The sequence below is a fragment of the Papaver somniferum genome, unplaced genomic scaffold (assembly GCF_003573695.1).
Source record: "Papaver somniferum cultivar HN1 unplaced genomic scaffold, ASM357369v1 unplaced-scaffold_132, whole genome shotgun sequence".
Lineage (NCBI taxonomy): Eukaryota > Viridiplantae > Streptophyta > Magnoliopsida > Ranunculales > Papaveraceae > Papaver > Papaver somniferum.
Window position 1 is genome coordinate 5035435 of NW_020622381.1, and position 72089 is coordinate 5107523.

Here is a 72089-nt window from a genome sequence, read left to right on the forward strand (position 1 = left end):
CGTTCACATACGAGTATGCATACTTGGTTCCCGGACCTGAATCATACTACAACAGTTTGCATACGAGGTATGCATACTATGTTATATCCGACAATGGTTATTTGTTCTAAACTCTCATTTCAATTATTGAAACATCCTTAGAAGACGACAATAGCTATCTCACACAAACTATTATCTTATAAGTAATTTTTAAGTGATTGAATGATCAATACGAAACATTCCGAGTCTACATCAAATAACTGTCTCACACAAATCATGTAGGATGTTATAAGGCGATTTTCACATGATCATCTTTTGACTCATTATTTAGTTTCCAACAAATAAATTGTTTCCAACTAAACTCGTCAAGTATAATGATGAACGTAGTTAAAGCAAAAAGCTTTCCAACACATATTTCGAGAACGATATAAGCGAGTTAAACTCAGCTCGAAATATCAAATGTGTATAATGTAAAGTCTATATAGATATATGACTTAGTCTCAATAGGTGATAGAATTGAATAGACTTCTGAGTGATAGACGAGTTCAAGTCTCCACATACCTTTTGTTGATGAAGTTCCTCCAAGATCCCTTTAGTAGATCTTCTTCTTCAATCGATAATGCCGTGAAGTCTAAAGCTCAACTACACATTCTATGCTAACCCGAAACATAGCTATAAGTAGACTAGAAATCAAGACTTATAGTTTTGACACCTCAACTTGACAAACAAGCTTGAGATATCAACGCTTGCGAGTTCGATCGAGCAGTGCTCTAACAACATCTTAATTCAGTAAGTATTCAAAATTGTACTATATCTATGGATTTTTCTATACTTGCAGGTTTCCTCGTTAAAGAATCTTTGGAGCTACTTTGGTTTTATACTTCCGCGTTTTATTGATTTCTCTCTTGAATCAAAAGTGAAAGTCTAGACGTTGAACGCCTTGTCTTTTCTGCAATATTTTCTATAAGATCATTCAAGGTATGGTATATTGGATTTGCGGTGTACTGGGTACCTATATTTTCCGGTTTGAGAATATTTCTAAAGATAGGATAACAAACCTTCTAGTGTTCCTCTTGTAGCTCATCATATACGAGAAGACACACGTGTAACCTCATTCAATTTATCATGAAACTCATGCCCAAAACCACTCGAATGAGGGCATTTACTGATCTATATAGAATGTGTTGCCCAAAACCCCTCGGGTGAAGGCATTTACTGATATGTATAAACTCTATGTGTTGATAACTAAACATTATTTTACTTACGTTAGCTACATTCTTAATTGCAAAATACCAACTATACATGCTTGTTTGATTAATTTGTATTGTAGATATAATCTGTGGTAATCATCAGAAAAACGGTAGTCACACGAGCATAATTATTTATCATATAAACTGATCAACCATATTCATACGTGATGAATTACCAATTCTTTGACTAGCCTTTAGGCCGATTCTTATGGGCATGGCAAACTATAAAGCTTGTCATTTTTGCACCCACTATGAAACTGTCTAACTGGCAAACTGTCCTGGCTAAGTGGCAAATTTGCCACTTAGTCAGGCCAGGTCGAGTAGCTACCGTCTCGACCGCTCGGTTGAGAGTAGATCTCCCAGTAAAGTCTCCACCTCTGTCGGTCAATACTTGATCGCTAGGTAATTTTTTTATTTTTCTTTTACTTCTTTTCTCCTATTTTTTAGTTATTATAACATATTTTTATCACACAAGGGTCCCACAAAATATTATATAATCCTTAAAATTTAATAAAGACCTATCAAACACAAATAACTAAATTTTTTTACTGATAAGGGTCCCACAAAACACAATAGAATACTACTTTAATAGAATTTGTCAGTTTTACCATAGTGGGGAAACTAGTTTGCCATGCCAACAACTTTGATTTTTGTTAAAGGGAGAGCAAAAGGTGATCCGACGAGAGCGAAAATCGTAATTGACTCGCTGATTCGGACCTATACGATATAATTTTATAACTCCGCCCAGACTACCCCTATTAAATATTCACACATATACTTCCCGCACAACTCCACCACCAGCTGATCAAGAAAAAAAAACAACCATCAGTACCACCGTCGTTCCACCAGCCTTCAGAACATCGAAGTTTTTATTTTTGAACCAAAAAATGCAGAAAGGTATACCATTAAGGAACAATTAAATGCAAACACAAGAAGCAATACTAAATACCGATGATATGGTGCATATTTGAACTTTAAGAATTAGAATCAGTATCAAAGACCGAGTTTTGCCATAACTTGACAAGATGAACACAATCCATGTGAGTTCTCGTAAACTATTGGATCCAATGGTTACTGCATCCAATTTTTATTTCATTGCTAAAACGAAACATTCTCTGGTCTTTATTTTATAGGAAATTAAAGATTGATTACAAAGTAGAAATTTATAGATGCTTCACGAATTTCGTCTTATCTGGTAATGATTCTTTTTCTAAGGGTCGGAGAAAGAAAGTGACGAGAGTGGTGGTGTTTTCTAGGGTTTGGAGAATGGATGTCTTTCGTTTGTTCAGTGGGTGGAAGTATCGAGGGTAATTTGTGTCCAAGTTATAAAATTATATTGGATAGGTCTGAATCAGCGAGTCAATTGCGATTTTCGCTCTCCTCGGATCACTATTTTCTCTCCCTTTAACAAAAATCAACAACTTTTATACCTCCCCACATAGGAACCATCTTATAGACTTCAATTCCATGCCAAAGTAGTGAATATCGTTGTCTAACTACAATATATCCAAATTTGATTCTAAAAATTCGAGAAGTGAAATTTGGAGTAAAAAATGAAGCCACTGGAATATGAGTCTCTATAGTACCTAGTTGGCGACACTAGTCTAAAATGGACTTTGGATGTTAGTCTTAGGCAATGCACCTAAACTTAGAATTTTCACCTCGCTAGTTGAGATTTGGAGTTATGACCCCCACTTATGGTAAACTAAAAATGTGCACGATTGTAACTTCAAAAATGAAGATTGATAGTGAGAAGGTGGCATCGATTGAATGGGAATCAGATTATTCTCCCAAACCTCAGAAATATGATTTGAAATATCTAAGGAAAGTCCAAGATTTAAATGATATAATCGAGGATTTTATGATGTCTGCTGAAAATTCAAAAAATTTGAAATTCAGATATTTCCTTCAGAGGATAAAATAGAGGGTCATAATGATATTTGAAAATAAAAGAGTATTAAGTATACCACCAACTTTTTCGTTCGCCAACCTGTATGAACAAAACCTAAATACAATCACAAGTAGGACAAAGAAAAAATCATTAAATAAGATTGTACATGGAGATTTTCTATTTCTCTTCCATAATCAATATGTTTAGACTAAAAATCCGTGAACCTGAATGTACAAAAGAGTTCTTAGACGATCTCAACAATCAATATCCAAGATTAGTCTAGTTGTATCCGATTATAACAAGTACGAAACTCACGATCTATCTTTCATGATGCGAATTCAACAAGAACGAGTCTTGCTTTTATTTTAATTTATAAGGACTTGAACTATCTAGATTGATTACGTGCTACTTATGCTATTCATATTATAAAGATAAACCAATATAATGCCTAAAATGAAAAACACAAGATACTAGAAGTTTTATTAACAAGAAAAACTTCACCTGTGGAAAAACTCTGGGTCCTCGTTCATCTTTGAACACCACACTGTATTGAACCAGTACAGACACTAGCCTACTATCAGACTTCGGACTGGAATGTAATTGAGACCTAATTAACCCTCCAAGCAATTCAGCCGTAGTCGTGTGTTTTACACCACTTGAACCTCGCAAGATTCCGTGCACTTGATTCCCTTAGCATACGTCCTTTACATCCTAAGAGTTACTACAACCAGAAGACTTTTGGTACCAATATGCCTCTAACAGACAAACATATTTGATTTCCTTTTTGACTTTTCCATAATTAGGTTTGGAAAATATGTTTGCAGTAGACAAATTCAAGCAAACCTCACAAATTTAAACACTTACACTCAATTATCTCAAAAGCTTGGATTGCTAACCACCTCTCAAGAACAATCCAAACAAACCAAAGAATACGAATCACGAAGTCTGAGATGAAGAGATTATTATGATTTCTATCTACCTCGTTCCTGATATGAGATTAAGAAAAACCTCAAAGATCAATAAGAACAAGATCATCCGGATTCAAAAACTATCAAGTAAAGTTTGTGCTTCACGAATCCCTAAGTTGAGTCTTCAAAATTGTAACTTAATTATGTTTCTCAGAGGAAACCTAGGTTATAGAGGATGAATCTAGCTTAGCAACTAGGACAGAAGAATGCCAGAATTGATAAATCCAGTTGCAAGAGTCTCTCTATTCATAGATTTTCAAGGCTCCATGTAGATTTGAATTTTAGCTAAGATATCTTGAGATCCAAGCAAACACTTTTTCAGTTTATACAAAATTCTTATTATCAATTGATGTAAGCATGTGAGAAGTCTTCCTTGAAATTACACATAAGGATATGCACTATGGTCCATGGTTCTGGAACCGTACATAATGATGGTTCGTAGTGGCTCAGTAGCCTTTGAAACAACAAGCACATAATGGTGTTCAATAACAGTCAAGTCTAATTAATGATCCACAACCATGAAGTATTTTATGAACAATTTTTCTTAGAAGATTCTAGGAGAATCATAGCAAATTCGAACATAAACATGTAGAATATTCGATTACTTATACTAAATTGGAACTGGACAAGCTTGGAAAGTTGGTTTGCAAACCTCTGACAATTCTCGAAATCAGGCCATTAGGGTTTGCAAACCTTGGAAGTTCACGAAATTCAGGCCACAAGGTTTGCAAACTTGGAAGTTTGTGAAAGTTAGTTGGTAGTAGTTTACAAAACGGGGTTTGTGAACCTACCTAATTTTCGAAATCTGATGTAAAAGGTTTACATACCTGGTTTGCGAACCTCTATAGTCTGTGGAATTCATATCGACCTTGGTAAAACGTACAAGTACGCTTACCTAGTGATTTGCTTCGGACTAGAAAATCAGATCTAGAAAAATAAAATCCTAACTCACTGTCGCAGGCATCGCGATTGCACTTAGCGTGTGCAACAAGCCTTTAAACCCCTACGTCGCCCTAGTGGCCGAGTTATAGTCTCGGGAGGGTTTACCAGAGATGTACCCACAAAACTTTACTCCATACCCTAAGTGGATGGAAGCATCTTGGTTGTAGGAGTTGAGGAACCAATCTGAGTAGATGGAAACATCTAAAGAGTCTATTCATAAAAGCACATAGCTCAGGTGTTAGAAATAACATGATAGTTTCACCGTATCTCGGAATCATCTTATTACTTTTGTTTTTATTTTTTACACAATTTTTATGTTGATGTCTGCTGGGTTGAAATAAGGTGATTGAGTTACTAAAAGAAAAAAAAAGTTGAAAAAAATAAAAGTTCAAAAATTGATGTGATTTTTAATGTTGTAGAAAAATTGGTAAGAAAGATTCGTTCAACTCGAACTTGTAAAGACTCGATTTTAGATTTAAATTTTAAGATTGAAAGAGAAACTATGTAGAAGATGATATCAATAATTTGAGAGATTGGGACTCGGGATTCCACCAATAAATTCATTCACGTGATGCATATATTTATTCTAAACAATTATACCTTTATTCTAATAAAAATATGGACTCTGATTCTTTGCCAAAAGTAGATTTTGAAAATTATGACTGTAAACCGAAAGCATGGGATATCAAAAGACTTAACCTAAGCATAACTCATCAATGAAATCACAACCATTCAATAAAAATCATAAAACGATTAATAATCAATGCAAAAAGTCATAAAAGAATTAAATATAATTACCACACGCATGAAATATGGCTTCCTCCGTCATCCCAGTGTTGGGATTTAGCTCTTCATGTCAAAAAATACACTCAAAAGATTTACTCATGGATCAAAAGTGTGTTTACAGTAGTGAAAAGGAGAAAAACAGTGAAACAATTGCTAAAAAGGTAAGTTTAGGTCACTGGAAGTATTTGGCAAGTAGTAATGAACAACGGCAAATATTTGCTGTTGTTGAATGTATGACTGCTTCTGCGACGCGGCTTCCGAGTCTTATGTTCTTCTTATTCTTTGCAGCAGCAGGTGAATATTCCTGCAACTACACCTGCACACTCTGTTCCGATTTTGAGCTCGACCAACCTCCAAAACTACTCGATAACCTAAGTGGATGGAAGCATCTTGGTTGTTAGATTTAAGTTTGGGGGTATGGGAGAAACTTTTTAGTTGCAATAAATAAACTCCAGAGCCTAGAAATTTATGCCTATTAAGGATAGCACTAACCAATCTAAGTGGATGGAAGCATCTTGGTTGTAGGAGTTGAGGAACCAATCTTAGTAGATGGAAACATCTAAAGAGTCTATTCATAAAAGCACAGAGCTCAGGTGTTAGAAATAACATGATAGTTTCACCGTATCTCGGAATCGTCTTATTACTTCTGTTTTTATTTTTTGCACAATTTTTATGTTGATGTATGTTGGGTTGAAATAGGTGATTGAGTTATTAAAAGAAAAAAAAAGTTGAAAAAAAAAAGAAAAAAAGAAAAGAAATTGAGGCCAGGCCATCAGACCAATCAGAGTAAATTCAATAAAATCGACCGCTGGTTCCCTTGTGTATACCACACGAGTTGATCTAGAATTAGGATTATCAACCACTGGTTCCCTTGTATATGCCAGATGTATTGATATTAATCCAGACCAGTATCTCAATCCATTAGGTCATAGGATTCATCTTGGCATTGACGTCCATTCGCAACCATCTACTTCTATTTCCATCTTCTTAATATATTCATGTGATTTGTTTGATTCCGGATATTGATGCCCATAGTGCGATTATCTGAGTAGAGCTTTGTCACTTATATATGAATTTTAGTATGCTTGAGTGCAAACTCGAGAACAACAATTGGAATTTCGCATCAGGGTACTTCTTCCTGTAATCAATGAGAGTATGCCAACTAAGGATATTCTTTAGTGCCTTCCAAGGTTTTGCGTAGATAGCTAGGGTCTGGAGTAAAGTTTTGTGGGTACATCTCTGGTAAACTCTCCCGAGACTATAACTCGGCCACTAGGGAAACGTAGGGGTTTAAAGGCTTGTTGCACACGCTAAGTGCAATCGCGATGCCTGCGACAGTGAGTTAGGGTTTTATTTTTATAGATTTGATTTGCTCGGGACTAGAAAATAATAAGTTTGGGGATATTTGATAGACGCATTTATGTGTCTATTTTGATATCGAATTTCTATATTATTAATACCCATTTTTGTACTTATTTTGGTATTTTATGTCTTTGTAGGTATTTTTGGAGAAATAAACATGCGCGGAGAAATTGGCTCGAAAAGTGGTATTTGGACTCTCCGAAGAAAATTACTGAAGACACCCCTCAAATGGATAAGGGGCACACAGTGGATAAGGGGTAACCCACCGTTATTTGCACCCCAATCTACTATTTGCACCCAAAGTGCTATTCACACCCCCATCAGAGGATAAGGGACTCCATCTTTAACCGTTTAAATATTTAAATTTGGCAGGAAAGTAAACTTCACTTCTGCCTAATTCTGTTCGAATTTGAGGAGAGATTTAGCGAGATTCAATGGCGGGATTGTGTTGGGTTGGACTTGTATGAGATAAACAGAGTTAGATTGGGCCTTTACATCGATTCAATTGGGACGGATTATTGATTTTCGGCAAAACAGGGAGAAATATCTACGGGATTGGTTGTGGATTAATTTGGAAGAATTCTGGAAGAGTTAAACACGGGAATATGGTTGATTACCTTATTTATAATAAGTAGTTGACGTATTCCGTAACTAAAAGAGGGATCAAATTTTCGTATATTTGGAAGCTACCTAAAACAGGGAAGAGAAGAGTTTATCAGGAAGTACGTGGATAGAAGAAAGATTCTTGGGATTTTATGGTTTGATTGGATGTTTCGTAAAGATGATGAGAAGATAACTACCAAATTTACAGAGTTCGAACAGCCAGGAACGCGTGAAAAGAAGTAAGAAAATCCGAGTCTTGAGGTGAAATAAATATGAAGATTTCTCGGGATTTAATAGCCCTGTTATGTGTATAAATAGAGAGGAAAGTCACAGAGGTCAGGATCGAGAATTGGGGGGAGGTTATCGAGTAGTTTTGTAGGTTGGGTCGAGCTCAAAATTGGAACAGAGAGTGCAGGTGGAGTTGCAAGAATATTCACCTGCTGCTGCAAAGAATAAGAAGAACATAAGACTCAGAAGCCGCGTCGCAGAAGCAGTCGTACATTCAACAACAGCAAATATTTGTCGTTGTTCATTACTACTTGCCAAATACTTCCAGCGACCTAAACTTACCTTTTTAGGAATTGTTTCACTGTTTTTCTCCTATTCACTACTCTAAACACACTTTTGATCCATGAATAAATATTTTGAGTGTGTTTTTGACATGAGGAGCTAAATCTCAACACTGGGATGATGTAGGAAGCCATATTTCATGCGTGTGGTAATTATATTTAATTCTTTTATGACTTTTTGCATTGATTATTAATCGTTTTATGATTTTTATTGAATGGTTGTGATTTCATTGATGGGTTATGCTTAGGTTAAGTCTTTTGATATCCCATGCTTTCGGTTTACAACCATTATTTTCAAAATATACTTTTGGCAAAGAATCAGAGTCCATATTTTTATTATTTGAGCTATAATTGTTTAGAATAAATATATGAATCACGTGAATGAATTTATTGGTGGAATCCCGAGTCCCAATCTCTCAAATTATTGATATCATCTTCTACATAGTTTCTCTTTCAATCTTAAAATTTAAATCTAAAATCGAGTCTTTACAAGTTCGAGCTGAACGAATCTTTCTTAACATTTTTTCTACAACATTAAAAATCACATCAATTTTTGAACTTTTATTTTTTTGAACTTTTTTTTCTTTTAGTAACTCAATCACCATATTTCAACCCAGCAGACATCAACATAAAAATTGTGTAAAAAATAAAAACAGAAGTAATAAGATGATTCCGAGATACGGTGAAACTATCATGTTATTTCTAACACCTGAGCTCTGTGCTTTTATGAATAGACTCTTTAGATGTTTCCATCTACTCAGATTGGTTCCTCAACTCCTACAACCAAGATGCTTTCATCCACTTAGATTGGTTAGTGCTATCCTTAATAGGCATAAATTTCTAGGCTCTGGAGTTTATTTATTGCAACTAAAAAGTTTCTCCCATACCCCCAAACTTAAATCTAACATTGTCCTCAATGTTCTAAAAGTAAAATTAAAAACATGAACAAGGAGAAACTGTTACCATTTGAAGCAAAAGAGAGTTAAGGAAAGATATTACCGTGTCGCATGAGCATGGGTTACCTCCCAAGAAGTTCTAAGTTTAAATTCTTCAGTCAGACGTCATATATACCACAAAATGGCTAGTTACCTTTCAAATCATATATCAATTGTCGAAACAACTGTGGATCAACAAAACCAAATAAGACTTCCACAATTATGAGACAACTGCACCAGATTAGAAAAATGAACATACATACAACTTGATCTAAAATTTCTTGCAAGACAACTGGGTTTTTCTACGGCGCCCACTTGGGATTCATATGAGTGTCTTGAGAATTATATTCATTCGAACAATGGGTCTTTAATGGACGGATTTCCTCCTGGACAGTATTAGGAGGATCAGGTTGCAGAGTCGGAAGAGACTCAGGTAATACTTCAGGAGCACTAGGATCGAGTCCCAAGTTAGGGACTTCTAATGGGGATACTTGACCATCACTACCCCCAGACTTAGAATTTTTAGTGTCTCTAGATAGACTAATCACAATATTCCTAATTTTTAAAACCATCAGGTTCCTGAAAAAGGTCAATTGCTTTCTCTAAGTTGTAATCAGGCGGTTCATCCTCTAAATGCATTTGAGGCATACAAGTTGTAGGACTTATATGTTTCATTTCCTTATTGTCTTGAAGCATGATTTCTGGCCTACTCTCCTGATCAGAAGCTATAATCATAGGGAAAGTTTCATATGGGCCTAAAAATGCATATTTAGGGTCCAACTTAGGAGTCTCTTCTAAACAAGGGATTAAGGTAGACTCAAAATCTAGTAATGGTTCGAACCTAGCTTTCCATCAATATCTAACACAGGAACATAATCCAACAAAGCATTTACTTATTCAATGTTGTTATCTTCGTCGAAATCCATGCTAAAATGGGCTAGACAACTCTCTAATGGATCTTCCGATATGATGTTTGGTAATGACTCCTGAATTAAGGTTCCTATCATGTTCACCTCTTCAATGCACGTGTCATCTAGCTCAGAATGTAGCTTATTGACATTAAAAATATTCAACTCAATAGTCATATTACCAAAAGATAGATTCATAATACCATTTCGACAGTTTATGATCGCATTAGACGTAGCTAAAAATGGGCGACCTAAAATCACAGGTATCTGGTTCTCTGGGTCAGGGACAGGTTGGGTATCTAGACCATGAAATGCACAGGATAAATAAACTTGTCGACCTCAATAAGAACATCTTCTATCACACCACGAGGAATTTTAACAGACCTATCAGCTAACTGCAGTGTTATCTTGGTAGGTTTCAATTCACCAAGTGTAGATGGTGGATTTTCGACAAGTTCTAAAATCGTAAAATCTTAATTATACGAAGCTCTGATCCAGCAATCAGACGTGAGTATTGAGACATGGGTCTCTCATCGAATTATCAATGGAGAGTACTTTCTCTCAGAGTACATGTAGATATGTAGTCTCACGACTGGACAACGACATATCTCATGAATACTGAACACTTTCAGTGATTATTTCTATATAGTATCACGAGATGGAGGGAACCTAGACAGATTGCTCTGCTAGTATAGAGCGATAACGTCTTTAGGAACAAACAACGAGTTTACCCTGACTATATAAAGGATATGACTTACCGACAAGCTCATATCGGGATAATTAATGCTCCTAGACAGCTTGCTCTGCTAGTATAGAGCCACAAAGTTAATTATTCCTAATTAAGATTAATTCTGTCGTGACATTCACTACTGAATTCCCAGAATAATCTATTATTGCTCCTATTCCATGGTCGAATCCACGACTGGTCCCATGGAATGGAAATAACAATTGCTCCTACTCCTTGGTCGAATCCACGACTGGTCCCATGGAATGGCAATAAACAATTGTTTTGATCCTATGATCGAATCCACAGCTTGATCTCATAGAATAACAATAACTATATTATCTCATTACTCCGATTTCAAGATCGAATCCACAACTGGTCTCATAAATGGTAATAGATAAATCTTAATTACTCCGATTCTATGGTCGAATTTACGATCCCATGGAATGGTAATGCTCACTTTATTATTCTGAATTCGTAGTCGAATCCTCAGCTGATCCTATGAATTAATAATAAACATCTTATTGCTCAGTTTTGTCAATTATTCTCCACCGAATTCCACAATTAGTAATAAATAATCAACAACCGGGGGTCTGAGCTACCTCTAAGTAAGCCTCGATTCAAATGGTGAAGGTGTATTGAACGACGATACACTAACAGTCACCGCACGAACGAGTATATTTCAAAAATACAACGAAACGATGAACCTATGCAAAATAGGGAAGAAAATAATAAATAATTAAAAAATATTGACCGGGGTGCTGGGAGCACGGACACACAACCGACCGACCGTGTCGTGGTCAATCCCACACCAGTTTTATAATTTTAATGCATTTTTATTATTTTCCATGATTTGATGAAAATTCTCTCATTTTATCAAATCTCCTTCGTCTCGAGGAAACTCCTCGGTTTCATGGTACTTCCATAAATCCATAAAAAATAATTTAAAATTAAGGAAAGGAGTGTGGGGCGTGACATTGGCCAACCGGCCATGCCTTGTCCCAACCGGCCCCACACCCCACGGTTCCTTATTATTTTATTATTTTTATTATTATTTCTCTAGTTTCATGAAAAAACTCCTTGATTTCATGGTATTTTGCACAAATCATCAAATAATAATAATAAAATAAAATAAATTATGAAAACTTATGGGACAAGGCCTTGGCCGGCCGTCCATGCCCTAGCCGGTCCAACACGCCCCTTTGTTTTATTATTTTATTATTAGTTTTCCTTGAATTCATCAAATTCCTTGATTTCATGGTATTTCTCTCAAATTAGGAAAAATTCCCTCAAATCATCAAAAATACCTAAAAAATATTAAAAAATTATGAAAAACTCGTGGGACGGGTCCATAGCCGGTCGACCATGCCTCCATGGTCCCACACGCCCTTGTTTTATTATTTTAATATTTTTTGCTTCCCTGAACTCATGAAAACTCCTTCAATTCATGGAAACTCCCTAAATTCATCAAATTTCTCAAAATTCATGAATTCTTCATAAAATCATCAAAATATTACAAAATTAAGGAAAAGGCACCACGGGATCGTGGTCATGACCGGCCGACCATGCCTTGAACAGCCGGTCGCACGCCTCCTCATTCCTTATTTTATAATTATTTTTCATCATCTCATGGTGTTTTCCTCAGTTTCGTCGAAACCCTAATTTTGGCATATTTTCTCGAATGGATGCTCAATTGCACGCCAGAAAATATCAAAATTCTTAGGACTGAGACGCGGGCGTCTTGGGGACACGAGCACGCTATCTTGACCGACCAAGATTGGCTATTTGGCTCACGGAAGCCGGTCCCATCAATTTTCACAGTTTTAACCTAATTTGCACAATTGCTCGTATGAGGTCCAAAATTCTCCCAAACACTTTGGATTTTCATGAAGTGATCGTCAGGAGGTCACGGGACAACCCAAGGCCGGTTTCATGACTCCATGGTCGGTCCCTCGCCTCGTCATAATTAATTAGGTTTTCTCACCTAAGGCTCAGACGAGCATTTCTGAATAAATGATTAAGCCGGCATTTAATCATTCTTCCACCAACAAATCGTCAACTCTTCAGGAGTTCTTCGTATTTTCTCACGTGAGCATATGGACACTACATGGTTGATCCACGGTCCCATGTAGTCGCTCCTTCCTTCGTCCCATGGTTGAAATTCTGACGAACCGAATTGATCATCAATTGATCAAATTAGGGTTTCTAAATCCAAGGATCATCATTCCAGATTCCAACCTTAATAATTTTATGATGACCTCATGGTCATTAATTTTATTAATTATGCTTGGTTCAACGACCAGTATTCTAATTAATATTTTTGGTACGCTGCCAATAATCCATCAGATGAGCAACACATGCTCAGACGATCAAATATTCAACAATTCATCCCATGAGCAGCACTTGCTCAGATGATAAATAATTGTTCAAACCAAGGAATATTGGTTCAACAATCAATATTCAACGATCCACCGAATGATCAATACTTGCTAACTTCATCGTAAGAACTATACCTCTGTCTCATGACATGTTCAATTCATGAGTTTCAGAACATCATGTTCGACACTCAGCAACTACATGGACTCATCGTCCCATCAAACCATGAAGTCATCAATTGACTAACAAACCACGAGACGTCAATCGTGTCACTTGAGGGGATATCAATTAGGTTTTTGGTCTGGCGGTCTACGGCACGTGTGTTCAAACACACGATGGAATGTGAGCAAGTCGTGCAATCAGTTGAAGGAATTCACGAGGTAGTGGGTGGAAAATAGACCAAGTCTCTACACGTTGAGTAACTGGTTTCAAACACGATCTCCACGTCCCCACTCCTCGATTCCATCAACTGTCACACTTCATGGAATCATGGTGTCTAAAATTCCAGCAATATAAATAAGTTTCTGAATCATGATTGAATCATCATCATCAGTATCGTCAATCTCACGTCAAACTGACAACACGAGATCATCAACTCATCAATTGAGCAACTACTCTCAATTGAGCAATTTCAATCAGTCAGAGCTTATCGTATTCATAATTTATACACCCACAATCTTTGATTAACATTGATTCTACACATTTCTCAGCTTCCCTCCTACAGATCAACCCATCCTCTCTTGTGACCGAATTTACTCCGGAACGGTCATTGTCTTGATTTAGGCCGGAGTACTACAGATTGATCTCTCGAATCTAAAGCACCCCTTTGCAGCGGTGCATATGTGTGAAGTTTAACATTTCGCTCGGTTCGAGGAGTCTCCTCCGTACGGTCGTCTCCTCAATCCCTTAAAAACCATCAAATCGTTTTTCCCCATCTACAGATTGGAGACCACTGTGGGAGATCATTCTCTCGGTTGCAATATCAATTCGGAAGGATGGTCGGTCTTAGGTATGGTTCAGTTACCAATCCGGGTTCAACACCCAACTCTAACATTGAAAGTCCTAGTGGTACTACCAGCAAGTACTACTCCTATTAACGTTGCAGGCTCTAGTGGTAGAGCTAATACCACTCCTCCGGCCAGCAATATCACGTCACATGTTACTATCACTCTTCCAAGAACTGGTGCTCAAGAGATCGCCCCTGCAAGTGACGACACTGGCGCCATCAATAATCCACTCTTCGGTTGGTCTCCTGAAGAAACCAGAGGAAATCAACTTGATCTCATGAAGGTTCAGACTGACGTGGCTGCAACACAGAAAGAGTTGTATGCTTATCTCAAAACTCTCACAGACAAGTTTGCGTCTGAACGAACTCAGCCTCAGCGCGAAAAAGGAGAATCTAAAGAAACATCTTCAACTGCTGATCCCGAAATCTCTCCAATCCATGTTGTACAAGATGAAGAATTCCGCAAAGCTGCAGATGACTCTCCAGCAAAGGAACTTGCAGACTTCATCGCTCGTGAGGACCTGGAACGCTTCATGGAGGATCGAGGAAAGACAAAACATCATCTTTTCATCGTTATCAACCTTCATACCCTGTTGCTACGCAAATAATTTCTTTCCCGAAGGGCTACACTTCCCCAACGTTCGCACTATATAACAGAACATGGAGCGCTCGAGAACACGTCTCTCGATCCCTGGAGGCACTAGGAGAGCATGAACAAAACGAAATGATCCCAATCTACAGAGCATTTCTCTGCGACTCCAGACTCTCTCAGAAATTCATGAAGCATCCAAACGATCAGGGACTACTAAACGTGCTTTGTTGAGCAAAGTATACAAGGTCGAGGAACCTTGGAGCAGTCGATGCCTAATCAAAAAACAATACAATGTCCAACCTTCCATGAACGTTATTGCTCAAGCAAAAGGAAAGCTCCTGCTCAAACATGAGACATCCAACACCTCATCCTACAAAATCATAAAGAAAGGATAACCAATCTTACACAAACCTCGATCCGGCATTAACGAACGGGGAGATGATCGGACATACTCAAACTTATCATGAAGCAGTGATCGAGTTACTAGAAGTTTGGGTTCAAAAATGAAGAAACCCAGGTACTGTCACCTTCATAGATTCATCAAATCATCCAAAAAGTAACTGCAATATTTTGAAGCAAATTTTCAAAGAGAAGGTTGATCCATAATAGATTCAACAAGGGACTGAAGGAGTACACAAGAGTCCTCTCCCAATCAGAAGCTTCACACTCTCTCTGAACAACCTATCAAAGAGGCAGTTCAATCCTGGTCGAACATAAATTGCTCTATCTGTCGAAGGAACGAAGGAGAGACATGTTCACAACACTGAACACATCATGTCAAGAAGTCCATTCTGAAAATACTTCTTGAGCCTCCATCCACGGACCAAGAGGTGTACGACTGGGGACTGCTTACCACAGTCAATCTCAGAAGAAACGAATTGGGAAGAACGTTGATCGATGCTGACACTGCCATCAACAACATTCCACTGAAAACCATCGGATCCACATGCATCACTCGACAAGAAGATACTCATGCTCCATCTCAATCAGAGACCTTGAAGGAGCGCTCGGAAATACTTATGGCTACATCATTCTCAAAGTGAACATAAGTTCAACTTGGACAGAAACCAAGTTTCACATAATCAGGAAGATCCAGGATATGACACGTCCTTCAGAAGAGCTTGGATCCACGCTGAAAAGATGGGTACTTACAAAGCGCCTTTGGTTACATATCTCTCCAACAAAGAAAGTTTTTATCCAGAAGATTTGACGGACATTCCATCATCAGAGCACTTGGAGGAATTTCGAACTTTGACGAGATTGAAGCAAGAACCTTCAAAAGATGCATAGACATTCATCAAGAGGTTCCACACTCAGGCAAGTCTCATTCCTCCTGTGTCTACGTCATTTATTTCCTCACATGTTATGTAGCATGGGGATTTAATTCTGCTAGCAACTCTGCAAGACGTTACGAATGGTAACTTCACCGCATTAGTATTTTACCAAGTGGTTGAATCTGACATTTCTCTGAATCGATCACTGAGACGTTCATTACTGAGATGATGTCCAAACATGGCAAAGAACACTTTGGGATTTTCTACATATCCTTGCAGGAGCGTCCATGTGTGCCACAAAATTAGAAAGCTCTGACTTATGCACAAGTGTTGAATCCCACTGCTGCAACGAAAGGAATGTTGAATCAACAGGAGAAAGTCGGGGGCCAGCCGATCAAACTAAGACATGCTCAAGGGGTATGACGCTTTAATGCTCAATCATCTAAAAAGCCTTCAAAATTGTACTCCCAATCAAAGAGTACACCTCCGATAATGGCGCCTCTGGATTCAACACAAATATCTCGACACTGATTCAACACCAGCACGACACTACATTCGATAAGTCTTCATTATCTCATTATAAGACTTCTGAAGCAGATACAACATCATTCACACATGAATGTTACCAACTCCTTCAACATACACTGGGAAACCTGAGGTGATTCCGTGAAACTTCATCGACGGGACTTCTCTACATCACAAAACCCTACATGACTGAGGAACTTGTTCCCTTCACTGATCTAGAACGGAGATTTCTGCTGCTATCTTCCACAACAACGTGGATTCACTTACAAAGCCGATTCACGATACAATCATGCTTTCAAGAGCACTCAGGTTGAACTCCCAGTATACCGGATTCTCAACTCACTAACTAGTTCGTGAACGTAAAAGGCTCACTGGATGAAGGAACAAAAATTATATCTATAATCATAGTTCTAGCCTTTTCGGTCTTTAGAGCAACTTCAACCATGGTATCAACATCAACAATAATCTCTAGAGGAACACCATCCATGATCTTAGCATCGACAAGGATATCTGGAGAATAATAATTCATGGTCTCAGCACCAACAACGGTCTCAGGAGCAACATCCTCATGACAAGGCTCCATCAACTAACCATTCTCTGAAGTATTGATCGAGAAAACGGACTTCTCGAAGCACTAGTGATTCATATCAAGGCGTGTAGACATGAAATATGCTCACATGAAAGTCTTTCTGAAGATTGCACGATGGGCGGGCACAAAACCAAAGTCTTCTACAAGATGTTCTCATCACCTCTACAAATGAGATACAACATACTTCAGCAAATGGGTTTACAAAAACGTACCAACGAGTGAGGAATGAGACGATACTTCCTCAACAAAATATATGTCTCTTATACAACCTACCAAAAGGGCGCATCAATTGGACGCACGAGCTGAAAGATATGGCCTTTACCGTCAGGTCTACGAAATCGGAAAAATTTGTACGGGATTAAAAATTACAAATGTGCACGCTTCGTTGGATTACCTCTACAACTCCAAATTGAGTGATTCTTGTCTCATGGGATAACTCAGTCTCTTAGCTTCAAAAGTTGGGGTCAAGCATCAAATTCCGACGTCGTATGAGGTTCCTACATCTTCCAGAGCGTACAATATGCAAGCAACAATTCTTAGACGGTATTCATGACTTCCACAGTCAATCGGTGTCCACCAGGTCTTTCCACTAAGTACTTCATCAAGGTACCTCCAACTCCGCTCATCTAGGTCTTTACATCAATTTTTCTACCTGGGTCCTCTATCCAAGTCTTTCCAGAAGAAGAGAAAACGAAGAGGAGAGATCTAACCAAAATACTGGGGACTGACGATTCACCGATCATGACGACCAGTTTCACAGTCCAAGACTCGTGGCACCAGACTCTCATGTGCTAATCGTTCATCATAAAATTAATGCTACCATCGGGACATGAAACCGTGGTCATTACATCATACCCTCTCAAGAGCAACCTCAGCTATGGTCCCATGACCAGAGTTTCAGAAGCGATGTTTCTACGACTGACAAAAGCAAGATGGCGCTGCAAGCACCATGATCATGTATCAATCAAGGGGTCCTGATGTCAAACGAATCAACGACATTAAAATCCTTCACCAACCGTTCAAGACACAAAAGAATGGTCTAAGAACACAACATGAGTGTTTTACAGCAAGCTCGGCTGAGATGATTTTACACTGTCCTGTACAAACCGACGAGCTGGGAGCAATTTCTGAAGAATCGAGGGATGGGTCATATACCATTCTCTTCATATGAAGGTCCTTTACAAGATATCCAAAATTCAAAACAATTGGAGAAACGAGCAAAGAGTTGTGGCCAAAACATTGGACCACATGCCAGCTGAAAATTTTCTGAAGGTCTCCTGGAAGTTTACTGTTTTGTCGATTTCACATCCTAAACATGTTCGGAACTCAAAAGGATTCGTTGTGAAGGTTTGGGAATTTCCTGGGCATGAGGATACATGGGTCGACCACGAAAATCCGACATCGAACGAAGATTCTACAACAATTTCAACGAAGACCTAACTTTTGAATTTTCTGATGACGAAATTCTTCATTCATCCAATCAAGAGCTACACCATCAACACAAAGCCGAACTTCATCTTCAGCCGATAGTCTCACTTGCTGAAGTCGGCGGTGCTTCTGCTAATGAGGGACGACTCTCGGATGATCGAGAGACATACAATATGTCAGCTTCCAGTGTCTCTGAAAGCTTGATTTTTCTTAGTATGAGCATCCGCAGAAGTCTTCATCTTTGACTTGATATTTTTGGAGCGCTCCACGGAAGATCCCGAAGAGTGGATGTAACCAGATGTCACCACTATCTGAGGCGCAATGCATGGAGTCATGGATATACCAATAACAAACACGCAACAAAAATGGTAATCCTCAACTCTTACTTACTTACGGTTTCAAGAACCTAGTGATAATAACGTAAAAACCTCGAAAAACTTGCTCGCTTCTTCAAACTTGCCAAGACGAGCAAAATTCATTATTTAAAGTCAACACCTGACTTTGCGTGAAACGATGAATAATTCACATAACCTTTCATGTGAACATTCGCTGATTTTCCACATGTGTGCATACACTATAAAATCACAAAACTCATATATACATTATTTCATCACGTATACAATTGCTTACTTTCAACAATTGCTCAAAAATCATGACTTGATTTTCATAAAGCCGTGAACAACCCACGTAAATTTTACTATGTGAACACTCACTGATCTTCAAAAATTGTACAGACGTCCATTCTACAATTGTGAAAACTCACATATAGACATTATTTCACCATGTATAATTGTCTACTTTCAACAGTTGTTCAAAATCAAAACATTGATTTTAAAAAATATATATATTCAACGTGAAACTCACGTAAATTTGAAAAATATATCTATATATTTTTGCTCCCTCGCACGAGCATCTGTCTTTGAAGCGAGAGTATATTTTCAAAGATTTCCGAAAGCTCGAAGATAAAAATTTTCATGAAGGCTCATAAACAAAATTTTATTACTAACAGACGCACGTCTATCAAAAAAAAAAAAACTTTTCTCTCGTACGAGCATCCACCTTTGAAACGAGAGTTTATTCCACTTTGTGAAATGTCACATATTTAAAAATATAGAATTCCGGTTTTCGTGAAAGCTCATAGACGAATTTTATATCATTAGACTTAGGTCTATTTTGTTTGTTCCTTAAACTAACGAACGAACGAGCGTCTATTCATAAAACAAGGATTTCCTTATTGGGCCCGGCCCGCGAATCCTAACCGACCACGGACTCGTCGTCCAAACCAGCGGTTCAACACCAATTTATGCTCATCAAACGACGCTCCAATCATGACATTGAAGCCTTAATCAATTCGTGGTTTGCTTATGCTCTCTAAATCTGGTAACGTCTCAACTTACGACTAAGTTCAATTACTGGTATTATTATTTATGGCCGGAAAATTACCATTTAATGCTGACTGAGGAACACAGCTTTCCTCAGTAAGCAGGGGACTTAATGTAGATGGTGGATTTTCGACAAGGGCTGAAATCGTAAACTCATAATTATACGAAGCTCTGATCCAGCAATCAGACGTGAGTATCGAGACACGGGTCTCTCATTGAATTCTCAATGGAGAGTACTTTATTTCAGAGTACATGTAGATATGTAGTCTCACTATTGGACAACGACATATCTCATGAATACTGAACACTTTCAGTGATTATTTATGTATAATATCACGAGATGGACGGCTCCTAGATAGCTTGCTCTGCTAGTATAGAGCGATAACGTCTTCAGGAACAAACAACGAGTTTACCCTGACTATATAAAGGATATGACTTACCGACAAGCTCATATCGGGATAATTAATGCTCCTAGACAGCTTGCTCTGCTAGTATAGAGCCACAAAGTTAATTATTCCTAATTAAGATTAATTCTGCCATGACATTCACTACTGAATTCCCAGAATAATCTATTATTGTTCCTATTCCATGGTTGAATCCACGACTAGTCCCATGGAATGGCAATAACAATTGCTCCTATTCCTTGGTCGAATCCACGGCTGGTCCCATGGAATGGCAATAAACAATTGTTTTGATCCTATGATCGAATCCACAGCTTGATCTCATAGAATACCAATAACTATATTATCTCATTACTCCGATTTCATGATCGAATCCACAACTTGTCTCATAAATGGTAATAGATAAATCTTAATTACTCAGATTCTATGGTCGAATCTACGATTCCATGGAATGGTAATGTTCACTTTATTATTCTGAATTCGTAGTCGAATCCTTAGCTGATCCTATGAATTAATAATAAACATCTTATTGCTCAGTTTTGTGAATTATTCTCCACCGAATTCCACAATTAGTAATAAATAATCAACAACCGGGCGTCTGAGCTACCTCTAAGTAAGCCCCGATTCAAATGGTGAAGGTGTATTCAACGACGATACACTAACAGTCACCGCACGAACGAGTATTTCAAAAATACAACGAAACGATGAACCTATGCAAAATAGGGAAGAAAATAATAAATAATTAAAAAATATTGACCAGGGTGCTGGGAGCACGGACACACAACCGACCGACCGTGTCGTGGTCAATCCCATGTCAGTTTTATATTTTTAATGCATTTTTATTATTTTCCATGATTTGATGAAAATTCTCTCATTCTCTCATTTTATCATAAAAAATAATATAAAATTAAGGAAAGGAGTGTGGGGCGTGACCATTGGCCAACCGGCCATGCCTTGGTCCCAACCGGCCCCACACCCATGGTTCCTTATTATTTTATTATTTTTATTATTATTTCTCTAATTCCATGAAAAAACTCCTTGATTTCATGGTATTTTGCACAAATCATCAAATAATAATAATAAAATAAAATAAATTATGAAAACTTGTGGGACCGGGCCTATGCCCTAGCCGGTCCCACACGCCCCTTTGTTTTATTATTTTATTATTAGTTTTCCTTGAATTCATCAAATTCCTTGATTTCATGGTATTTATCTCAAATTAGGAAAAATTCCCTCAAATCATCAAAAATACCTAAAAAATATTAAAAAATTATGAAAAACTCGTGGGACCAGTCCATAGCCGGTTGGCCATGCCTCCATGGTCCCACACGCCCTTGTTTTATTATTTTAATATTTTTTGCTTCCCTCAACTCATGAAAAATCCTTCAATTCATGGAAACTCCCTAAATTCATCAAATTTCTCAAAATTCATGAATTTTTCATAAAATCATCAAAATATTATAAAATTAAGGAAAAGACACCACGAGACCGTGGTCACGACCGGCCGACCATGCCTTGAACAGCCGGTCGCACGCCTCCTCATTCCTTATTTTATAATTATTTTTCATCATCTCATGGTGTTTTCCTCAGTTTCGTCGAAACCCTAATTTTGGCATATTTTCTCGAATGGATGCTCAATGGCACGCCAGAAAATATCAAAATTCTCAGGACTGAGATGCGGACTCCTTGGGGACGCGAGCACGCTATCTTGACCGACCAAGATTGGCTCTTTGGCTCACGGAATCCGGTCCCATCAATTTTCACAGTTTTGACCTAATTTGCACAATTGCTCGTATTAGGTCCAAAACTCTCCCAAACACTTTGGATTTTCATGAAGTGATCGTCAGGAGGTCACGGGACAACCCAGGGCCGGTTTCATGACTCCATGGTCGGTCCCTCGCCTCATCATAATTAATTAGGTTTTCTCACCTAAGGCTCAGACGAGCATTTCTGAATAAATGATTAAGCCAGCATTTAATCATTCTTCCACCAACAAATCGTCAACTCTTCAGGAGTTCTTCGTATTTGCTCACGTGAGCATATGGACACTACATGGTTGATCCACGGTCCCATGTAGTCGCTCCCTCGTTCGTCCCATGGTTGAAATTCTGACGAACCATGAATTGATCATCAATTGATCAAATTAGGGTTTCTGAATCCAAGGATCATCATTCCAGATTCCAACCTTAATAATTTTACGACTACCTCATGGTCTTTAATTTTATTAATTATGCTCGGTTCAACGAACAGTATTCTAATTAATATTTTTGGTGCGCTGCCAATAATCCATCAGATGAGCAACACATGCTCAGACGATCAAATATTCAACAATTCATCACATGAGCAACACTTGCTCAGATGATAAATATTTGTTCAAACCAAGGAATATTGGTTCAACAATCAATATTAAACGATCCACCAAATGAGCAATACTTGCTTATTTCATCGTAATAACTATACCTATGTCTCATGACATGTTCAATTCATGAGTTTCAGAACAACATGTTCGACACTCAGCAACTACATGGACTCATCGTCCCATCAAACCACGAAGTCATCAATTGACTAACAAACCACGAGACGTCAATCGTGTCACTTGGGGGGATATCAATTAGGGTTTTGTTCTGGAGGTCTACGGCACGTGTGTTCAAACACACGATGGAGTGTGAGCAAGTCGTGCAATCAGTTGAAGGAATTCACGAGGTAGTGGATGGAAAATCGACCAAGTCTCTACATGTTGAGTAACTGGTTTCAAACACGATCTCCACGTCCCCACTCCTCGATTCCATCAACTGTCACACTTCATGGAATCATGGTGTCTAAAATTCCAGCAATATAAATAAGTTTCTGAATCATGATTGAATCATCATCATCAGTATCGTCAATCTCACGTCAAACTGACAACACGAGATCATCAACTCATCAATTGAGCAACTACTCTCAATTGAGCAATTTCAATCAGTCAGAGCTTATCGTATTCATAATTTATACACCCACAATCTTTGATTAACATTGATTCTACACATTTCTCAGCTTCCCTCCTACAGATCAACCCATCCTCTCTTGTGACCGAATTTACTCCGGAACGGTCATTGTCTTGATTTAGGCCGGAGTACTACAGATTGATCTCTCGAATCTAAAACACCCCCTTTGCAGCGGTGCATCTGTGTGAGGTTTAAAATTTTGCTCGGTTCGAGGAGTCTTCTCCGTACGGTCGTCTTCTCAATCCCTTAAAAACCAGCAAATCGTTTTTCCCCATCTACACCAAGTCCTAGCTGTAAGTACACATGGTACGGAAGTAAGTTTACACTAGCTCCTAAGTCCAGTAAAGCTTTTTCTACTCGATGTTTTCCTATCGTGTAAGTAATGGTAAGTACACCTGGGTCTTTATACTTAGGAGTTGTGGGGTTCTGAATGATCGAACTTACATGACTAGCTAAAAAGGTTTTTTTAGGGATACTAAGCTTTCGCTTTCGCGTACACATATCCTTGAGGAACCTGGCATAAGACGACAGTTGCCTAATTGCTTCTAACAATGGAAGGTTTATGGTAACTTTCTTAAAAACCTCAATTATGTCATTTAAGTTGGATTCACTCTTTCTTGGTACTAATAGTTGTGGAAATGGGGATCTAGGCACAAAATAGGGCCTCTCAGGAACCGAATTGGCATCCTCAGAAACTTTATCAGTCTCCTCAGCTATGGATGGCCCTGAGGGGTGAACTATAGTATGCTCACTATATGGCATGGTTACCTTATTGTCTACAACTCTACCACTCCTAAGGGTTCTAATTGAATTCAACTGATGTGATGGTTTTGCACCTACTTCATGAACTCCTCTAGGGTTAGGTTGTGTTTGACTAGGAAACCTATTTTTTTCTCTCAAAAATTCATTTATTAAACCAACCTGGGTTTTTAAATCGGAAATAGCCTGAGAGTTAGCATGGACCAGCTTTTTATTTTCTTCTAAAGCCTGTACCATTGATTGATAAAATGATGTATTTTGTTGGGTTAAAACGGCAAGAGATTCCTCAAGACTTAAAATTTTCTTATCGTACTGATTCTGAAACTGAGTTGGTCCTGAAGGATTCTTAGTATAGCCAAAACCTGTGTACGATCAGAATCTCACAGCAATAATATTTTAGCAAAATTATCAACAACACAACACAACAGTGTCGCAGAACAATTTCAGAAAGGATATAATAAACGACATCAGCTAAAATCATGAGAAAGATGTGATGATCCTACGAGAATTAGAGAATTTGCGAGATTAACATTTGTAAGGTTGCAAGAATCTCGCAAGCCATATCCGAAAATAAAAGACAGATTAGCTGTCATCCACTATGTATTTTCCTATAAATAGTCGTTCAACTGAGAAGAGGAGAGAGAGATCTTTTTGAGTAAGAAACAAGTAAATCGGAGAGAGAAAGTCTAGAGCAGAGGTCATTCTTGATTCCTTTATATTTTCTTGTAAGAATATTCAAAGATTGATCAATAAAATTAAGAGTATAAATCTAAAAATGAGTTGAGTAATAATGAAATCATATGAGGGGTGTAGTGTAGGATTTCCTGCAACTACATAATGGCGCTAGAAACAGGGAACATATTGAAGATTATTGTAGAAAAATTGAAGATTAATATTGAGATTTGTGAAGATTTAGAGTGATTGATTAAGAATTTTACATAATTTCTTGCAATTTGTTAACATTGAAGAAATGGCTAGAAGAAGAAATACATCTGAACAACCGACTACTGTTAGAAGAAGCAAGAGAATTGCTGGGAGAGAAAGAAGTGAAATGGGAGAATCTACTAGAATGAGAAGTAATAGAGAAAATAAAATTCAACCACCAATTCAACAAACACTAGTACAAGGGAGGAATACAGATTATGATAGGGTGAGTATACACACTTGACAATCAGATTCGGCAGAAGAAGTAGAAGAAGAGCAACAAAACAGAAACCATAGACAGGTAGAGAGAAATCAAGAAGCAGATGAAGGAATAATTCATGGAGATGAGGAAATTGGAGCGTTAGAAACGTTGAGACGAAGAATACATGAAGAAAGAAGAGCTGAAGCAGAAGAACGTGCAAATCTAACAAGGCAAAATCACGAATTGAGGATGGAAAATATAAGACTACAAAATAGAAGATCAAGAAGTATTACAAAATCATATTCAAGACCGACTAGAAGAGAAATGAGGCGAAACTCACCCACAATCAATGCTGGAAAAAATATTCAAGAAGAAATATCAAATCTTAATGAAGAATATCGCGAAAATAGAGAAAGAGCTGATGATCGTTACGTTCCACAAAATGAAACTTTTGATGATGGGAAAAATGGTAGAAATCAAGAGAACGGACAACGCCAGTGACGAAATGACCAAGATGGCGAAGGAAATCGAGAGGAAGGAAGAAGAATTTTACACGAAAGAGAAACTCAAAGAAATCAACAGACGATTGAAGAAGAAATTGAAAGACATTATGCTGAACAAGCACGTTTAATTGCGAACGTGAAAGATTGAGAGCGGAAATGGAAGAACAAAGCTTCAGGAGACAATTCGCCAGAACAATCACGACAATCGAGAAAGAAGGCGTACACAAAACCGGAATAACGGTAATATCAATGAAGAGTACGATAGAATAAAGAGGATGGCTGAAAGACAGCGAATGGAATTAATAAGAAATGAACAAAATCATGAAGGGGAAAATGAAGACATAATCATTGCGAATTCAAGATAGAGATGAAGAAGAAACTCGCAGAAGAAGACGAGATGAGGATAATGAAGAAGAAATGCAAAATTTCGCGAGAGAAGAAAGACATGAACGCAGAAGAAGAGAGGCGAAATTAAAAAGACCAATGGATCAAAATTCAGGTGTAAATAAACAAATCTTGAAAGAATTAGAAGAAATGAGAGGAATGCTAAATAATAGAGGAGAAGTAGGCAGAAGACAATTGGATGAAGCATAGAAGAAGCTGCGAAAACTCCATTTACAAGGGAAGTACAATTAGGAGGAATACCACCGAAATGCAATTTGCCCGCATTAACCAGCATTTTTGATGGAACAACTTGTGCAATTCAACACATTAAAGCCTATGTGAGGTGCATGTTGCAATGGGAAAATCATGATGCCGTATTGTGCAAATATTTCGCATCCAGCTTAACAGGAGAGGCGTTAAAATGGTTTGAAGGTCTACCAAAGAATACAATAACATCCTTCAATCATTTGCAGACTACATTCCTAGGGGCATATATAAGTAATAATTCTCGCGACCTGGTATAGAAGATGTGTTTGGATTAAAACAAGGATTGGCGAAAGTTTGAAACACCTGACTAAAAGATGGAGAACTATGTGTAGCGAAATGGCTGGCCGTGTAGATGAGAGATATCTTATATTATCATTTATCAATGCTATGTTTGCAACAAACCTATTGTATGTCCAAATTTTCAGAGTCAAGAATACGATCACAATGACTGAATTGTGAGAACTTCAAGAAGAATACATTGCTCTAGAGGAAAGGAAAAGTGAAATGGAATCATATCCAGTTGCGAACACCAGCTCACAAACAGCGAATGCAAGCTTATTACCTAAACTAATAAACACAGTAGCGAATACTTCGCAAGTACAACAAGAGAAGGTGACGGGTAACAATCAACAGAAACTGGTGGCTTTGGGAAGCCGAGATCATGAGGAGTATGAAAGAGAAAGACATTTCTACAATCGGGGTGGAAATAACAAGATTCAAAAACTCGATCAACCATAAGAAACTTATGGAGGTCAAAGACAAAACTATAATAGAGGACAAGGAGGTCACAAGGTAGTATGGGAAGAAATCAAGATGCCACCTCTAAATGCAAGTGTGGAGAAAATATGGGAATCTATAATTTTGATGGAGAATATACCAACACCATGGAACATGGGAACATAACCACCTCCAAACTACAGAAGCCATGAGTTTTGTTCTTATCATCATTTTCATGGACATACAACAAATGATTGCAGAAATGTAAAAAGAATTATTTTGAGACTGATAGATCAAGGAAAGCTAAATCAGTTTTTGGTAGGGCACCCACAATCTCAACCACAGCCACCACCACCAGAGCATCACAAAGTAAACACGATGAAAAAGAAGGAAACATTCTTCATAGAAGTTGGTGCAAAAACAAAGAATCTATTCTGTCACTCTATCATACATTCATATAAGACAATCGAAGATTTTCATGACAATGTTTTGAGTAGAGTGTTCGCAAGAGATAACGACGGAAGAGAAATTATGAATATTGCGAAAATCTCGCCACTAGAGGAATGGAAGAAACAGATCATTTCTTTTACCGCAGAAGAGATTCCCGAAGGTGAAGAGGTGCATGAAAATCCATTGGTAGTAAAATTAGAAATTAATCCGAAACCGAAAGAAGATGAAGATGAAGATTCATGGGAAATTAATAGAATTCTAATCGATACGGGAAGCTCTGTGAACATCTTATTTTATCATACTTATAAAACTATGGGAGGAAGAGATGATGATCTTATACCATCAACATATAAGATATATGGTTTTAATGGTATTTCTAACAAGCCTAAAAGGGAGGTTACTATGCGAATTCCATTTAAGGGAATATCTTCCGAAATCTTATTCTGTGTCGTTGATGTGGAATCACCCTACAATGCGTTAATTGGTCGACCTTGGCTACATGCGATTCTAGGTGTAGCTTCAACTTTCCACCAGTGCATCAAATTCCCTCACCCCAGTGGTGTAGGAATCATAAAGGGAGATTGGGTTGAAAGAAAGAGGTGTTACGAAACTGAGATAGAATCTTGCGAAGGAAGAGCAAACAAGAAGGAAAATTGGCGACACAAAATCAAAGATACACAGAGAAGTGAGAGGTTGATGGTGGATGCAATCGAAAGAAAAGAAGAAGAGATGTTGCGAAACTAATGCTAGCTCAGAATAAAAATGATGAAAATACCACTACCAAGGAAGCAGTAGTAGAAATAATAAAGAAGCAGAGGACGGAAAAGGTAATAAAAACAGGAAATGTATGAATGATTAAGTTGCTGCGACACTCTCGCAATAAGTAAAATTCTCAAGAATACATTTTATTGAATGACAAAATTGAGATTGCGAAATGCAAATACAATATGATGATATGCGAGACTCTCGCAGAGATAATGAATTTTACAGAAGATAATCATAGAAAAATGACAAAAGAGAAAGAGGCGAACCTTTATGGCGTACACCCTAGTTCGCGAATACAATTTCACAAGCGGAAAATGTAAGACCTAAAGTACGTCAGATAAGGGGGTACCTGTTGCATGGCTCAGGGAAAGGATACACCGCCACCGGAACCTGAGTCATGGAGATTTGGGGTCAATAAAGCCCATCCGGGAGAGGCACCTTGGATTCTCAGCTTAAGCATATGATTTAGGTTGGGCGACTAAGGTAATAAGGACTCTCCCAAGGAGTGCAGATCTGATCAAGACGCCGAGGTACACGGTTGAGTCAAGAGTGCCAGGGACGTTTGAAGCGTACTTTTCCATTCTTGACAAGTCTTGGCTTATACTGCACTCGGCCTGAAGAAAACCCCACTTAGGGTGCAGTCTCGTAACCATAAGGTAAAAGGGATAAGAGGCTGCGAAAACAACTGATTATTGTTAAGACTGGATGGGAGGAGCTAACCTTGTATGGTAGATGTACGCCTCCTTGAAGGGGCAACCGGGAGGGAGATAAGGGAGGCACCCTCCATTAGGGAGATGATAAGTGTCTTAAGACGCAAATGTCATGAGGATTTTTATTCGCAAGGGTATTAAGGATTGTCATATTTGTGCAACAATCCTGAAGAGGCAATAATACAAAAGAAAAAGATAAGACGAGATCGATGGGTTTTCGCATGAAAGTGCGAAGACGTCCTGCGATTTCGTCGCAAAACGGCAATGTCATGGGGCTTTATTTTCGCAAGAATATTTAGGCCTGTCATATTGTCGCAACATTCCTGAAGAGACCACAATACAAAAGAAAAAGTTAAGGCAAGACCAATGGGTTTTTGCATGAAAGTGCAAGGACGTACTGCGATTTTGTCGCAATGACAAGAGGTGGCATAATAAGACCTTTAATTAGGAAGTCAAAATAAGACCACACAGGAATGAGATTTTGAAAAGAATCAAAATTCACTTCGCATAAGATAGCGAAATTATGCATAATTAACTGCGAAATTGAGGAATAAAATAAGAAAAATTTATAAAGTGTCTCATTTGGATACAAATAACAGATGCAAGTATGGGAATGAATGAAATTAGAAAATGTTATTTGTCTCCATATGATATATTTACTCAAAGATTCAAAAATTAATGATTATATTGATTAACTGTATTGCAAGGAAGAATTGTTTTAATGAATGCAGGTCAAAATGAAAGAAACACAAATATACAGAAAGAAGGAATGAATGTACAAGTATTACAAAGAATCAAAGAAAGAAACAAAGATTACTTCTTAGTTGATACTTCATTATATTCATCAGACTTGTTTCCTTCTTCGTCTGCGTCAGAATCTTCATCACCATCAGAACCTTCATCACCATCAGATTCTTCATCATCAGCTTCGCTATCAGAAATAATCAGATTGGGAGTATTCTGTGGGATCCCTTCCAAGAGACAAGGATAATCAGAATGAGGGATATTATGATCGTCACAAACCATTTGGATAGTTTGATTGCGAAAATGCATAGCATCATTCTTAAAATTCGCAACAATGATCTTGATTTGATTCTTTAATCTAGAATACTTATCGTTGCGAGAAGAAAGATTCTTTGCGAGTTCCTCCTTTTCAGCTTCGAGTTCCTCAATTTTTTCACGATATCTACTTTCAGAATCTGCAAGCAAAAGACAATCAATTATTAACTTTATGAAAATTCATAAGAAGCAAAAGATTAGTGAAGAAGAGCAGTTAGTAACCTTCTTTGTCAGAAATCATATCTCTAATCAAGGTTGTATGCTCAACTTGGAGACTAACATTTACACTTAAATATTTTCTGGCATCATCTAAGATTTTCGCATCCCAAACAAATTCATCCTCATTACTTATAAGATGACGAGAACGAATTTGGTTTTCCCTTTCGCAGAGCTCGATGTTCTTGCGGCTAGCTTCATCTCGTTCAAGCTGAACTTCAAGAAGAGTCTCTTGGAATTTCGCCAAAGCCTTAGCACCTTGATCAGAGATACGATCCTTATCATCTATGAGACCGCTAATTTTTGTTCTTAACTCATTGGTTTTCTCTTTATAATCAAGAAAGAGACGCTTAAATCGGTTGGCTAAGCCTAAACTAGACCTATGGTCAATTTCTAAGAGGCGAAATTTAGATCTAAGCTCATTCAGAGAAAGAGATGAAATTCTATCATTTGAGAAACTATTTAAGGAATTATTAAGACGCTCAAGAAGGGTATCATTATCCAAGGCATTAGGAAATGAACGAAGAAGGGTAGCTTCATCAGAAAGACCATAAATGTCTGCAAAAAGGATCATTTAAATAAGATAAAACAACAGGATGAATGAATGAAGGGAAAAGAGAAAAGTAACATACTGTAAAGCTGATTATTAGCTTGCTGAAGACTAGAGATTTTGTTCTTATACGAAGAAGAATCAATTTCTAGTTGTCTATTTTTCTCGCGAAGACCTTTAACTTCAGCTTCCAATTCTTCATTCTTTGTGCGAAATTGAAGATTCTTCTTTTCAAGATTTTCGCGTCTCCTCTCTAGATCTGAGGCAACAGCGAAAGAAGCTTTTCCAGCCTGCGAGAAAATATAAAAAATATTAATATAGAAAGAGATTTTGAGTTATGACAATGAAGAAGTAAAAGGATAAAAGTATACCAGACTATTAAGAGAATGCAAGAAGTCGGGAGTCACTGATCTAGAAACTCCACGAAGAGAACTATCACCATCCAGTAAAGGGACATCGCAAATTGTAGCGAGAGCTTTGCAGGTATTAGCGAATTGGCTATCTCCCATTCCTTGCAGAGAATCAGAAAAGAGGCCAGAGAGCTTAGCCATAGAAGATTCAGGTGGAGAATCTTCACTTGCGGCAAGATCATCATTGTCCTCATCATCCTTGTCACTTTCGGAATTTTCATGAGAAGGAATATTTGAAGGAGAAGAAGAACGGACTTTCCTTTTCTTTGAAGGAGGAGCAGTTGATTTTTCCCTGCGAAGAGCACCTTTGCCTTTATCACCAGTCTTCGCAACATCGCAGGTTCTTCTATTTCAGCAATAATCTTCACACACAGATAGAAATAAGAAATGGAAGCAACAGTATACTGTTTAAAATCATAAGAGAAAATTTCTTACCTCATCTTGTATGAGCGAAGAGCTAACAAGGTACTAGCTCCCAGTCCTGTTATAACTATCTTTCAGTTTTTGGATCTGTAGAATGTCGCAAGGTCAGCGAACAAAAGAATAAAGACAAATAAAGAAATAAAGTGAGCAAAGGAAGAAACATACCTCTTTCTCCTTCTCGGGCCAAGAGAAACCCAAGGTTGATAGGTAGCGAGATTCTCAGGAAGAATATTTGACCAGCAATATAAGGCCTTTAGCATCAAAGGAAAAACACACCATTTATCATCTTTGGATTGGCGAGGAGTTGTGTTCTTACCAGAATGCCACAATATCTTGCATAGATTTTGCTTCATCAATGTTATCTTTCCTTTTCAAACGAATACCCCAGCGAGTATTCTCTTTCTTCATGGAGATCAATTCATAGTTTCAAAGAAGCTCGCTACTGTATATTTCTCAGCAATTATTCTAAGTCTGCGAATTTAGGATCCCTAAGTTCTTTGGAGTACAGAGATCCTTTACCAGCACCACGGTTAGCGAACTCTAGCATCAGACGGATGCAATCCCCACTCAGTGGAAGATAGCTCGCGAAAATCCCGATGAGCGAGAATTTCATAGAATAGAGGAATCTGGGTCGTAAAGAGGAATGGGAGACCTGCGAGAATTGACCTAGCGAAATTATGATGATTGATCATCACAATATGATCAGAAAAGTTTGATAGAAAGAATTGATTGGCACTTTCACCAGGAATGGTAGAAAGTGTGAAACCTTTCTCTGCAAGATCTTTTTGGACATCTTTTAAGTTTTCTCATGTTATGGCCACTTGGAGGCATATTTGAATATAGAGTATGGGAATGAATAAAAGTAAGATTGAAGAAGGAAAATTACAGTAGCGAATTTACGGAAGAACAATAGAGTTGCAGAGATGAGAGAATAAAAGAGAAGAGAAAGTAAAAAGAAAGTGGAAAAAGAGTAAGAAGAAATATAAAGGAAGATTTTTTACTCGAAGAAATAAACCATTAAGACGAAAAGACTGAGCGGTTGAAAAGCAGCGGTTACAGAAGACGTGTCAAGAAACGAATACGTGTGATAAATGCAGAATATGAAGAGATGAACAGCTGCGGCATTTCTCACATCATTCTCTACTTTGCAGAGAAGATATGAGAAGAGGCAAGATGTAGGATCAGAATCTCGCAACAATAATATTCAGCGAAATTATCAACAACACAACAACACAGCGTCGCAGAACAATTTCAGAAATGATATAATAAACGACGTCAGCTAAATCATGAGAAAGATGTGATGTCCTGCGAAAATTAGAGAGTTTGCGAGATTAACATTTGTAAGGTTGCGAGAATGTCGCAAGCTATATCCGAAAATAAAGGACAGATTAGCTGTCATCCACTATGTATTTCCCTATAAATATTCGTTCAACTGAGAAGAGGAGAGAGAGATCTTTTTTGAGTAAGAAACAAGTAAATAAGAGAGAGAAAGTCTAGAGCAGAGGTCATTCTTGATTCATTTATATTTTCTTTCTAAGAATATTCAAAGATTGATCAATAAAATTAAGAGTGTAAATCTAAAAATGAGTTGAGTAATAATGAAATCATATGAGGGGTGTAGTGTAGGATTTCCTGCAACTACAACCTGGGGGAGCATTCGAATTACTAAACTGACCTTGATTCTGGTCCTCAGACCATGAGAGGTTCGGATGGTTTCTCCAACTAGGATTATAGATTTCTGAATATGGGTCAAATTTCTGAATGTTATCAAATTTAGTGTTATTAATATAAAGAGCATTGGCTTGCTATTCAATAGTCTGGCCTTCCCCAAAAGGCTCTACTCTACCACTTGTGTGACCCAATTCTATAGCTTCTAACCTTTTAGCTATTGCTGCAATTTTGACATCTGATTCAAAGCTTCCTTCTACCGTATTAACGTTTCCTCTGCCTAAAAGAATTGTTTTCTTGGGTTCCCTACTATTTTCCCATTGGTGGGTCTTTTCGGCGAATTCATTCAAAAATTCCATCGCTGCATCGACAGTTTGGTTTTCAAACCCACCAGTGCATAGAGACTCAACCATGGTTGTTTTCGAATAATCTAAACCCTCATGAAGGATCTGAACTAGCCTAACCTTTTCTAAACCATGATGAGGACATTGGGCTAATAGATCATTGAACCTTTCCAAATACCTATACAAAGATTCTCCCTCCTGTTGAGAAAACGTGCAGATTTGCATCCTAATAGACGATGTTTTGTGTCTAGGAAAAAAACTTTCTCAAAAAGGCAGATGTAAGTTGTTCATATGTTTCGATTTACCCGGAAGCTAAACTATATAGCCACGATTTGGATTTATCTTTCAGGGAAAAGGGGAATAACCTAAGTTTCAAAGCATCATCATCAAGGTTTCTAATTTTTAGGGTACTATAAATTTCCTTAAAATCACTAACATGGAAATAGGGGTTTTCATTTTCTTTCCCTAAAAAGATTGGGAGCATCTATAGGGTCCCCGGTTTAAGCTCATAATTTGCTTCCGTTTCAGCTAACCTGATACACGAGGGACGAGTAGTCCTAGTAGGATTCAACAAGGCTTTCAAAGTTGCCATTTCTGTCTCTACCTGAGTAATAGGGATTCCCTCCTTAGTAAAATCAGGACGTTCAAAAGTAGGACTCTCAAGATTAAGGTAATCAAGACTCTTGTTTCCTAAAATATTACTTCTAGGTTTTTCACGCATAAACCGTCCTAGAGCGTCTTTCTTATGTTCTGGCATACAAGAATTCAACCAAAAACTGTGCACATGCAAATGCTGGGATAACTAATTTAGGTAGGCTTGGGTTACCACAACAAAATATACCCAAAGGTACGAGGCTGAGGTTTGTGGTGTTTCGGATGATAATACCCAGAGTGTTCACCGTACTAAACCACTTGTTTTCCTAAAATCGGTGCCAGACGAAAATGCAATTGATGTGTGCAAGTGTTTTTTATTTATTTATTATTTTTTAATAATAATAAATGAAGTAAACAAACAGCAAAATAAAAAAAAAATTACAAGTCCAAAAGAAAGAAAATAAAACTAACAAAGAAAAGTCCAAAAATAATATCTTCGGTTTCTCCTTTTTTTGGCAAGTTCAACTTTTCACTTATAGCTTCGAGTCAATCCTGCACAACAAAAAGAAAAATATCAAAGACGTAAAATAGAACAAAAAATCTAAAAGTAATAAAAATAAAAATACAAACCTAAAAATAAAATAAACCTAAAACCTAAACCTAAGTACAAGTCCGCGTCGGCGGCGCCAAAAATTGATGTGATTTTTAATGTTGTGGAAAAAGTGGTAAGAAAGATTCCTTCAACTCGAACTTGCAAAGACTCGATTTAGATTTAGATTTAAATTTTAAGATTGAAAGAGAAACTATGTAGAAGATGATATCAATAATTTGAGAGATTGGGACGCGGGATTTCACCAATAAATTCATTAACGTGATGCATATAATTCTAAATAATTATATCTCAAATAAGAAAAATATGGACTCTGATTCTTTGCCAAAAGTAGATTTTGAAAATAATGACCGTAAACCGAGAGCATGGGATATAATAAGACTTAACCTAAGCATAACCCATCAATGAAATCGGAACCATTCAATAAAAATCATAAAACGATTAATAATCAATGCAAAAAGTCATAAAAGAATTAAATATAATTACCACATGCATGAAATATGGCTTCCTCCGTCATCCCAGTGTTGGGATTTAGCTCCTCATGTCAAAAACACACTCAAAAGATTTATTCATGGCTCAAAAGTATTTTTACAGTAGTGAAAAGGAGAAAAACAGTGAAACAATTGTTGAAAAGGTAAGTTTAGGTGTTTGGAAGTCTTTAGCAAGTAGTAATGAACAACGACAAATATTTGCTGCTGTTGAATGTATGACTTCTTCTGCGACATGGCTTCTGAGTCTTATGTTCTTCTTCTTCTTTGCAGCAGCATGTGAATATTCCTGCAACTCCATCTGCATTCTATGTTCCGATTTTGAGCTCGACCCAACCTCCAAAACTACTCGTAACACCCCCCCCCCCCCCCCCCAATTCTCGATCCTGACCTCTGTGACTTTCCTCTCTATTTATACACATAACAGGGCTATTAAATCCCGAGAAATCTTCATATTTATTTCACCTCGAGACTCGGATTTTCTTACTTCTTTTCACGCGTTCCTGGCTGTTCGAACTATGTAAATTTGGTAGTTATCTTCTCATCATCTTTACGAAACATCCAATCAAACCATAAAATCCCGAGAATCTTTCTTCTGTCCACGTACTTCCTGATAAACTCTTCTCTTCCCTGTTTTAGGTAGCTTCCAAATATACGAAGATTTGATCCCTCTTTTAGTTACGGAACACGTCAACTACTTATAAATAAGGTAATCAACCATATTCCCGTGTTTAACTCTTCCAGAATTCTTCCAAATTAATCCACAACCAATCCCGTAGATATTTCTCCCTGTTTTGGCGAAAATCAATAATCCAGCCCAATTGAATCGATGTAAAGGCCCAATCTAACTCTGTTTATCTCGTACAAGTCCATCCCAACACAATCCCGTCATTGAATCTCGCTAAATCTCTCCTCAAATTCGAACAAAATTAGGCAGAAGTGAAGTTCAGTTTCCCGCCAAATTTAAATATTTAAACGGTTAAAGATGGAGTGCCCTTATCCTCTGATGGGGTGCGAATATCACTTTGGGTGCAAATAGTAGATTGGGGTGCAAATAACGGTGGGTTACCCCTTATCAACTGTGTCCCCCTTATCCATTTGAGGGGTGTCTTCAGTAATTTCTCCGCGCATGTTTATTTCTCCAAAAATACCTACAAAGACATAAAATACCAAAATAATTACAAAAATGGGTACTAACAATATAGAAAATCGAGATCAAAATAGACGTATAAATGCGTCTATCACCTACCGCCAAAAAATTCTTTTTCTCACATAATTGATTTCAAATATTCCCAACAGTCATATACAATATGCACTTTTGCTTAGGTAATTTCCAAATGATCAACTCAAAACAAAAATAGTTCTTGAACAATAAATTTTTTTTAACTAAGATTGTTAAGGATCTAGAGCGTCCATTGCTTGAATCATATTTCAAGAGTTTATCCAAGACAAGCTTGAACTCGAAATTTCTTCTTTGCAATATTAACTATACTAAAATCATGCGATGTAGTCTCATGAGATAGAATGATAAATTTCGTGAGTAAATAGGATGGACCAGTCTTCAAATACTCCTTTGTGGATGAAGTGCTCGCAATTATGTTCCTTTATTCACCAGTTTTGAATCTTCGAGAGTTATTCAGTGATGTCGATACTCAACTACCATACTCTAATCCTAGTCCGAGACTAGACTTTAGTAGAATAAAAATCAAGATATAGTTTTGTACATCTAACATTGAAAACAAGCTTCATGATATAACAAAACTTGCGAGTTAGACCGAGCGATGCTCTAACAGTTCTGATCAGAGGGATGTGGCAGCTGCAGAGATTGTTGGATATTTCCTAGATATATGTCGAGTCACAAAATATGTGATGACGAAGGATGAAGTTGGATTTATGTTTCTAAATCCATAAGAACAAGAGTTTGAACGACAGGAGAAGCCTATAGATCTAACTCAGGTCCAAGATTTAATTCCTTGAGTGAAGAGGAAGACGTTGTTGATGATACTAAGGATGAAAACCATTCTGTTCGTATTGATAAAGAGTTTTCAATCTCTCAAACGATATTTCGAGGAGGAACGTGATAGAAAATAATATAGTTGCAAACCTAAAATTAAATAAGCAAAGTTCAAGGGTGAAGAGATAATTGAAAGATTTGTTGATTCTTTTGTAGATCTCGCTTGTATCTATGGGCATATAAGTGATAAAAATAAGGTCTTTAAGGGAAAATATGACTAAGTTGGTACCGAAATACAAGGAAAGATTTAAATATTTTAAAGATATTAATGTGAATGAGGAAACTTTCAGTGAGGGTGGCATGGATGGATATATTTCCGACGCAGGTGATGATGTTGGAAGGAATTACTCTAGGGAGTTGGTTTTTATCAATGAACTTTAAAATTCTCTTCTGGAATATAAAAGGTTTGAATGATTTCGATAATATTACTCCTCTTAACAACCTTATAACTTCTCAACAGTCTTCCTTGTTCAAGAAACCAAGATAATGAAGTTTTCTAGTTGGTTTCTCAGGCAACTTTGGTACGATGAGAACTTCGGAAGGTCTTATATCCTTTTCTTGGTGCTAGTGGTGATCTTCTACCCACTTGGAACAACTGCATGTTTTTCAAGGAGGATGAGAGACTTGGCTATAATAACATCTCCATTATGGTTTCTTGTAGAATTAATGGTTTCAGTTCAAATGGGTTATAATGAATGCATATAACCCTTGTGAATATAACCTTAGAACAGAATTTTGGGAGGATACGGAAAAGATAAGACATCGGTGGAATGGTCTTATATGTATAATAGGTGATTCTAACTCAGTTAGGTCTGAGAATGAAAGAAATAGAGGACTCGGGGATAATAGAAACTCAGATTTTCTCAATAATTTCATTCTTCAGCAAAGTTGGTGGATCAACCTTTGTTAGGGGGTTCATATACTTGGTTTAATAATCACTTTGACCCTCTATTATACCGTCTTGATAGATTCTATTCAGTGTGTATTTTGATGATGCTTTCACTAATTCTCTTTAAATTATGCTAATAAGATAAATTTATAACTAATACCCTGGTCCAGATGGTTTATCAACTGAATTTTAGAAAATTTCTTGGAATATCATAAAACATGATTTTATAATTATGCTTAATAATTTCTGTAGGTATGGGTCTTTGGATTGGAGGTTGAATTGTTCATTCATCAAGTTGATCCCTAAAAAAAAAATTGTGTACTTCTAAAATCTTATCCAAAGTTGAATTTAGACCTTTGAGTCTCATAGGAAGTACTTGTAAAATCTTATCGAAAGTGCTTGCGAAAAGATTGAAAATGGTTTTTTCGAGTCCATATCTGATTATCAAAGAGCTTTTATAAAGGAGAAAAAAATGTTGATGGGATTATCATAACAAATGAATGTATCATTAGTAGTTTTCAATCTAGGACTCGTGGTATTATCTGCAAATACATACATGGAGAAAGTTTTTGACAATGTCAATTGGAATATTCTTTTTTTGTATTTTGCAAAGACATGGTTTTGGAGATAGGTGGATCTCTTGGATGAAATGGTGTGCTCCTTGTGCTCATCATTCAGTTCTTCTATTAATAGGTTCAAACCCTCTGAAGGTTTGAGACAAGGTGATTCTCTTTTCACCTTACTTATTTCTGCTAGTAGTGTTATCCAAGTTTATGAATGATGAAATTGAAAGAGGTCAAATCCATCAGTATAAGTTAGGTAAGATATGCACAATGATCTCTCACTTACGGTTTGCTGATGATACACTCTTGTTCATTAATGCTAATGAGGATGAGGTAACTAGACTCGTCACTTTTCTCTTTATTTTTGAAACTCTCACTGGTATGAAACTGAATTTGGAGAAAAACACAATGGTCAGTGTGGGTGTTGATTGGTTTATTGAAGTTTTGGCCAAAGAATTAGGTTGTAAGACGTAAAACATCCAATAACATCTTGGAAAAAAAATTCTTAATAAGGCCGGAAGACTAGTTCTTATCAGGAGCTGCCTCTCAAGTCTGCCTACATATTATTTGTTTATTTTTCATCTACCAGTTAGTGTTAAGAAAAAGATGATTAGATTGATACGAAAGTTCTTATAGGGAGTTGTTGAGGTAAAAATAAGATGGCTTGGGTGGCTCCGGTTAAGGTTTGTACTCCTAATAAATACGTGGGTCTAGGTATTAAAAGTCTTAGAACTACAAATAAAGACTTGCTTTTAAAATAGGTGCGAAGATATACTAAAAACAGAAATGCACTCTGGCTGAAGATTGTGCAGCGAAAATGCAAAGTTGTGCAAGACATAACTATGCCAACTAATGACTCTACGGCGCATTGTAGAAGCTTGTAAACGTCACAAGAATTGTCCTTGAGCTTCAAATATTTGTAGCTTACAAAGACAGAAAGGAATATTAGATTTTGGCATGATCAATGGGTAGACAGAGGCTGTCTGAAAGACTTACTGTATATCATTATTGATGGTGGATTTTTGACGAAGGCCAAAATCATAAAATCATAGTTCCGTTAATTTTTGATCTGACATCAGAATATAAGAAATTCCTATTCTATATATTAGAAACAAAACCCTTGTTACATGTATCTATGACTGATCATGTTACCTCTTTAAAATATAAATATGTAACCTATCCGAGCTTTCAAAATTCTACATGTTTTATCATTTGTACTGTAAGACTCAGTATTCACTTTTGTATTGAATCTAAAATGATTGGAAAGCTTCTAGATTGATTGGACAATAGTATAGAGCAATAATGTCTTTAGGATATCGCTGGTGCTGGTAGCAATTCCCCTCCAGATGTTCCCTGACTATGCAGAATAAATATTTATAACTGTTACGGTACTACTGCCATCATGTACCTTGCTATTGAATAAACATAATGCTCCTAGATAGATTGTTTATTAGAATAGAGCGCCTTTGTAAATAAATTTAATTGCTATATTCATCAACTGTATTCCCAGAATATATTTCACTTTACCCAAAATATCTTATTAATTCAATTCGTTAGTTTTTCTCAGTTGAATTTTATTATTTAGTAATGAATATTTGCTTTTTGGGCATATGGGCTACTACCAATTAGTCCCGAAAAAAATGGTGTGGGTGTACTTAACAACAATGCTATGAAGAACTTACCAAAATATGAATTAAAAAGGATATGGAATGCTGATCAAAAGAGGAAAAGATATCAAATAATAATAGTAATATAACGGAAACGCATGAGTGGGTCCCGCACGTCCAGCCGTCCGGCCATGCTGCCGATTTTGACAAGTCCCCCTCACATTCCTTTTATTTCTTATTTTATTATTTCCTTTATCAAGGACTTCCTCTTTAAATCAATCTCTTTGATTTTCCAATATCTTATCAAATCTTGCTTCATAGATCATATGGTTTAGAAAGCAAATGGTCATGTTACCTTTTTCTTTTTTGCTAAGTCCAATAGCTTATTAAAGCAAAAAAAACATAATAAAAAGAATTAGAAAAGGGGGCTCAAGGCCCCCCACCCCCATAAACCAAAGAGGTTTAAAGAAATAACTGCATAAAAAATTAAAAAGCTCAAAGAGCTCCTAAATAGCTAGCATAAAAAATAACATTAGTCCTGTTACCATTAGGCTTTTACAATATGTATTAAAATATTATAAATTTAATATTTCCAAATATTGGTCTTTAAAGAAAAATTTTACTGTTGTTTTCGAAGAAAAATTAAATGTTTTAGTCAAGATCAAACTCTTCTAGGAATACCAAAATAATGCTTGAAGGACCACCAAAAATATCAAAACACTCAGGAATTGCCCGAAATCACCATGGTGGTCCGTACATCACCATGGCGGTCTCATAGTTTGTCCTTTTGTCACAAATGTGTTGGTTCCTACTTAATCATTAATTGGTCCTCCGTGCACCATTTAATTAACCCCTGCAATCCATTTGGTGAATCCTCTTCATGCCACTTAGACCATCATCCATATATATATATATTGGTCTATATTGGTCTATGATCGATCCAACAATCTAATTAGACCCATGCCTATCTGATGTAGGACATCTACCTGTTTTCAATGTATCAACTGTTCCAGTTGATCCAATTGGTCTGTATCAACAATGACAGTTGATCCCTTTATGCTATATCAACTTTCACAGTTGATCCCTTTACGCTGTGTCAACTTTCACAGTTGATTCATATCATCTACTTTGGTTTACTTGTCTATCAAGTATATAACTTCTTCTTTTAGAGTTTCCTTATTTCTTCTTTTAGAGTTTTACTATTTTTAGGTTCTTGTCATGCATATATAAACATGCTTATTACGTTCTTGTAACACACATTATTATTATCAAGATTATTCAAAACAACTCTTTTCAGAGCTTTCTATCATTCTCATCTCCAAACCCTATTGTTCTTCTATTTTCTCATCCTTTTTTTCCCTTCTCATCACCTGCAATCTCCGTATTGCCTTCTTCTCTTGCACGTACTACACTAGTTGGTATCAGATACAGCGTTTTTAGTTTTTATCTAGAAACAGATCCTTACACAGCTTCCACATAACTTCTACATGCATATAAATTCTTCAGACAACAATGACAGATGCAACTTTTACAAAAGCTATTGAAGAACTAAAGGTACTCTTTAAAACTTCCATGTCTGAACTTACTACCAAATTTGAAACCCATGAAACAAACGTCAAGACTCTTACTGGTAGTTTGGAAAAGAATCTTGAAACTATAGAAAATAGGTTAGTTTTGCAAGGAGATTATGTAAAAAAATTATTGAAACACACTGGTTTAGAAAAGGAAGACATACCTGATTTAGTCGATGATACAAATGGAGAAACGAAAACAAAGGATAAAGAAGTTGATGCAACAACAAAAGTTAAACCTTCCTTTGTTCAAAATACGTCTATTCCTGGGAATGTTTCACATGTCATTCAACACACAGAACCATTAGAAGGTTATATTCACAAAACTTTGCAACAGTAACTATCAACAGTGATGAGAAGAAAAAACGAATACATCCAAGAATAACAATGGATAGAAGAAAAACGATTAACGTCTAATATGAATCCTTATGGAAACCTTCCAGAATATAAATTAAAGGCTGACATACCTAAATTTAATGGTGGGTTACATATTAAGGATTTGCTGGATTGGTTATATGAAGTAGAATCATTTTTCACTTTTATGGAAGTCCGTGATTCTTCTAAGGTGAAACTAGTAGCATATAAACTTAAAGCTGGAGCTGTAGCTTGGTGGGAAACTCTCTGTGATGATCGACGTAAGTATCACAAACCTCCTATACGAACTTGGAAGAGAATACGAGACTTATTAAGAGCTAAGTTTTTACCACAAGATTTTAAACAACAGCTGTTTCTCAAACTTTAAAACTATCGACAAGGAAATAAACTAGTAGAAGAATATGCCGCTGAGTTCTATGCATTAATTGCTCGCACAGATTGAATGAAACTGAGGAACAGTTGGTTGTACGTTTTATAGATGGATCGAACACCCTAATCCAACAGGGAATGACACAATCCGTATTTACAATGGTTGAAGATATTCAACAAGCTATTAAGATTGAAAGGCGTGTAATAAATTCTTCCAGACAAACAAATCCATGACAAGCTCGTTATCCACATTTTTATAAAGCTTCCAGACCATTAAATTCTTATTACGCCAAGGTGAAAGGGGATCAACAATGGTTGTTGATCCACAAGAATTCAGTTCTGGTTCACAACAACAACCAGTGAGCTTTTCTTTTTCTCAACCAACTTCTACTTCCAATACTTCACCTATCTTACCATCTCCTATTGAGCATCAATCCATTCAGCAACATCAACCTAAACCAACAAGTGTCAGATTTTCTAATAGGATGTAGAATTAGTTTTCTCCTCCAAATAAGCCAACTAATATTTATTCGGAATTTCGTGGAGATAAATGAAATAAATGCAATCAACCAGGTCATTATTCCTCTGACTGTCGTCGATATAATGGTTTCATTGGAGATAATCAAGTACATACTGAATTAAAGGATGTTGAAGTTTTTGATGATGAAGAAGGTGAAGAAGATGAAAACATTGAATTACATGAGACTTATGGTGAACACTTTGTTGGAATGATTCGACCACTCATGCTTACTGAACCATGTTATTCTCAAAGACATAATATTTTCAAAACCAAGTGCTTTATTGGTGGCAAAGTCTGTGATATGATCATTGACAGTGGCAGTGTCGACAATTACATTGCATTTGTTGTTGTAGAGAAAATGGGATTACCAACTACACCACATCCTACTCCTTATTCTGTAGGTTGGGTGAATAGTTCCTCTACACAGAGAATTACTCATCGGTGTGTTATTAAGTTTTCTTTTGTTGGGTATGAAGAATCTGTGCTATGTGATGTTATCGATATGACTGCAACACATCTCCTACTTGGAAGACCATGGCAGTATGACGTTAGAGAAGTTCATAAATGTTTTGAGAATACTTATACCTTTTACAAATATGGTAAAACAGTGACTTTATTTCCTTCCAAGTCTTCTTCAGTGATTCAAGAACGTAGTGATTGCAAGACTACTGCATTGGTGGCTACTATCTCTCGCTCCTTAAACTCATCTCACACTTTGAGTTCTCATGAAGACACCAAAACTATGGTAACAATTCCTACTCAGGTACAACCTTTATTATCTAAATTTAATGCATTATTTCCTGATGAATTACCTGTGAGTTTACCACCTTTTCGAGACGTTCAACATTGCATTGATCTTATACCTGGAGCTTATTTACCTAATCAAGATCATTATCTGTTGAGTCCAACTGAACATGAAATATTACAGGGTCAAGTGAATGATTTATTGACTAAGGGGTTAATTAGACCTATTAATAGCCCTTGTGCTTGTCCTGCTTTTCTGGTGCCTAAAAAGGATAATGGATGGAGAATGTGTATAGATTGCAGAGCTTTGAACCGTATCACCATTCCGTATAGATTTCCTATTCCTCGTATTGAGGATATGATTGATCTTTTAGATGGGTCTATTATTTTCACTAAACTTGATCTTCGGAGTGGATATCATCAAATTAGAATAAGAGTGGGAGATGAATGGGAAACTGCTTTCAAAACAAGAGAGGGGTTATATGAATGGCTAGTTATTCCTTTTGGCATGTCTAATGCTCCTAACACCTTTATGAGGCTCATGAATCAGGTTTTGCAACCTTTTCTGAGTAAGTTTGTCATTATATATTTTGATGATATCTTGATCTTTAGTAGAAGTGCGAAGGAAGATATCAGTCATCTATTGATAGACGCATTTATGTGTCTATTTTAATCTCGATTTCCTATATTGTTAGTACCTATTTTTGTACTTATTTTGGTATTTTATGTCTTTGTAAGTATTTTTGGAGAAATAAACATGTGCGGAGAAATTGGATCGAAAAGTGGCATTTGGACCATCGGAGAAAATTGCTAAAGACACCTCTCAAATGGATAAGGGGCATCCAGTTGATAAGGGGTGATCCACCTTTATTTTCACCCCACAATTACTATTTGCACCCCAGTGCTAAAGGGACCCCGACAGTTGGTTAAGGGGCAGCCATCTTCACCATTTAAAAATAGAGTTTTGGCGGGAAACTTTTGCAGCGACTGGTATAGTTTTAATTTAGGTTTTGGGCGTGTTTGGATGAAACTTAACTGCGGATTTTGATTGGGATTGACTGATTATGGCTGAACAGAGTGAATACGGGTGGTTGAATCGATTAAACAAGGCCTGATGATTAGATTCTCGATAAACAGGGGAAGTGGATATTCTCGGGTTTTTGCTGTTGGAAAGTTACGTGGATTATGCCGGATATTTTCATGGATATAACTCGGATTAGCCTGTTGCTACAAAACAGGGGCGTTAGTAGAGTTTGAATCGAGCCAGGCGAAGGTTAACATTGGTTCTCGACAAAACAGGGTATAGGATATCTCGGGTTTCTGTTTCGGGATAATTTGAATAGTTAAGGAAGTTGTTTGCAGTATACATGGAAGATACACCTGCCAGGATTCGTGTCTACCAGTTTTGGGAAGAGTTGGAGCAATTGCTAACGCGTAAGCAAACAAAAATGGAAATATTCTCGGAACTTGGAAGAGAAGAAAATCAGATATTTCTTGGAGGTTTTATCAGGTTATGGTCTATAAATAGTTGATGAGATACTCAGAAAGAGTTTTCGAGAGTTTGGGGTCGATACAGAGGCTTAGGGAGGCTGCAGAGGCGGAGAAATCAGGGTTACAGGAAAGTACCCTATTGCTGCTGAAGAAGAAGGAGACGAAGAACTATTGCCGTTCTTCTACAGTCTTATAATTTGTAACAATGACTTCCGTAACGACCATTAAGTGTTGTAGATTCTATGTATTATTATTTCTCCTCAATAAAAACACCTTTTGAGCCATGTTTCTATCCTATGAGTGTGTTTTGAGCATGATGAGCTAAACCCCAAGACTGGGACGACGGAGGAAGCCATGTTTCACAATTGCTTGGTAACTGTAATGATTCTTCATGACTTTTTGCATTGATTTAATTGATTTATGATTTTTATTAATTAGTTGTGATTTTGTCTGATGACGTATGCTTATACTTAGAGCTTTTGATGCGTCATACTCATGATTTACAATTAATCTTTTACAAAATCTATCTTTGGAAAAGAAATAGAGTCCATAAAAGAGTTAGAAGTGTTTTGAGTCATTATTTGAACCAATTGATTGTGATTAATGGTGGAAACCCAAGTCCCAGTTCTCTCGATAAATTGTGACAATATTTTCTAGTATTTTCTATTTTTAAAGTCTAAAATCAATCTTTACACGTCCGAGTGAAAGATAACTTTACTACCACTTCTACAATTACATCAATTTTTGGCGCCGCCGACGCGGACTTGTATTTAGATTTGTTTAAGTTTATTTTTATTATTTTTTGTTCTCTTTTACGCCTTTGGTATTTTTTGATTCTTTTCAGATTTTGAGCGAAGCTACAAGGAAAGAAAAAGTGCTATAAAAGGAAAGCATCACCAAAGAAGGAAAGAAAAGAGGAGTCCAAGGAGTGGAGAAGATTTTGTATATATTTATATTATTTGGACTTTATTTCTCTTTATTTTTAGAAACTGTAAATAGCGTTTCATTGTTGTAATTTTTCTTTTTATTTTTGGACACTTTTTGGACTTTTTTATTTTAAACCATAAGGAAGGGTTAAAAATTAAATAAAACTGTTTGCAGGGAAGGACGACAGTTACGACACTGTCTCGACCCCTCAGGTTCGTACACTGACATAGGAGTCGGTGGCCTGAATCGACTTCAACGGTTCATCGCCCGTCTGGTACGGGAGGTAAGACTCTATCCACACATGAATCCCCTGTCTGTGGGTTTTATTTTGTGTGACAACTCACACCCCTGCAATAGAATGTCAAACTGGTATTACAATAGCAACACAACGAATATCCGACTGATTTTCAAAATGGACATTACTTTGACCACAGTGTGAATAGTGGTTGGGAACATTAAACTTTTGAAGGTTATGGTCTATACCATGGTGAGCCCAATTACTATCTGATGAGTGCCAAATATTGTATATATTTATCCCTTTTTGTTGGCATTTAACTCATCTTTTGTGCATTAATTCTACATTTTATCCCATATTCTGTATTTTCATTGTTTTCAAGAATAAATATTTTTCTTACTTAATTTTATATTTTTAGGTAATAAATAAAGTCTGGATGACTTGCGGAGCGGAAAAGAGCTGAAGAGTGGTGAAAAGCCGGAAGAAATTACGCAAGGAAGCCGCAAAGAATGGTGCGCACAAGACCAAAAAGTTAGGAATGGGCTCAAGAAGGAAGAATTGTTCTTAAAGAATATATGGGCTTGGCATACCCAAGGCCCAAAACCCTTACCCAAAACCATTTTCTATATCCATACCCGCCTCCATTCTCAGCCGTGAGATCGGATCCATCTCATCATCCAATGGTCGCTTCTTCATCGTTCATCAAAATCTGAAGTCCCTGCAAAACACCATAGTACCTAAATTCCAAGCCTTCAGATTAGATCACATTTAGATCCTACGGTCGCTTCTTTGCCTGCTCATCAAATCTCGATACTTCCGCTTAACACTAAACACCTAACCTCGATCTTCGCCGTCAGTTTTGATGTATCTCGTCATCCAACGGTCTCCCCTCATCCATTTCCATCGCGCCGTTGGATCATTCCATCATCCTATAATCCTACGGTCCAGCTTCGCGAAACATCAAAATCCTCTACACCTGCTCAACACACTAGTATCCTATACCTATACCCTAACCAAACGCCCCCTCCTTCTTCTCCATCGACTTCTTCTCTTCCCCCCCCCTCTCTGCAACAGAACCACCTTCTCCATCATCACCACTACCCACTCCACTGCCACGCCACCACCTCTACCTGTCTCACATCATCCCTAAACTACCAACCCATCATCACCCCCTAACTATCTAGCCCCCTATTCCCTCAATCTCTCACGTTTCTTCCCTGAAACCCTAAGCGTGAGAGGTTGATGAAGTAGGTGACCTAGAGAAGAAATCAAGGTATGGGAAAGGCACCAGGAGAAGCAGAGAAGACATGGGTCGATGCTAATTGAGGAGATTTGTCACATCTAAGGTAAGAAAAAAAACCCAAACCCTAATTTCAGTTAATTTGGGGATTTTCGAGTAAACTCTAATTACTGTTAGGGAGAAGCATGGAGGAGCATTATAGAAGATATGGGTATGATTTGTACTGTCAAATTAGGTAGAAATAATTTACCTAATTTCTTTTGATTTTAGGGATTTTTTGGGAAGAACCCTAACTTGTAATTGGGTATAAATATGACTGTGGGTGTGATGTAAAGGCTTATGCTGGAATAGCCAGTGTCCAGAACTTTGATGTTCTGTATATGTTGTTTTCTTGGTATTCACTGTGTAATGTTCATGTTCGGTTTTGTGTAATGTTCATGTGTTTAATTCCTTTCCCTGTTTTATTGTCCTGTTGATGTTGTTGTTAATGTGATGTTTTGGGAGAACTGGATTAGCCAGTCTCTCCAATTTTTGTGTTGTTCCTGTTAATCATGTGTTGTTCCATCTGTTCTCTCATGTTCTCATTAGCTGAGGCTCAGATGAAGCTTTAGTGGACTGTTAGGTAGTGGAATGTTAGGTTAGAAGCCTTAGTGCACTGAATTGATTGAGCAATGGGAGAAATCAGTGCTCACTAGTGCTTGTGATTGATTGTACTGTCAAAAGACAGTCAATACTAGGAGCACATCAGTTGAGCAAGCTGATTATCTTGCTATTCCCTTTTTGTATGCTTAGGATCTTAAGTTGGCCTTAACTGTCACTTAGTTCCATTAGGGATTCAACCTAGAACTACACTATCTGGCTAGGTCACAAGGTGGATTCATAACCTAGTTGTGTTGTTTCTCTGTTTTGTATATGTAGTTTTGCTCCCCTGCCATTGCCCTTGGCTTAGGCCTTGGTTCTTTCTCTTTGCTTCATTTCCATTGCCATCTTCACTGCCATTTTCACCATTTCCTTTGCTTTTCTTCACTATCACTCTCCACTGTCACTGTCACCTGTTTTGTGTTTTGTATTTGTATCTGTTTTCTTGTGTTTATTGTTTTATCATCCATTGTCTCATTATTTCACTACCATCTTCATTGCTTTGTAAATATCACAGCTTCACTGCCACTATTTGCTATTTCTTCTCATTTGTTTCTCCTGTTCTTGTTACTGCCTTCATTATATTGTTTTACAAAAGCCCAGTGTAATCTAGTTCATAGCTCAGAAGCCTAGCTAATCTAAAGGCCCAGCCAACTGAGCCCAAGGCTCAGTTCATTCCAAAAATCAAAGGTCCAGTCCACTGTGGACTTAATCAAAGCCCAAGGCCCAGTGCAATTCAAAAGACCAAAAGCCCATAAGTTCACAGTCAATCCAAAAGCCCACTGAGCCCAAAACCATCTCATTGTTACAAAAACCCACTAAGCCCAAAGCACAATTAGAAGCCCAATAGCAATTTAGAGCCCAAATAGCTAGAAACTCCAAACACCCCCAGTCTCTGTGGATCGACCCGTACTTGCACGAGCTACAACTGACGACCGTGCACTTGCGGTATTACTGTAGGCCCGCGTTTTTATTTCGCTTCAATTTTATACGCTTTCACGGGCCCACCAAGTTTTTGGCGCCATTGCCGGGGACTCGGGTTGTTTTTTCTAGTAGTTTTATTAGCTATTTTTGCATTTCACTGCATAGCATTTGCATCTTCATCTGTTTCACTTCATTTGCTGTTGGACCTGCTGTTCTGAACCAGTTTTTCCTCTGCTGGGACGCCACCAAGGAAAAGAACCAAAACCCAACTGGGTTTTTGCAACAATATCAGAGCAGCTGGGCTGTGCTTAAAAGGTAACCCATTTAAGAGAACCCGAATTGTGGGCTTCCAATTTTTAATTGTGGGCTTGTAATATTAAAGCCAATTTTTGGGCTTTTTATTTTCTGTTGGGTTTGTAATTAATTTTTGTGGGCTTGTTTGTTTAATTTGTGGGCTTGTATTTAATTTTTGTGAGCTTGTTTAATTTGGACTGGTATTTTGTATTCTGGGTTTTTAAACCCAGCTGAGCTTGTTACCGATCACGCTAGGTTAACTCGTTAGTGGGCCGAGTACCCAAATTCTAGGCCGAGATTTTGGACTCAGTTTCACCAAACGTTTTCAAACCAGCTGAGCCAAAGCAAACACAAAACCAACAGTGGGCTTGCTCCCATTCAAAAACCAAATTTTATTTTCTTTTAAAATAAATAAATAAAAAAAAAAAATTGCTCCTAATTTCAAAAACCAAAATTTTTTCTCCCTCTTTAAAAACCAAAATTTTATCCCAAGCAAAACCAAATTTTCTTTTCAAAACCCTTTCCCAAAAAATCCAAACCCTTTAAAAACCAAATTTTGAGCTTTGTAAACTCTTTACTTAGCCTTTGAGCCCAATCATGTCTAGATCTTTTTCTACAGTTGGGGAATACAACAAATCCCTTAGAGAACTTGCATATGGACAAACTTCTGATGTGTCTGATTCTCTACCTAGGTCACATTGTGATATTTCTCCTGATTTGCCGATGCATGAGAATAAATTTGTTGATGATGTTGATGACTCTGATTGTGATCTTGCCAATTTGTTTGATGATTGTGAGCATGTTGTGACACGTGTAGAAGACTTAGGAGATGTTGATGTGATTAATAATGATGTGCCTATCGTCCTACATAAGTCACAATCTGATGGCCTTCCACCCAACCTAGATTTGGTTTGTATCCATATTATCAAACCGACTTTTCTGAGAGTCCCTAATCTAGGTTTGGAACTGTGTGCTTCCAAAGTCCTCTTGGACTATTTTGCTTCTAAGTATAATACATCTGAGGAACCACAGTTGGAATTAGCATGTTTTCCCGTCCCTAGCAAAGTTCATTTCGAGCTAGACCTTGTGCATGATGAACCCCCAAAACTGCGAGATTTTGTTTCCAAAATTTTATCCGTTGAAAAATCCAGGTTTGGGGGTAGCTCATTTTGTTTCACAGCTTCACTTGCATGCCTATCATATTATTATTGTGTGAAGCTGTTGAAACCTCTACACTTTGTCTTTTGGGTTGATCCTCAACTCTTTAGATTGTTAGTGTATGGTGAATTTTTGTATATAATCCAGTAGATAAAATTTCTTAAAAACCTTTTTGTTCCTTTTGTATATATTTTTCTAATCCAATATGATCTCGGCTGACATATGTTGGATTCTTTCCTTGAATAACGGAGTTCTAATATTGCTTTCGCCGAAATCGGGTATTCTCTTTCCTTTTTCTCTACTCAACATGATCCTCTTCATATGTTGTATTATAATTTTGTTCATATTTTAAAACATTGAGGACAATGTTTAGTTTAGGTTTGGGGGTGAAAAGTAGATACTTTGATAATATGCCATAATTGAAAACAAGAACTCCTTCTTTTTGAAAAATGAAAAATGAAAATAAAAAATTGAAAATTGAAAAAAACATAAAAATGGAGCTCATTTACCTTGAAATGTTGACTCTTGTGCAAATATGTAATTATTAGGAGTCTTAGTCTAGATATTTAGGCACCCTGATTCTAGCACAATTCACATAGTGATAAGAAATTTGCACGCGCACGATCTACCAATACATGTATAGCCTCGATCTTCAAGGTGTTTGATAGGAAGTCACGATTGCCAATCACTTTAGAATACTGAACGAAACTTGACTAGCTTGTTCTTTGGTTGGTTGGGATAGAAGGTGGAGGTTACATTAAGAAAGACAACCATCGAATTTAACTGGGTGCATCAAAAAGGGCTACCTCTTGCAAAGTGTCATGTAATCTTTTGTTTCCTTTTGTATATGTATCAAAAGTGTTTCTTTATCAAAAAAAAAATATTAAAAAAAAAAAAAACGATGTATATATTCAGAAAAAAAAAATATCAGAAAAATACAAAAAAATCAAGTATTTATCAATTCCATTCTCTTGTTCCAAAAATAAAAGAGAGTAGTCAATGTAAATAAGAGTCATGTAAATAGTCATCTTTTGTGTTTTATTGTAATAAGCAAGGAAGGGTGTATTCCATTGATGTACAACGCGAGTAATTGTGAAACACCTCCAACTCATTCACAATTCTCGTAAAGTCCGGACAGCTAGCTAGATTTCGACCTTGGTTCTTAGCCTGAGAAACTATCTCTTGGTGATTAGTAGTCATAACATCCGATCTTTCTTTACACATGTGTAGATACACTTTACACTCTTATCACATGTCCTTATTTGTTATCAGTGCTAGGATTGTGCCTTCGATAGCTAGATTGACATCTCCATTTTGCTGTGAGCTTAACTGACTTGCACATGTCACATTTGATGGAATCTGAGCTTATATTTTGACCTAGAACTTTGTAGGTACGTTCTAAGCAAACCTTCACGAGACTTCAACTCGTCCACTAGGGACACTTAGTGGTTTAAAAGGCTTAGTGCATACGCTAAATGCATTCGAGAGACCAGCGACAGTGGTATAGTTAGGATTTCCTTAGTTTTGTTTTACTTGAGGACAAGTAAAATTCAGGTTTGGGGGTATTTGATGAGTGCCAAATAATGTATATATTTATCCCTTTTTGTTGGCATTTAACTCATCTTTTGTGCAGTAATTCTACATTTTATCTCATATTCTGTATTTTCATTGTTTTCAAGAATAAATATTTTTCTTACTTAATTTTGCATTTTTAGGTAATAAATAAAGTCTGGATGACTTGCGGAGCGGAAAAGAGTTGAAGAGTGGTGAAAAGCCGGAAGAAATTACGCAAGGAAGCCGCAAAGAATGGAGCGCACGTCCAAAAAGCTAGGAATGGGCTCAAGAAGGAAGAATTGTTCTTAAAGAAGATATGGGCTTGGCATACCCAATGCCCAAAACCCTTACCCAAACCCATTTTCTATATCCATACCCGCCTCCATTCTCAGCCGTTAGATCGGATCCATCTCATCATCCAATGGTCGCTTCTTCATCGTTCATCAAAATCTGAAGTCCCTGCAAAACACCATAGTACCTAAATTCCAAGCCTTCAGATTAGATCACATTTAGATCCTACGGTCGCTTCTTTGCCTGCGCATCAAATCTCGATACTTCCGCTTAACACTACAACACCTAACCTCGATCTTCGCCGTCAGTTTTGATGTATCTCGTCATCCAACGGTCTCCCCTCATCCATTTCCATCGCGTCTTTGGATCATTCCATCATCCTATAATCCTACGGTCCATCTTCGCGAAACATCAAAATCCTCTACACCTGCTCAACACAATAGTATCCTATACCTATACCCTAACCAAACGCCCCCTCCTTCTTCTCCATCGACTTCTCCTCTTTCTCCCCTACCCCGACAGTTGCAGAACCACCACCACCTTCTCCACCTGCTCTGACTCCATCACCACCTCTACCTGTCTCACATCATCCCTAAACTACCAACCCATCATCACCCCCTAACTATCTAGCCCCCTATTCCCTCAATCTCTCACGTTTCTTCCCTGAAACCCTAAGCGTGAGAGGTTGATGAAGTAGGTGACCTAGAGAAGAAATCAAGGTATGGGAAAGGCACCAGGAGAAGCAGAGAAGACATGGGTCGATGCTAATTGAGGAGATTTGTCACATCAAGGTAAGAAAAAAAACCCAAACCCTAATTTCAGTTAATTTGGGGATTTTCGAGTAAACTCTAATTACTGTTAGGGAGAAGCATGGAGGAGCATTATAGAAGATATGGGTCTGATTTGTACTGTCAAATTAGGTAGAAATAATTTACCTAATTTCTGTTTGATTTTAGGGATTTTTTGGGAAGAACCCTAACTTGTAATTGGGTATAAATATGATTGTGGGTGTGATGTAAAGGCTTATGCTGGAATAGCCAGTGTCCAGAACTTTGATGTTCTGTATATGTTGTTTTCTTGGTATTCACTATGTAATGTTCATGTTCGGTTTTGTGTAATGTTCATGTGTTTAATTCCTTTCCCTGTTTTATTGTCCTGTTGATGTTGTTGTTAATGTGATGTTTTGGGAGAACTGGATTAGCCAGTCTCTCCAATTTTTGTGTTTTTCCTGTTAATCATGTGTTGTTCCATCTGTTCTCTCATGTTCTCATTAGCTGAGGCTCAGATGAAGCTTTAGTGGACTGTTAGGTAGTGGAATGTTAGGTTAGAAGCCTTAGTGCACTGAATTGATTGAGCAATGGGAGAAATCAGTGCTCACTAGTGCTTGTGATTGATTGTACTGTCAAAAGACAGTCAATACTAGGAGCACATCAGTTGAGCAAGCTGATTATCTTGCTATTCCCTTTTTGTATGCTTAGGATCTTAAGTTGGCCTTAACTGTCACTTAGTTCCATTAGGGATTCAACCTAGAACTACACTATCTGGCTAGGTCACAAGGTGGATTCATAACCTAGTTGTGTTGTTTCTCTGTTTTGTATATGTAGTTTTGCTCCCCTGCCATTGCCCTTGGCTTAGGCCTTGGTTCTTTCTCTTTGCTTCATTTCCATTGCCATCTTCATTGCCATTTTCACCATTTCCTTTGCTTTTCTTCACTATCACTCTCCACTGTCACTGTCACCTGTTTTGTGTTTTGTATTTGTATCTGTTTTCTTGTGTTTATTGTTTTATCATCCATTGTCTCATTATTTCACTACCATCTTCATTGCTTTGTAAATATCACAGCTTCACTGCCACTATTTGCTCTTTCTTCTCATTTGTTTCTCCTGTTCTTGTTACTGCATTCATTACCTTGTTTTACAAAAGCCCAGTGTAATCTAGTTCATAGCTCAGAAACCTAGCTAATCTAAAGGCCCAGCCAACTGAGCCCAAGGCTCAGTTCATTCCAAAAATCAAAGGTCCAGTCCACTGTGGACTTAATCAAAGCCCAAGGCCCAGTGCAATTCAAAAGACCAAAAGCCCATAAGTTCACAGTCAATCCAAAAGCCCACTGAGCCCAAAACCATTTCATTGTTACAAAAACCCACTAAGCCCAAAGCACAATTAGAAGCCCAATAGCAATTTAGAGCCCAAATAGCTAGAAACTCCAAACACCCCCAGTCTCTGTGGATCGACCCGTACTTGCACGAGCTACAACTGACGACCGTGCACTTGCGGTATTACTGTAGGCCCGCGTTTTTATTTCGCTTCAATTTTATACGCTTTCCCGGGCCCACCACTATCCACACGCCAACTGGTCGTACGAGCAAAATTTCTCTCTACTAGAGTCAACACGTGAGTAGCTGACTCGACACGTAAGTTAGCAGAAATGAATAACTTAGTTATGGACGAAAGTAATGCAACGAGTGAAATTTCTTTCCTAGATTCAATTAGGAAGTCATGTGAGTCGACTCAGAATATTTTGTTAGAGGCCCAGAATAGTACTGCTCGAAATAATCTTAATTTCCAATATAGTGTTTCCAATAATACCCTTGAAAATAAGGATAGTTATTTGCATAATCAAGATGAAGAGGTTAGAATTGGTATCACTACTTTTGTAGATGAGGTTCGACCATTTTCATGTTATTATAATGATGATTATGATGAGGATAGTGTTGATGAAGAATCGGACACATATAGGCATAGTGATCAGGAATTTGTTACCCCAATTGAGCTTATAACGATAATATTATTTCCAGTTCAAATCCAAATAATTTTAATAATTATTCACCTATTCAAAAGGACAAGGATTTGACTAGAGATACTCCCATTTTAGACGATGTAGTATTTCCTTTTGATTACGAAGCTAATAATGGTTTAGAGGAACGAGTTTCTTCTGAGAATATTGTTTTAAAGTCTAGCGATTTAGAAAACATTAGTCTTAGACAAAGAAAATAAACTCGTAGAGATGAGTGAGGATGAACCTGACTTAGAAGAATCAATTGACCTTTTCAGGAATCAGATGACCTTGAAATTAGGAAAGTTGTGACTAGTCTTTCTAGAGATATTGAAAACTCTAAGTTTGGGGGTGATTATCATTCTCCATGTGCTTTAACTCTTAGAAAGGTCCCTCACTTGGGACTTGACATATGTGCCTCAACCATTTTACAAGATTATCTTCATACACGTTTTCCTGAACCTGGTGATGTCCATAAGGAAGTTTAGTTATTAGAAACCCATCCTCTGGTTGATGTGGTTTACCCAGGATATGATACCCAGATTGACTTTGTTTTCCCACAAAATATTTTTCAAACCAATTGTGGGAACGTATATGTTTCAGATGTGTCAATTATTAAGTTTTGAGACTAAACCTAAGTACTTTAGGATTTTGGAATCGACACATTTGTTTAAGAATAACCACCACTTCAATTATGGTCATCTATGTAAGTCAAATTTGATTGACTTTAAGGATCCTCAGTTATTTAGGTTATTATTATGTCCTTCTAAGTTTTTACTTGAGTTTTTCCAGACTCTAATACCTGAATCGGATCTTAGCTACGAGGAAATGCAACCCATGAAAATATTTTATTTGGACCCAGTTATTGAAACTGAACCTGAACCACAACTAGATGTAGTTGTCTTAAACAGGAAACTAGACAAGGGTGTGCTTTATTTGTTTATTCTCTTGGCAGGTTGCAGATTCCTTTTATTTGTGATAGCTCTATTCGGTTTTGATGACCCACAGATATTTCGGCTATTACTTTATGATTTTATAAGGTGACTAATCCTTTCTTAGTCTGGCTGAAGACGTTAAACTTAGCACTTCTTGGGAGGTAAACCCATGCTCATGCAATACGGTAATAACTTTCCTTAACTCTTTTGCTTCAAATGGTAACAGTTTCTCCTTGTTCATGTTTTTAATTTTATCTTTAGAACATTGAGGACGATGTTAGATTTAAGTTTAGGGGTATGGGAGAAACTTTTTAGTTGCAATAAATAAACTCTAGAGTCTAGAGATTTATGCTTATTAAGGATGGCACTAACCAATCTAAGTGGATGGAAGCATCTTGGTTGTAGGAGTTGAGGAACCAATCTGATTAGATGGAAACATCTAAAGAGTCTATTCATAAAAGCACAGAGCTCAGGTGTTAGAAGTAACATGGTAGTTTCTCCATATCTCGTTGAGTCCTTTTCACTTCTGTTTTTATTTTGTTTTTTTTTTAAAATATGTTTCTCTAAGTGATTAGGTGGGGCTTACGATTCAAGTTGTTACCACTGCTAGGGTGAAATAGAGTGATTGAGATATCACCAAAAAACAAAAAAAAAATGGAAAATGAAAAAAAGAAAAAAAAAAGAAAAAAGAATTATTATGAAAAAAATATTTGAGACCAGACCACCAGACCAACCGGAATAAATTCAATAAAGTCGACCACTGGTACCCTTGTATATGCCAGTTGTGTTGACCTAGAGTTAGGATTATCGACCACTGGTTCCCTTGTATATGCCAGTTGTATTGATATTAGTTAGACTAGTATCTCAGTCCATGAGGATAGGTTCATTTTGGCAGTGGCCTTTAGAAAGATATGAGAAACACCGTTCACCTTAGTTAACATCAAAACCATCTATCTTTTTCTATATCCATCTTCTTAATCTATCCATGTGATTGGTTGACTCAGGTTATGATGTCCATAGTGCGACTATCTGAGTAGAGCTCCGTCATTTATATATGAATTTTAGTATACTTGAGTGCAAACTCGTATACAACAATTGGAATTTCGCATCAAGGTACTTCCTCCTGTAGTCAATGAGAGTATGCCAACCAAGGAGGTTCTTTAGTGCTATTCCAAGGTTCTGCGAAGATAGCTAAGTTGTGGAGTAAAGGTTTTGCGGGTATATCTCTTGTAAGCCCTCCCGAGACTATAACTCGGCCACTAGGGCCACCAAGGGGTTTGAAGGCTTGTTGCATACGCTAAATGCAACCGACGATGTCTGCGACAGTGAGTTAGGATTTTATTTTGTAGATTTGATTTGCTCGGGACTTGCAAATAATAAGTTTGGGGGTATTTGATAGACGCATTTATGTGTCTATTTTCATCTCGATTTCCTACATTATTAGTACCCATTTTTGTACTTATTTTGGTATTTTATGTCTTTGTAGGTATTTTTGGAGAAATAAACATGTGCGGAGAAATTGGCTCAAAAAGTGGCATTTGGACCTCCGGAGAAAATTGCTAAAGACACCCCTCAAATGGATAAGGGGAATCCAGTTGATAAGGGGTGATCCACCGTTATTTGCACCCCACAATTACTATTTGCACCCCAGTGCTAAAGGGACCCCGACAGTTGGTTAAGGGGCAGCCATCTTCACCATTTAAAAATAGAGTTTTGGCGGGAAATTTTTGCAACGACTGGCATAGTTTTAATTTAGGTTTTGGGCGTGTTTGGGTGAAACTTAACTGCGGCTTTTGATTGGGCTTGACTGATTAGGGCTGAACAAAGTGAGTACGGGTGGTTGAATCGATTAAACAAGGCCTGATGATTGAATTCTCGATAAACAGGGGAAGTGGATATTCTCGGGTTTTTGTTGTGGGAAATTTACGTGGATTATGCCGGATATTTTCATGGATATGACTCGGATTAGCATGTTACTACAAAACAGGGGAGTTAGTAGAGTTTGAATCGAACCAGGAGAAGGCTTACATTGGTTCTCGACAAAACAGGGTATAGGATATCTCGGGTTTCTGTTTCGGGATAATTTGAATATTTAAGGAGGTTTTTTGCAGTATACATGGAAAATACAGCTGCCAGGATTCGTATCTACCAGTTTTTGGAAGAGTTGGAGCAATTGCTAACGCGTAAGAAAATAAAAATGAAATATTCTCGGAACTTGGAAGAGAATAAAATCAGAGATTTCTTGGAGGTTTTATCGGCTTATGATCTATAAATAGTTGGTGAGATACTCAGAAAGAGGTTGTCGAGAGTTTGGGGTCGATACGGAGGCTTAGGGAGGTTGCAGAGGCGGAGAAATCAGGTTTACAGGAAAGTACCCTACTGCTGTTTAAGAAGAAGGAGACGGAGAACATTGACGCAGACAGACAGTCGCAGTACTGCTACACTATATATCTTCCGTTCTTCTACAGTCTTATAACAGTCTCATAATTTGTAACAGTGACTTCTGTAACGACCGTTAAGTGTTGCAGATTCTCTGTATTATTATTTCTCCTCAATAAAAACACCTTTTGAGTCATGTTTCTATCCTATGAGTGTGTTTTGAGCATGATGAGCTGAACCCCAAGACTGGGACGACGGAGGAAGTCATGTTTCACAATTGCTTGGTAACTATAATGATTCTTCATGACTTTTTGCATTGATTTAATTGATTTATGATTTTTATTAATTAGTTGTGATTTTGTCTGATGACGTATGCTTAGACTTAGAGCTTTTGATGCATCATACTTATGATTTACAATTAATCTCTTACAAAATCTATCTTTGGCAAAGAAATAGAGTCCATAAAAGAGCTAGAAGTGTTTTGAGTCATTATTTGAACCAATTGATTGTGATTAATGGTGGAAACCCAAGTCCCAGTTCTCTCGATAAATTGTGACAATATTTTCTAGTATTTTCTATTTTTAAAGTCTAAAATCAATTTTTACACGTCCGAGTGAACGATAACTTTACTACCACTTCTACAATTACATCATCTATCTCGGGTGTTCAAGGTATTATTCGACAATTCTTTATTTGTGAATTTGAGGAAGTGCACTTTCATGTCCTCTGAAGTTACCTTCTTGGATTATATAATCTCTTCTACGGGTATTCATGTAGATCCTTCTAAAGTTCAAGAAATTATGGATTGGCCTGTTCCTATTTATATCAAAGAGGTGAGAAGTTTTCATGGATTGGCTTCTTTTTATAGGCGTTTTGTAAGAAATTTCAGCACCATTGCTGCACCTCTTACTGATTGTTTGAAGAAGGAAAAATTCATATGGACTGAAGAAGCTGATAAAAGTTTCAATGCTCTTAAAGAAAAACTATGTTCAGCTCTTATCCTTGCACTGCCTGACTTTTCCAAGCCTTTTCAAGTTGACTGTGATGCTTCTATTGTTGGAATTGGAGCAGTTTTGTCTCAAGAAGGACATCCAGTTGCTTACCATAGTGAAAATAATTCTGATACCCAGAAAAAGTGGTCTACATATGAATTGGAATTGCTTGCACTTGTACAAGCTCTTAAACAATGGCATACTTATTTGGTTCATCAAGAATTTGTCATTAATACTGATATATGCTTTGAAATATCTCCAAACTTCATCTAAGGTTAACCGTATGCATGATATGTGGTTATCCACAATTAATAAGTACACTTTTTCTGTCAAACATAAAAGTGGAAAGCTTAATCAAGTAGCAGATGCTCTGAGTAGAAGGCGACATCTTTTGGCAACTATTCGAAATGAGAGTTTTGCTTTTGATTATATCAAGGAGATATATGCAGAGGATGATGACTTTAAGTCACTTTGGGAACAATGCAGTTCTTTGGGTCATGGAGTTGATGATTTTCTCATTCAAGATGGCTTTTTATTTAAAGGTAATCGTCTTTGCATTCCTAATGGTTCTTTACGTCTTTATTTAATACGTGAACTACATGGAAGTGGACTTGGTGACCTTTTTGGCAGAGACAAAACTGTTGCACTTGTAGAGGAACGCTATTTTCGGCCTTCAATTAAGAGTGATGTACAAAAATACGTTATGAAATACATGGTTTGCCAGCAAGCTAAGGGTAATGTTCAAAACACCGAACTTTACACTCATTTACCAATTCTAGAAGCTCTGTGGGTGGACATTAGTATGGATTTTATTCTTGGTTTACCTCGTACAGCTAGAGGGAATGATTCAGTGATGGTTGTGGTGGATAAATATTCCAAGATGGCTCATTTTATAGCCTGTAAAAAGTCTACTGATGCTTCAAATGTTGCATCTTTATTTTTCTGAGAGATAGTTTGATTACATGGCATTCCTAAGTCTATTATTTCTGATAGAGATACAAAATTTCTGAGTTATTTCTGGAAGACATTGTGGATGCGTTTGGGAACTAATTTACAGTTCAACACTACTTCACATCCTCAAACAGATGGACAAACTGAAGTTGTCAATCGTTCTTTGGGCAGTTCGATTCGAGCCAAATGCATTGATAACAGCAAACAATGGGATATTTTGCTGCCTCACACGGAGTTTGCATTCAACACTTAAGTAAAATCTATAGGTAAAACTCCATTTGAAATTTTTTATTCAAAGGTGCCTAATCATGTATTAGACTTGGTTGTACTTCCTAAGTTACATAAACCCAATGTCAAAGCTGATAATCTGTTGGAGCAAGCTTCTCAATTACATCATGAGGTCAAAAAAAAACTTGAGGAGTCTAATGCTAAATACAAGGATGCTGTAGATAAGCGTAAAAGATTCAAAACTTTTCAAGAGGGAGATCTAATAATAATTCATCTACGCGAGGAAAGATTTCCAGTTGGTACCTATAACAAGGCTAAGATGAAGAAGTACGGTCGTTCCAGAATCGTGAAGAAAATCAGTGACAATGCATATGTCATTGATCTACCCAAGGAATGGAACATTTCTAATGTGTTCAATGTTCAAGAGATTTTCACCTTCCATGGTGATAATGACCTATTATTTTTTCCACGCAACTCAGAGACGAGTTTTTCTCAAGAAGGGGGGGACTGATGTAGGACATCTACCTGTTTTCAATGTATTAACTGTTCCAGTTGATCCAATTGGTATGTATCAACAATGACAGTTGATCCCTTTATGATGTATTAACTTTCGCAGTTGATCCCTTTACGTTGTGTCCACTGTCACAGTTGATTCATAGCATCTACTTTGGTTTACTTGTCTATCAAGTCTAGAACTTCTCCTTTTAGAGTTTCTTTATTTTTTCTTTTAGAGTTTTACTATTTTTAGGTTCTTGTCATTCCTATATAAACAGGATTATTACGTTCTTGTAACACACATTATTATTATCAAGATTATTCAAAACAACCCTTTTCAGATCTTTCTATCATTCTCATCTCCAAATCCTATTGTTCTTCTATTTTGTCATCCTTTTTTTCCCTTCTCATCACCTGCAATCTCCTTATTGCTTTCTTCTCTTATACGTACTACACTACTATCAATCCAAATCCTCGGAATATCATTATTGTCGCAGCCGACTCAATGATATGTCACAATCATCAATCCATCAGACTCTCAACGTCTATGATCCGCAAAGCATTACTGTTGTTGTCTCAACAGACACTTTATGCTTCATTCATAATAGTGAGTTGCAAAGCATGTCACATTGATCACTTAGAATCATGCCCAACTCATTAATATGCTAAGACTGACAGTCTAGCTAGGTCAATGATTGACCACATTAATACACGTTTGCAAAGAAACTTCACATGAGACATCAATCATGTCACATGAGGGGATATTCACTAGAGTTTTTGTTTAGCGGTCTACAACACGTACGACGTAGCCATACATCCACGATGAGAAAGTGATTAAGTTGTGATGGCAGTTGAAAGAGTAGACGGAGTACTGGTCTGACAACCACCAAGTCTTCCTAACGAAGTGGAGTACTGGTTCAACCACTATTTCCCACTTATCTACTCTTCCACTCCTCTTCAACAGTCACCACTTACAAGATATCAATGTGTTAACTGCTTTTTGCTACAAATAGGTTCCTAAACCTATGATAGATAACTTACGACAACTTATCATTATCCCACACAGAAACTTTGTCTCGGTCTAACCATTGAAATCATCTTCAAACCAGTTCATCACATCCACAATCAATTTCCATTGATCTCAACACATTCTTAACTTCCCTCCCTACAGATCGACCATTTTCCTTCCATTGTGACCGAACCGAATCTGAACATCATTTCTTGGTTTAGGCCAGAATCTTGCACATTGGTCTCTCGAACTCAAACCACTCACATGCAGTGTATTTTTTTAAAGGTTTAAACGATTTGCTTCATCTAGCATCTTCCTACTCCACTAATTTACAGTTTAACTAGTAAAATGTTTTTACCCGCAAACAATCATTTATAGAGCATGTCGAAGCAAAAAGACAACTATTGCAGAGATGATCACTGAAGGGAGATGGGAAAGCAATGATCAATAGAGTTGGATATGCTAAAGAGGTACTCGGATACTGCGCTTGTTCTGGTAGAGGAAAATGACGAAGTAAACTTGATGAAAAATTTCTAAATCACAACTCTTGATGGTAACTCGATAGGTTGCATATTTGAGAAATTTCTTTGGTTAAGAAGTGTATATTCCAAACAAATTGAGTTTTATGTTACATGTTGTATTTAATAATCTTTACCTACCAGATTAATGCTTCAGCATAGAGGCTGAAAAAGCGGGCGTCTAACAACACCACCCAATATTTCGCTTAGCAATCTGTATGGACTAACTCCGAAATACTTTACTATAGAATCAACTAAACAGACAGACTCAATCTAGATAAAAGTATCTCAAGGAGTTAATATCTCTCTCGTGATTTAATTTTTACTAAAGCTAAAAACAATAGCAAGTCTTTATCAAATACAAGGAATAACTTGGACGGTACCAAAGACCAATGTCCAAGGATCAATCAATATCAATCAACAACCAAAGGTTGGATTTCTAATTGATGATCACGAACGCACAACCTGTATTATTTGAATTATATAAAATATAATGCGGAAAAGATATAACACATACACCAGAAATTTTGTTAATGAGGAAACCGCAAATGCAGAAAAACCCCGGGACCTAGTCTAGATTGAATACACATTGTATTAAGCCGTCACAGACACTAGCCTACTGCAAACTAACTTCGGACTGGACTATAGTTGAACCCCAATCAGTCTCCCACCGATTCAAGGTACAATTGTACTCCTACGCCTCTGATCCCAGCAGGATACTACACACTTGATTCCCTTAGCTGATCTCACCCACAACCAAGAGTTGCTGCAACCTAAAATCGCAGACTTGATAATAAACAAATATGTCTCACACAGAAAAGTCTATCAAAGGATAAATATGTCTCCCACAGATAAAACCTAGGTTTTGTTCCGTCTTTTGATATAAAATCAAGGTGAACAGGAACCAATTGATAATCCGGTCTTATATTCCCGAAGAACAGCCTAGATTAATCAATCACCTCTCTACAATCCTTCCTGACTACACATGAGGTTTGTCGAGGAATCACAAACAGTGAGACCAAGATGTTTATGACTTCTTTATCTTGCCTATCGGAGAACTCTCACGATCTCAAGCCAATCAATCGATTGTACTCGTACGATAGAAGATGCATGATCAGATCACACAACTACGATAAAAGTAGTATCGGTCTGGCTTCACAATCCCAATGAAGTCTTTAAGTCGTTAACCTGATTTTAGAGAAGAAAATCAAAGGTTAATGGAGATCGACTCTAGCGGGCGCACTAGTAGCACACAGACGTGTGCGGATTAGTTTTGCACAGTGCTAGATGTCTCCTTTATATAGACTTCAAATCAGGGTTTTGCCTTAGTTACAAAGCAATCCATATTCACCGCTAAATGAAAACCTGATATAGATTCAAGATAATATTTCTCAACCGTTAGATCGAAAAACCTAGCTTGTCACACACATTTTGGTAAACATTTACTGGGTTCGTGAAAACCATGCCCAAATGTGTACGTGTATGTTGGTTCAACATAGTAACCCAAAAGGTTAACCATATGAGCATTTCATATTAACCTTGTTCTTCTTCACCATAACTAGTTCAATTGACTCAAATGAACTAGTTAAAGAGTTGTTCAATTGCTATGAGATCTTATGTAACTACACAAGACACAATTGAAACAAAGATGATTCGATTCGATTGAATCGGCTCATGAACATTATAGCCACGGTTTGCATAAAGCATTCCTTAGTAATTTAATGTTTCATGTTCAGAGCACATTTTTAGATCATAACCTCTTAAGTTCACAAACAAGTTCGCGGACTTAAGTTAATCGGTTGAGTTTTCCAAACTCAGCAGAAATTCTCGAAAAGAGAACTTCCGCCAGTTCGTGGACTGAGTTCGCGGACTTAGCACACAAACGAGTTTTGGAAAATCCAGCAGAAATTCTCGGTCGAGAACTTTCGACAGTTCGCGGACTGGGTTCGCGGACTTGACAAGCCAATTCCACAATCCTCCCGATTTCTCTTGATCAACAAAGTTCGAAAACTTCAGTTCAAGGAATACATGGTTATGTAATCTAAACTCTCATTTGAATCATTGAGACATTCTCAGAGGACGCTATGTAGCCGTTATTCACAGACCGATTCACGTCAGAGCAATTCTCAAAGTGATTGAAACATTTCATGACTTTCGTCACTAGGTGAAGATAAACTTGATCAAAGCGAAACTCTTTACCAACACACGATTTCGAGATAAAAGATAAGCAATGAATTCTCAGCTCGAAATGTCAAATGTGTATGATCTAGGATATATAGCATACGACTTTTGTCTCATAAGAATTAGGAGATAGAAGAGATAAAATTTTGAGTGATAGATAAGTTCAAGTCTCCACATACCTTTTTGTTGATGAAGTTCCACGGTTCCTTGTATAGATCTTCGTCGGTGTATGATGAATCGCCATGAAGTCCTTGAGCTCAACTACACTTTTCTATGTGGCTAGAAATCAAGACTCATAGTTTTGATCACTAACATTGACAAACATGCTTGAGATAGCAACGCATGCGAGGTTGACCGATCTATGCTCTAACAATCTCCCCCTTTGTCAATTTTAGTGACAAAACTATTAATACATATGGAATACAAAAAAGATAAACTTTAGTGGCTCCTATTCCATAGTCTAATCTTCAACGTTCCCTGAAATCTTCGTCTTTCCAAGTACTCCAATGATCCCAAAGGTTGTAAGTTTAGCATCACCGTTGTTGAAGATCCGTAGCTATAACAATGAGAGAAATCGAGATTCTCGATCATTATTATACAGTGTCATAGTATTATTATGTAATTTCAAAGTCCAATTGTATCACGACTTTAACGATGATACTACGGTGATATGTATCACTCCCCCTTAGTCAATACTCCATCTCGATCATGGAAACCACTCCCCCTTACACAATGATCCGAAAACCATATGTATTTGTAGTGTGAACTACATTATTTCTCCCCCTTTTTGTCAATACAATTGGCAAAGGTACAAGAACAGGATCATAATGAAATTTCCACAAGAGACATTTCATAGACTAAAAGAAAAATATATACCAACTTAATTTAGATGCAATCATAAAGCCGAAGCTAAATGCATTCATCAAGGAGTTTTAAGATACAAAATAACCCCTACAAAATTCCACAGCCGCACACCCCGCAAGATATTACCATTAAGCACAAGTTCAAAAGAACTCTCCCCCATTTGATGTCATTCCCGAAAGAACAACAAGAGCGACCTTAATTTCGAAAGAAAAGAAGGATTTTTTATTAGACACCAAAAACCATGAGAATGATTTTCTATATCCAAAACTCAACCAAATTAACCACAAGTAAACCCATGATTAATTCAATTGGAATACGCAACTAAATCAAACCACGAAAGTGATCAATTTAATTGAAAGTGCTCAACATAAGTAAACTTACGGAGCTACGACTAAGGTAGTCATACGGAGATGACTAACTTAATCGTTCAAATACTCAACATAAGGAAAACCTTACGGAATATACGACTACATTAACCAAAGAACATGATAGTGTAGCCTTTCATATACTCAACACAAGAACTTGTGGAATATATGAAAACTCAACTAGATTAATTACAAGAGAACCTATAATTAATCTAATTGGAATACAAATAACCAAACTAATCACCGAAGTAATTAATTTAATTATTTTGGGCTCAACATAAAAGAACTTATGGTACCCCGACTAAGTTCATCATAGAATATGACAACCTTAACCGTACATGTACTCAACATAAGAAAGAAAACTTATGGAGTACTAACTAAATAACCAAACTAGTTGATTAATTTAGTTCCTAATGCTCGACCTATAGCATCTCATGGAACAACCAACAAAGCCAAGGTAAATCGACTTAGTTGTAAGGTGCTCAACATAAGACACACAATGGAGCCTTCACGGTAAAACATAATAAAATAGATCAATGAAGATCAATACCGTGGATAACATACAAGGATCTATTATATTTTCCATCATAACGATATAATAGACTTTATCCTTGTCAAACAAAAGATATCATCCTATTTTCCATCAAATACATGACTGCATAGGCATAACTTTTGTAATTGTCAAAAGTCCATTCGTCCTTTCATCAATACGAATACTAATTCATGAACGACTTTACTTTTGACCGCAATATGGGACCTTCAAGTTCACGGACGTAAACAATACATATCCCATACAAATATTGCAATATCACAAACTATTAAAATACTGCAATAAACATCATCTTCCAAATATTTTTAGAATTTAAAACCAATAAACCTAAAAAATAACATAAGAAGATGAAAAATAAAATAGCTATGTGTAGTCACAATCATCGCTATTCAAAGCACTAGTTATTCTTCCAACTAATCCAAAAAGAAGACATATTAGGCAAATAATAAGATGTATTACTCAACACCTTCATCATCGGACAATTTCCAAGTAGCTTGAATTGAATCCAACTCTTCCTTGAGCTCGGGACATTTGGTTCCAATTAACGACACTTGATCTTTTAAGCACTTCACTCTTGCATTTACCTTGCATACACCCTTGTAAACTTTTTGAATAAGCCTCAAGGTGGTAGGGTCTTCAATATCAAGAGGAGTACCTCTTTGTCGCTTGCGAACATTTTCCCTTATACGCCAAAAAGTACATGGACGAACAAGTTTGGGAGCCCAAGAGAATTTCCAATAAAATCAAGTCCACGATCACGGCAAATTTGGCTAATCAAACAAGGATAGCCTAACATCTTGATGTGAGAAGTCATCGTCATCATTTGAAAGATGATAAAGCCACAAATATCAAGATCTGTATTGTCGGATGCAAGGAAGAAGACCAATAACGCAAACTCATAACTCCACCAAGAATTCTCAATTGTGGAGGGACAAAGGTTAGAGATACTAAGTTTTCCAAACACCATTAAAGAAATAATAATATCATTAGTAGGAAACTTTCCTTGACTCCAAACAACCTTCTTTACACAAAGTCCAATAGAGATATCATCATATGAAGAACGTTCATCACTTGGTCTAGGTAACCGTACGTTGCCCAACGGTATTTTGGTGACCCTTGAAATTAACTCTCTATTAACAAGAAACCTTTCTCTATTTATCATGGATTTGAATTCCATCTTCTTAAAATCAACATCATGAATGTTGGCATAGAAAATCCTTGTTAGAGAATCAAAACCTTCACCGAGGCCATTAAAGATATTCCCAAGATTGAACTTTTTGAAGCAACCTAAATCCTCTTCATATCCACTAAAGGTTTCCAATTTCTTTTCTAGAATAAAACCTTTGGAAGCAATCCTATCAAAAGTTCTAGCACAAGAATCATTCACAAACCTAATTCTAAGAGAATTTTGATCACAAGGTGGATTCAAGCTAGAGGATTTTGAGCTTTTAGAACTCCTTTTCATGCTTCTATAAATCATTATAAAGAGATACTCAATAAGAGATTACTTACTTGAAGAGAACCCCAAACACCCTTCCTTTTGATTTCTTCAAAGAAGCTTTAATGGTGGAGAATCACAAACCCTAGTTCATGTACACGGACGGAAGATGAGAAAGGAGAAGATTCGCGGACCACCAACATATATATATATCCCTCATTCATGGGCTTGGACTGTACACGAACCATGCTTCACAAGACTTAAGGAAAAATCTTAGCCCTTTTCACATAAGTGGTAAACAACCAACAAAAAAGTGGAAGAAAACAGAGGTAATAGAAAGCTAACCAAACAACAGCACAACTGTACACAACTCAAGCATTTCTTGCCCCACATCAAGATATGTACAAATGGGGAAAATCCAGTCTTGTTACCAAGAGGCATAATGCAGAGGAATTCTCATGCGACACATCTGGTTGATAGGTGTGAACAGTCCCTGTAGTATAATCAAAATAATGATGATAGTCAGGGAAGCTAGAGCTTTCTATCCTTCGTTGGTTCGGGCTAGAAGAAGGATATTTCCGATATCTGGGTTGTTCAGTATTAACAGTTTTAACACGACCAACACCCTTTCCGGAAAGATTCTTAGACTTAACAGAATTAAGTTTTTCTAAGAATTTAAAAACGCCTTCGAACGCTTTAAAAAGATCTTTATCAATTGATCCATCACGATAGTATTCCTCATAGAGATCAAGAGTTAATCTAGTGAGGTTCCATATCCTTGAGCGTATTGAACGTTTTCCCAATTTTTCTTTCCTTTTATTTTTTCCTTCAGATTGCTTCTTAACATCTAAATCTCCCCTTTTAGATGAAGTAAGATTATCATGAGAACCCAGAGGTTTTAACCATAACAATCTTTAAGGAATTCTGGCATGCGTTACAGATGCCAGGAGCAAGTTTTCCAAAGAAATTTCCCATAGGGAAATTTATATGGAACGAACAAACACAAACTTATTAGGTTTACCGTGTTTTCCTGCTCTTATACCAATTGAAAAAGCGGGGGTCTAACAACACCACCCAATATTTCGCTTAGCAATCTGTATGGACTAACTCCGAAATACTTTACTAGAGAATCAACTAGACAGTCAGACTCAATCTAGATAAAAGTATCTCAAGGAGTTAATATCTCTCTCTTGATTTGATTTTTACTCAAGCTAAAAACAATAGCGAGTCTTTAGCAAATACAAGGAATAACTTGGACAGTACCAAAGACCAATGTCCAAGGATCAATTAATATCAATCAACAACCAAAGGTTGGATTTCCAATTGATGATCACGAACGCACAACCTGTATTATTTCAATTATATAAAATATAATGCGGAAAAGAAAAAACACAGACACCAGAAATTTTGTTAACGAGGAAACCGCAAATGCAGGAAAACCCCGGGACCTAGTCCAGATTGAATACACACTGTATTAAGCCGCTACAGACACTAGCCTACTGCAAACTAACTTCGTACTAGACTATAGTTGAACCCCAATCAGTCTCCCACCGATTCAAGGTACAGTTGTACCCCTATGCCTCTGATCCCAGCAGGATACTACGCACTAGATTCCCTTATCTAATCTTACCCACAACCAAGAGTTGCTGCAACCCAAAATCACAGACTTGATAATAAACAAATATGTCTCACACAGAAAAGTCTATCAAAGGATAAATCTGTCTCCCACAGATAAACCCTAGGTTTTGTTCCGTCTTTTGATATAAAATCAAGGTGAACAGGAACCAATTGATAATCCGGTCTTATATTCCCGAAGAACAGCCTAGATTAATCAATCACCTCTCTACAATCCTTCCTGACTACACCAGCGGTTTGTCGAGGAATCACAAACAGTGAGACCAAGATGTTTGTGACTTCTTTATCTTGCCTATCGGAGAACTCTCACGATCTCAAGCCAATCAATCGATTGTACTCGTACGATAGAAGATGCAAGATCAGATCATACAACTACGATAAAAGTAGTATCGGTCTGGCTTCACAATACCAATGAAGTCTTTAAGCCGTTAACCTGATTTTAGAGAAGAAAATCAAATGTTAATGGAGATCGACTCTAGCGGGCGCACTAGTAGCACACAGACGTGTGCGGATTAGTTTTGCACAATGCTAGATGTCTTCTTTATATAGCCTTCAAATCAGGGTTTTGCCTTAGTTACAAAGCAATCCATATTCACCGCTAAATGAAAACCTGATATAGATTCAAGATAATATTTCTCAACCGTTAGATCGAAAAACCTAGCTTGTCACACACATTTTGATAAACGTTTAATGGGTTCGTGAAAACCATGCCCAAACGTGTATGTGTATGTTGGTTCAACATAGTAACCCAAAAGATTAACCATATGAGCATTTCATATTAACCTTTTTCTTCTTCACCATAACTAGTTCAATTGACTCAAATGAACTAGTTAAAGAGTTGTTCAATTGCTATGAGATCTTATGTAACTACACAAGACACAATTGAAACAAAGATGATTCGATTCGATTGAATCGGCTCATGAACATTATAGCCACGGTTTGCATAAAGCATTCCTTAGTAATTTAATGTTTCATGTTCAGAGCACATCTTTAGATCATAACCTCTTAAGTTCACAAACAAGTTCGCGGACTTAAGTTAATCGGTTGAGTTTTCCAAACTCAGCAGAAATTCTCGGAAAGAGAAATTCCGCCAGTTCGTGGACTGAGTTCGCGGACTTAGCACACAAACGAGTTTTTGAAAATCCAGCAGAAATTCTCGGTCGAGAACTTCCGACAGTTTGCGGACTGGGTTCGCGGACTTGGCAAGCCAATTCCACAATCCTCCCGATTTCTCTTGATCAACAAAGTTCGAAAACTTCGGTTCAAGGAATACATGGTTATGTAATCTAAACTCTCATTTCAATCATTGAGACATTCTCAGAGGACGCTATGTAGCCGTTATTCACAGACCGATTCACGTCAGAGCAATTCTCAAAGTGATTGAAACTTTTCATGACTTTCGTCACTAGGTGAAGATAAACTTGATCAAAGCGAAACGCTTTACCAACACACGATTTCGAGATAAAAGATAAGCAATGAATTCTCAGCTCGAAATGTCAAATGTGTATGATCTAGTCTATATAGCATACGACTTTTGTCTCATAAGAAATAAGAGATAGAAGAGATATACTTTTGAGTGATAGATAAATTCAAGTCTCCACATACCTTTTTGTTGATGAAGTTCCACGGTTCCTTGTATAGATCTTCGTCGTTGTATGATGAATCGCCATGAAGTCCTTGAGCTCAACTACACTTTTCTATCCTAGTCCGAGACTTAGCTATGTAGGCTAGAAATCAAGACTCATAGTTTTGATCACTAACATTGACAAACATGCTTAAGATAGCAACGCATGCGAGGTTGACCGAGCTATGCTCTAACAGAGGTGTGCAGATGGAAAATGAAAATTGTGTTCT

The 72089-nt window shown here is 37.2% G+C and overlaps 1 protein-coding gene across 1 annotated transcript; it reads left to right on the forward strand.

Annotated features, from left to right (window-relative positions):
- Positions 1-42102: 42102 nt before the first annotated feature.
- LOC113332781 lies at positions 42103-60274 on the forward strand. Its single transcript, XM_026579295.1, has 4 exons — positions 42103-42472; positions 42605-42796; positions 43479-44738; positions 59787-60274. The coding sequence occupies exons 1-4, from the start codon at positions 42103-42105 to the stop codon at positions 60272-60274; spliced, it is 2310 nt and encodes a 769-aa protein (XP_026435080.1).
- The last annotated feature ends 11815 nt before the right edge of the window (positions 60275-72089 follow it).

What these genes read in the sequence shown, in the direction of transcription:
- LOC113332781 (XM_026579295.1), top strand. Translation starts at nt 42,103, where the DNA reads ATGACAGATGCAACTTTTACAAAAGCTATTGAAGAACTAAAGGTACTC. An exon ending in ACACACAGAACCATTAGAAG is followed by an intron (nt 42,473 to 42,604) that starts GTTATATTCACA and finishes GAAACCTTCCAG; the next exon opens with AATATAAATTAAAGGCTGAC. An exon ending in GGTTTTGCAACCTTTTCTGA is followed by an intron (nt 44,739 to 59,786) that starts GTAAGTTTGTCA and finishes GTATTCATGTAG; the next exon opens with ATCCTTCTAAAGTTCAAGAA.